At 48.3% G+C, this 71,304-nt stretch overlaps 1 protein-coding gene and 1 pseudogene across 1 annotated transcript; one reads left to right on the top strand and one right to left on the bottom strand.

The window, feature by feature from the left end:
• Positions 1-8,703: 8,703 nt before the first annotated feature.
• On the top strand, positions 8,704-10,795 carry LOC107125731 (annotated as a pseudogene).
• A 10,429-nt stretch (positions 10,796-21,224) lies between these two features.
• LOC107125730 (zinc finger protein 208-like) lies at positions 21,225-62,333 on the bottom strand. The gene is made up of 5 exons (XM_015429183.1): positions 62,298-62,333; positions 61,632-61,773; positions 60,326-60,402; positions 52,006-53,632; positions 21,225-23,158 (listed from the first exon to the last, which is right to left on the bottom strand). The coding sequence occupies exons 1-5, from the start codon at positions 62,331-62,333 to the stop codon at positions 21,225-21,227; spliced, it is 3,816 nt and encodes a 1,271-aa protein (XP_015284669.1).
• Between the last annotated feature and the right edge of the window lie 8,971 nt (positions 62,334-71,304).

Below are 71,304 nucleotides of genomic sequence, written 5' to 3'. Positions count from 1 at the left end.
TTCTGAACCACAGCTTCAGGTTGGGTGTGTGTGTGTGTGTAGAATTCGTGCCCACATGAGGCAATAGCATTTTTTGCCGTATAGATCATGGTGTCAATGGTTGGCTTGGAGTGGTGTGTGGCAAATGGAATGGGCCAGAGTTCAAGGAAGAACGCTTCCGGAATAAGGGGGAGTTTAACCCCTGTGATACTATGAATGTGGTGTAAGACTAGTTCCCAAAAAGCCTGTATCTTTTCACATTTCCACCAGCAATGTGCATACGTGCCGTGCTGTTGACACCCTTTCCAACAGTAGGGCGATTTTGTAGGACACAGGTGTGAAATTTGCTGTGGCGTGAGGTACCAGCTAGACAATTCATGAGCATTCATAACTAACCCCTGGGTCCTCACAGGGGCTAGAAAATACTTAGCAACTTTACTGGTAATGTAAAGATTCTAATCAGATAAAAGGTATGAAACCAACCACTCATCTAGGTAACCCTGATATTTATGTAAGAGGGGGGCTAATCAGGGAATTCCTGAACTCAATATAAAAGCTACAATATAAGAGGAGATAATCAATGGGGGATAGAGCAGGTAGAGAAAGAAGTACTTTTCTCCCTTTCTCACAAGAACTCGTGAGCACTCCATGAAATTGCTGAGCAATTGGGTTAGAACGGATAAAAGGAAGTCCTTCTTCACCCAAAGAGGGATTCACACATGGAATTCACTGCCACAGGCGGTGGGGGGAGGGGCTACAAGCATGGACGGCTTCAAAAGGGAATTAAGCACATGGAGCAGAGGTCCATCGGTGGCTATTAGCCACAAGGTATAGATAGGGACTCTGGGGCAAGTGATGCTCTGTCATCTTGGTGCTGGGGGGGGGTCAACAGTGGGAGGGCTTCTGATGTCCTGGCCCCACTGGTGGACCTCCTGATGGCACCTGGTATTTCTGGCCACTGTGTGACACAGAGTGTTGGACTGGATGGGCCTTCGGCCTGATCCAACATTGTTCTTATGTTCTTATTCAAGAATCCTGGCCATACACTGACAATATCTCTCATGATGAGAATTACCAGAAATCTACCATAAGGGGTTGCTGAAGACAGAAATGTTGAATCTGACGAGTACAACAGCTCTGTAGACTTGTGGATATTTTAGGTGGAATAAATAAAGAGCCTAAGTCCCTTAAACTAACTCTAACTTAAACTAAGTCATAGCTACTGATGAAATGTCAGGTCCTACAATGCCAAGACCATGGCCATACAACCCGGAAAATTTACAACAGCTAATAACTCTGTACCATTTGCATTAGAGAACATGTTCTATTTGCTGGTTAGGGTTAGGGTTATTTGCTGGAGGGTTCAAAGGTTTTCTCTTGATATCCAGCAGGTTCTGATGCAGCAATCTGAAGGCCTGTTGTCTTCCTTAATTTGGGGTGGGGGGATTCTTGGAGGAAATCAAACAGAGGTCCAAGGGCTCATCGTTGTGGTGTGAAGCAAAATTAACAGGGACATGATGGCTTTTTTTGTCTTTGAAAAAATCTGTCCTCCACCATTGAAGATCGTAATTTCGGAATCGTTTACGGGCCAAGGAAATTCAAAACATTTCAAAAATGTGTCTCAAGTCCATTTTAAAAGTTTCAGTCTCAAACCCTGGAAGTGCTTCTTCTTCTGTAGATGTACAGGAGTCAGTATCTTGATTGTTAGCATCACTGATAGAGAACTTGGCTGATGTTTCTGATTTGCAACAGTAATCCCCCACTGCCTCTTCTGTGCCCAGACATTAAAAGACCTTGCCTTCCGTTGTTTTCCCCGATGAGATAGTGTGAGCTTGTGGCAACTCATTCATTTTACTTGCTGATCATGTGTGTTTCCTTGTAGTGTGGACTCCTGCCAATGTCAGCTACCCATATTCTATGAATGCATAAGGTTTTTCTTTTATTTTCGACGGCTAATTAAAACAGTTACAGAAATACCAGATACATAGCCTTGAATAGGAAGTTAAATATGGTCCTCAAATCTTGCTTTAGAAAAGGTAAGGTAAAGGTTCCCTTGCTTGAAAACCAGTCGAGTCTGACTCTACTGTTGCGGTGCTCATCTCTGTTTCAAAGCCGAAGAGCCAGCGCTGTCCGAAGATGTTTCCATGGTAACTGAGCACATATCAGATGTATTCTTAGACATACCTGTTTGTTTCTCTAATCAATAATTAAGAACCTTATCATTTATCTAGACGATCATCACACATTTAAGTTAGAAGAGATTTAGTGCAAAATATATAAAAATGCATCGATGTGATAATCCAGATTTCTTTGTTCCTAAAATAAGTTTTAGACAATAATCCGAAAGCAGGTTTACTTTAAATTTTACTTACTTTAATTGGTTGGGAAATGGTAGGATAACTTTGGCACTCATTTTTTTCAGTAGCTATAGGGTTACATTTCCCATGCGTGTGGTTGTTAACGTCTTGTCCAATAAAGAGAACTATTTCTTTTTTCAGTAAAAAATAAAACTCGCTGAAGGTTTGATGTCTGGTTTGCTGGTATTAGTTGAAAGAACAGAACTCACAATTAATTCAATTGTCCTATCAGAAATAAAAGCTGCAACACCACTTTTATCAGATGGATCCTGGAGATATCTGAGGCCAAATGTTTTAATAGAGTATTTCTTATAGAACTGATTAGTCTGGAATCTCTGTTTGGATGGGGGAGTAAAACATCTCATTACAGGCTGGTTTGTAAGAACCTGAAAATTTGTTGTAGCTCCATGTGCAAGAAATAATTACTGTTGTTTTCCCTAAACATACTAGGACTTGTGATTCCCAAATCTGAGTGTGACTCCTGGCTGGATGAAGGGGAAGATCCATTCGTACAGGTCTCTGAGGAGGGAGAGAGATCAGCAGGTAGCTACTTACTTGTGGGGTGGGAAATTTTTTCTCTACTTTTTCTAGTTTGAAGTACGAGACAGTAAAAGCAAAAACCAATGAGGCTCTGAGTTCTCCTGGCAGTCTTTTGTTTTCACTAAATATCAAAATGACATTAAGAGACTTGTCAGAAGATGAGTGCCCCTAGTGTCGAGGGGAAGCAGGTGGCAACCCATGCTCCCTCTAAGCTGTGGAGTCTTGTGAGCAAAAATTCAACTTTGTGAGCTACTGACATCAAAGTTGTGAGCGAGGGATTTGGCTAGTGCATAAATCAGTTTGTTCTAGAGCCATTCCTTCCTGAGCTAAGACAAAAATGTGTGAGCTGGAGGCTAAAAAACTCTGAGCTAGCTCCAGGGGGTCTTTTCGTAGAAAAAGAGGCGCAGGAGCTCATTAGCATAACTCATTAGCATATGCCACACCCCCTGACATCACCAGAAGTGTGTCAGAAGGCAACATCCACCACTCAGGCTCCACCCCAAAAATCTCCAGGTATTTCCCAACTCAGAGCTGGCGAGCCAGCTTTACACTTTGACTAAAGACACATGAGGTTTCCTTTGCTCTTGCAAGGAAGCTACCCTACAACGAGCATGAAAATACAGATCAAGTTAGTATGCTTTTGCTTTTTCTGCAATAAATCAGGAAAACAATCAAAACCAGCCTAGCCTGTCTTCCAGAGTTGTTTGCTCAATACATGAGAGATGTTAAAATAATTTATAAAATAATCACCTTTTTTTTTGTAGCTCCTTTTATCAGTTCTTAGTACAAATCTCATTAAAACAAGAACAGTGTGTTCCTGTATGACTCTCATTGACCATCCTTTCAGTCCACCAGACTCACTGTTTTCCATTCAAACTGGCAGCAGATCTCAGGCAGAGGTCTTTCCCATCTCCTTTTAACAGTTAAGAGAGGGGCGGAGAAAGACAAAGAGAGAGATGGGGAGACACAGAGAAAAAGGGACAGACAGAGAACGATGGGGGGGGCAGAGAGGGTGGGGAAGAGAGAGATAGTGAGAGAGAGAGAAAGAGACAGAGAGAGACACAGAGAGAGAGAGAAGCAGGCGTGTGGTGAGGAGTCGGCGGGGGGGGGGGGGAAGAGAAAGAGAGAGAGAGATCACTCACGTCCTTTCCACCGCAACCCTCACGCGCCGCTGCCCATACACACACACACCGGGCCATGTCGCCAAGGGGGGGATGGAGGACACGCATGGCCTCCCCACCCCACACGCGCATGCACACGTAAACACACACACCCTCCTGCCTCTCCCCCATGGCGCTAGCCACAGCAAACCCAGGAGGGCTGCTGGTCAGCGTTGCCAAGGGGGGGAAGAGTGCATGCATGGCCTTCCCACCTCACACACGGCGCGCCCCAGGACGCACAGGTCTCTGAGGGCCCAAGTCACCGTGGGCCCAGGAAGCGCTGAGATGGGGTGGCTGGCCTCCCGGGGCGCCGCGGATCGCTGCGGGCCCAGGAAGCACTGGGTCAGGTGGGTGGGCCTCCCGGGACGCCGCGGATCACTGAGACGGGTGGCTGGGCCTCCCGGCGCGCTGTGGTTTCCCGCAGCGCCAAGAAGCACAGGATGGGGTGGGCAGACCTCGGCAGGGCCCGGGGAAGCGGAGGAGGAGGAGGGAGGCAGACAACTTACCTTCCTTCTTCGGCGTCTTCGTGGCACTGACTGAGGCCTGCTGGGAGCAGGGGGCGGGGCTTGGCCATGTGACCGCCCTGCCCCCTGGGCTCCTCACTCCCAGAGCGAAGCTCCTGCGTGCTCCGACCCCATCCGACTCCTAGCTTTTTCTGCAGTGGCACTTGGCCTGCGGAGTGCCCTTCCTCTTGATCCTTGCCTGGCACCTACCCTCCTCTCATTTTAGCCTGGCACCTATACGTTTCTTTTTTATTCAATCTCGTAATTAAGCACACATGAAGCTGCCTTTTACTGCATCAGAGCATTGGTCCCTCAAGGTCAGTATCGTCTACTTAGACTTGCAGGTACCCTCCAGGGTCTCAGGCACAGGTCTTTCACAACTTCTATTATCTGATCGTTTTTCTTCACTGGAGATGCTGGGGATTGACCCTGGGACCTTCTCCACACAAAGCAGAGGCTCTTCCACTGAGCCACAGCCCCTCCGCAAGGGCTTGGTCTTTTGCCGTTGTTTTTCTCGTCTTCTCTTGGACTGAATCATTTTAAGACTCATCGCAAGCTGCCCAACTGTTTATGCTCTGGGTGGGTTTTTCAAGTGGCGTTTAATTGTTAGCAACTTCAGTGGCACTTTTTCTGGTGGCTCAGTAGTTAAGACGCTGAGCTGCAGACCGGAAGGTCGGTAGTTCAGCAGTTCGAGACCCGAGTGCCGCATGACGGAGTGAGCTCCTGCCACCCTAGCAGTTCGAAAGCAAGAAATTGCAAGTAGATGAATTGGTACCACCCCGGTGGGAAGGTAACAGTGTTCCGTGCGCCATGGCGTCTAGTCATGTTGGCCACGTGACCACGGAAAAGTCTTCGGGCAGCACTGGCTCTTCGGCTTGGAAACAGAGAAGAGCACCGCACCCCTAGAGTTGGATTCGACTGGCTTTCAAGCAAGGGAAACCTTTACCTTAGTAAGCAGCCACAAGCAGGGACACTGAATGGGCAGCATAGAAATTTTCTAAATAAATAGGAAGTACTGGAGGGAACAGATCTGTATGAAATAGATATCATTAACGAATCATTCTCATTGAGCAGCAGGGCAGGCAGACATGGGCAATGCTCCCTCTAAGCTGCGGAGTCTTGTGAGCAAAAAATTCTACTTTGTGAGCTACTGGCATTAAAGGTGTGAGCCAGCGATGTGGCTGCTGCATAAATGCATTTGCTCTGGAGCCCTCCTTCCTGAACGGAGACAAAAATATTTGAGCCGGAGGCTAAAAAACTGTGAGCTGGCTCACACTAACTCAGCTTAGAGAGAACACTGGCGACCATTTCTCCTGACTTAGGATGTGGGATCAACTGACCTTCTGTACCTTACCCATGAAGCTGCCTTGTACTGAACCAGACCTTCGGTCCATCAAGGTCAGTCTTGTCTACTCCGACTGGCAGCAGCTGTCCAGGGTCTCGGGCAGAGGCCTTTCCCATCACCCACTGCCAGATCTTGGAAGTGGAGATGCCAAGAACATAAGAGACACCAATGTTGGATCAGGCCAAAGGCCCATCCAGTCCAACTCTCTCTGTCACACAGTGGCCAGAAATACCAGGTGCCATCAGGAGGTCCACCAGTGGGGTCAGGAAACTAGGAGCCCTCCCACTGTTGCCCCCCCCTCCAAGCACCAAGAAGACAGAGCATCACTTGCCCCAGAGTCCCTATCTATACCTTGTGACTAATAGCCACTGATGGACCTCTGCTCCATATGCTTATCTAATTCCCTTTTGAAGCCGTCCATGCTTGTAGCCGCCACCACCTCCTGTGGCAGTGAATTCCATGTGTTAATCGCTCTTTGGGTGAAGAAGGACGTCCTTTTATCCGTATTGAACCTGGGACCTCTTATGGCAGTGAATTCCATGTGTTAATCACTCTTTGGGTGAAGAACAACTTCCTTTTATCCGTATTGAACCTGGGACCTCCTGTGGCAGTGAATTCCATGTGTTAATCACTCTTTGGGTGAAGAACAACTTCCTTTTATCCGTATTGAACCTGGGACCTCCTATGGCAGTGAATTCCATATGTTAATCACTCTTTGGGTGAAGAAGAACTTCCTTTTATCCGTATTGAACCTGGGACCTCCTGTGGCAGTGAATTCCATGTGTTAATCACTCTTTGGGTGAAGAAGGATGTCCTTTTATCCGTATTGAACCTGGGACCTCCTGTGGCAGTGAATTCCATGTGTTAATCACTCTTTGGGTGAAGAACAACTTCCTTTTATCCGTATTGAACCTGGGACCTCCTGTGGCAGTGAATTCCATGTGTTAATCACTCTTTGGGTGAAGAACAACTTCCTTTTATCCGGATGGAACCTGGGACCTTCTGCATGCCAAGCAGAGGCTCTACCACTGACCCACAACCCCTCCCTTCTTGTGAGAGAAGAGACCCTCATTTTCCTTGACTCTGGCTACTGACAAGATGGGGAGGGTTGGAGGTGTTCAGGTCTCGAGCTCCATCACCAACTACGCCTAGATAAGAATCCTCCTCCCAGTTCTTCCTTCCAGACCTTTTCCAGGGTCTGAATCGTAGTGTTAGATTGGTTTGCTGCTACCTCCAAGATCTGAGAGGACCTTCTACCCAAAGGGGGATAAAAACTGAATTGTCCTTTTCTTCTGAGTCAGAATACAACATGACATGTTCCTCCCTGCTTTCCTGGTACTAAACAAAAGGGAACTTCATGGTCAGTTCAATTTCCCTTTTGCACCCAACGTGTTACTATCTGTCTGCCTGTCTTATCTATCACTGCTCATACGGCTATCACCTTAAGCAGAAATTAGAACCGAAGAAAATATTTTAAAAGACCTTACTCAGTATTATTTCTCTTATATTTGATTATTGCGCCTATGAATTTTGCCACTGAGAGGGTGACACGATCATTGGTATCTGATAGTAGCCACGACACCTGGGCTCACGCATTTAGCAGTTCCATAGCTTTAAAGAGCCAGTTTGGTGTAGTGGTTAAGTGCGCAGACTTTAATCTGGGAGAACCTTGTTTGATTCTCCACTCCTCCACTTGCACCTGCTGGATGACCTTGGGCAAGTTCTGTCAGAGCTGTCCTTGAAAAAGAGGAGTTTCTGTCAGAGCTCTCTCAGCCCCACCTACCTCACAGGGTGTCTGTTGTGGGGAGGGGAAGGGAAAGGAGTTTGTAAACCGCTCTGAGACTCCTTTGGGTAGTGAAGGGCGGGGTATAAATCCAATCTCCTCTTCCTCCTCTTCTTCCTCCTCCTCTTCCTCTTCTTCTTCTGTAAAGGGGTGACTAAATTATCATCGAATATAGGGCACTCCATAATCATATGTTCAATGGTTTCGATTGTATGATATGAGCATCTACATGTTATTAGACACTTATTATATTATATCTGCCCTCCAAAACTGCCGGGGGAAGAACGCTCAGTCTTGCCAAAGTAAAAGCCCTTCTTCGTTTTGGGACTGTCAATTGATAAAAAAAAATTTCGGCAGTTGCATTGGGAGGGCAGTTCCCAAATGGAGCATCGAACATACCCTGCGCGCCCTAATAGACGTACTTGTAACATCCAATTTCCTTACAGATTTTTAAATCTGTCTTCTAATGTCTTTAGTTTCAAACCGTTCATAAGTGTCTGTAACACTGGCCCATACTGCATATCAGCAAAATAGGAATCTTGTCATTGAACCTACTTGCGCTGTATTGTCTAGGCGAAGTAGTGGGGAGCTTCCCAGGGCTCAGGCAGAAAAGGGTCTTTTGCAGCCCTACTGTTTTGAGATCCTTGAATGGGAGACCTCAAGGACTGAGACTTCATGCAAGCGACACAGTTGCTCTGTCACAGAATTAAAACCCTTGCAAAGGAGTAATTGGCTGCTTCCCCACTGAGTCTTTCTGTTATACAAAATACGAGTTCATCAGGTTAGTCTTATTTCTCATTCATTGTGTTTCTTTTTTAAATTTCCTACAGAGAAGGAGAACGAGAGCAGTGAAGAACAGAAAAGAGGGACAACTGAAGCAAAACAGAAATGGAGGAAGGAATCCACCAGTCCTGAAGGTGCTGACTGCCGTGAGATCACAATGCAAGAAGCAAGTCACAGAGGAAAGGAAAGGATTATGTTCCCTACGTGTGCAGACTTCTTAGCTGGCACATCAGATCTTAGCACACAACAGAGAATGCCGGATGGGGAGGAACTGTTACAAACGTTAGAGGGTACAAAGAATGTCAGTCAGAGCAAAAACTTTATCTTTCATAAACAGTGGCATATAGAGAAGAAGCCACACAAATGCTCAGAGTGTGGAAAGAGATTCAGCCAGAATGTCCACCTTATTGTACATAAAAGAGGACACAGTGGTGAAAAACCATATGAATGCTCGGAGTGTGGGAAAAGCTTTCGTCAGAGAGCAAGTCTTACTTCCCATGAAAGGATCCACACAGGGGAGAAACCATATAACTGCTCTGAATGTGGAATGAACTTCCGTCACAGTTCGAGTCTTTCTTCCCATCAAAGAATCCACGCAGGGGAGAAACCATATAAATGTCCCCAGTGTGGGAAGAGCTTCAGTCACAGCTCAGATCTTGCTTGCCATCAAAGAATCCACACAGGAGAGAAACCATATCAGTGCTCTGAGTGTGGAAAGAGTTTCAGTCGGAGCACAAGCCTTACTTACCACCAAAATATCCACACAGGCAAGAGACCATATAAATGCTCTGAATGTGGAAAGAGCTTCTGTCACAGTTCAGGTCTTTCTTCCCATCAAAAAATCCACACAGGAGAGAAAGCACATCAGTGCTCTGAGTGTGGAAAGAGTTTTAGTCGGAACACAAGCCTTACTTGCCACCAAAGGATCCACACAGGTGAGAAACCATATAAATGCTCTGAATGTGGGGAGAGCTTCCGTTACACTTCGAGTCTTTCTTCCCATCAAAAAATCCACACAGGAGAGAAACCATATAAATGTGGGAAATGCGGAAAGAACTTCAGCTGTAGTTCACGTCTTTTTTACCATCAAAGAAGCCACACAGGGGCCCTGACCTTGATAGCTGAGGCAAGCTCGATCTCTTCAGCTCTTGGAAGCTAAGTAGGGCCGGCCCTGGCTAGTATTTGGGTGGGAGACCTCCAAGGAATACCAGGGTTGTGGTGCAGGGGCATGTGATGGCAAGCCACCTCTAAACGTCCCTTGCCTCCAAGGCCCACTAGGGGTTGCCAGAAGTTAGTTTGACTTGATGGCAATAAAAAAGAAGCCACACAGGAGAGAAACCATATAAATGCTCTCAGCGTGGAAAGAACTTTGGAGAAAGTGGAAAACTTACTTCCCATGAAAGAATCCACAGAGAGAAGTATCTATATATGTGTTTTGAATGTGGAAAGATCTTTAGTCAGAGCACGATGCTCAGTATACATCAAAGAATCCACATAGGAGAGAAACTATATCAGTGCTTAGTGTGGAAAGAGCTTTTCTCAGAGGGGAAATCTTCCCTCTCATTAAAAAAATCCACACAAGAGAGAAACCATATGAATGTTCTGAGTGTGGGGAGAGTTTCAGTCGCAGCTCAAGTCTTGCTTACCATCAAACAATCCACACAGGAGAGAAATCGTATAAGTGCTTGGAATGTGGAATGAAGAGTAAGAGCTCAAACCTTGTTTCCGTACAAGAATCCACACGGGAAAAACCATACAAATGCACTGAGTGTGGAAAGAACTTCACTCATAGCTCAGGGCTTACTTCCCATCAAAGAATCCACACAAGGGAGAAACCGTATACATGCTTTGACTGTGGTAAGAACTTTAGTCAGAGGACAGTGCTCAATATACATCAAAGAATTCACATAGGAAAGAAACTATCAGTGTTCAGAGTGTGGAAAGAGTTTTAGTCAGAGTGGAAATCTTGCTGACCATCAAAAATCTACACAAGGTAGGAACTGTATAAATGCCCCAAATGCAGGGTCTTCTTCACTGTGAATCCTAAACTCTGGCACTCCCTTCCAACAGCTGTCTGTCTGGTAACAAACTTTAACTGGCAAGGAAAGATTGTTGAGACTTTCTCTTTCTTTCTTTCTTTCTTTCTTTCTTTCTTTCTTTCTTTCTTTCTTTCTTTCTTTCTTTCGCATTTGACTGATTTTCCCCTGCAAACACATGCTGCGAATTAAAATTGCCTTTCTGTGTCTATGTGTTTTGCATATCATTTATATTTACCCCCTAATCCAGAGGTGTCGAACGCATTTGTTATCAGGGCCGGACCTGACAAATGAGACTTTGTTGGGCCGGGCCATGTGTGTCATAAAATGTAATGCCACGTAGCAGAGATACAAACTTTATAAAGGACACAAATACAATTAAAGATTTTTTTAAACTTAAAATAAAAACATGCCTAAAACATTAGCACTCTTGCAATATTTTGTTTATTTAACAATGTCTGATAACAGACACCTCTTGCTCTGAATTATTGCATCAAAATGTCTGTGCTGTTGCAATCTTGAGTATGCTATTTAAGTGTGTATCTGTAAGCTGCAAACCTACTTTTGATTTATTGACATTCACTACAGAAATCTCATGCTCAGAGTTCTGAGCCTAGGACCCAGGGGAAAATATGAAATGGCTGGGCATTGCGAGCTTTTGTACATAAACTGCTTCATGTGCTGGTCAAGCCCATGAGAAGGCACCATGACACAGACTCAGAGCTATGTGTTTGTCTACAAAACTAGTCTTCCACAGTAGTCTTCTACAGCCTACTATCTGGGAAGTCGAAGTTCAAAATCCCCAAGGAAATGTCGTGGGTGAACTTGGTCTGGACACACACACTCAGCCTAATCCGCCTCACTGGCTTGTTATTCCTCTTCTAAAATAGTTCACATTGCTTTCCTAATGAGTGAGATTGGATCATGAGAGCATGAATACAGTGAAAAAAGGGAGGGAACTCAGTTGCACCCAGGAGATCCACACCATAACAAGCCCAACAAAACACACTATAGCAAGACACAAAAGCTCATACCTTGGATAAAACTTTGTTGGTCTTAAGAAAAAGAAGAAAAAGAAGAAGAGATTGGATTTATACCCCACCCTTCACTTGGAGTCTCAGAGCGGCTTACAAACTCCTTTCCCTTCCCCTCCCCACCCCTCCCCTCCCCTCCCCACAACAGACACCCTGTGAGGTGGGTGGGGCTGAGAGAACTCTGACACAAACTGCTGTTTCAGGAACAGCTCTGCCAGAGCTTGTGACTGACCCAAGGTCACATCAGCAGGTGCAAGTGGAGGAATCAAACCCGGTTCTCCCAGATTAGAGTCCACACACTTAACCACTACACCAAACTGGCTCTCTGGTTAAAGGTTCTTTGTATTTCTCCCATGCAACTGAGGCAGCCAAGCAAAGCAAGCCCTCCCTCCCTCCCTCCAGGGAGGAACCTCAGCCAATGGAGGGGAAGAAAGGCTTTATTTTCTTTCTTGTGCAATTGAGGGCAGCCTAGCCAGGAAGCAAGCTCTGGGTCATTCCCTCTCTCCCCCTGGGAGGGGGGGGAGCCTCAGCCAGTGCGGGGAACAGAAGCTTGCATATCTCTCTCTCCTGAGCAATTGAGAGAGTCTGGCAAAGCAAGGTACAGCCTAGCAGCAGAACTCGAAGAAGAAGCAGGAGACAGCCAGTTCCACTGTGGGCCTGATAGAAGCCCTCTGGGGGCCTGATCCAGCCCACGGGTCGGATGTTTGACACCCCTGCTCTAATCATTCTATTGCTGGTACTTGTGGTTCACAGGCTTAATTTTTTTATGTAACCCATGTCATTTTTTTCTTTAACAAATAATTTAGAATTTAGAGCTCAAGGAACGAAGGGTCACAGAAAATGGGCAGGTAGTTATGTTGCTCCCACATTACGAACCATAAGGGCCCCACCTCCTTAGTCTGTCTTGCTGGCAGCATTAAAGAAGAAAGCCTAGAGCTTGACTGAGGGAACTGCTAATTTCTTTGCAGGCCGAAGACAGAAAAATGAAGTATCCAGAGCTGCAGCAGGAAGACGAGCCATTGAAGAAAAACATAATGGAAGCCATGTTGGATCAAGCCAATGGCCCATCCAGTCCAACACTCTTGTGTTACACAGTGGCCAAAACCGAGGTGCCATCAGGAGGTCCACCTGCGGGGCCAGAACTCCAGAAGACCCCCACTGTTGCCCCCTGAGCACCAAGAATACATACATTGGAGGTGTTCCCTCTAAGCTGAGTTAGTGTGAGCTAGCTCACAATTTTTTAGCCTCTTGCTCACTCATTTTTGTCTTTCGCTCAGGAAGGATGGTTCCAGAGCAAACTAATTTATGGAGTAGTTAAATTGCTCACTCACAGCTTTAATGCCAGCTCACAAAGTAGAATTTTTGCTCACAAGACTCCACAGCTTAGAGGGAGCACTGGTTGGGGCTAATAGTCACTGATGGACCTGTTCCATGTTTATCCAATCCCCTCTTGAAGCTGTCAATGCTTGGAGCTGCCACCACTTCCTGCAGCAGTGAATTCCAGATATTAATGACTCTTTGGGTGAAGAAGAAGGTCTGCACTTTTTTAAATGAACATTTTGGACTGGCTGTTTTTTTGGTTTTACTGGACACCGCTTGTTAGGATTTCCTTTTGTTCAGAGTGCAAGTTCTGAAGGGAACTGAAGATCCTGTCTCTGCAAATGTTACTACATTCATAGCAATTATGATTCAGTGATGCTGTAAGGTAGTTGCGTTTAAAATAAACAAGTGGGGACCCACAAGAAACTTGCGAACATGGTGAATCCCTTCTCCCTCCTTGCTTCCTTCCCTCTTCCTCTATCAATCTTCCTCCTCTTTCTACCCTTTCCCTTATCTGTCTACCTACCCCCATCTCTTTTGCCTTTCATCCCTTCACTGTCAATCGACCCCCCTTCTGTGATAACCTACCCGCATTTTCCACATTCCCTTTATCTGTCAATCTATCCCATTTCACTTCTTTCTCCCATTCCCCTTATCTGTCAATCTACCCCTCATCTCCCCCTCACCTTTTCTCCATCAGTCTATCCAACCCTTGCTGCTCTCTCCACCTACCACTCACCCCTGGTACTTCACTTACCCTCACCTTTGAAGCTGTCCCCATGTATCCCTCACCACCCTTAGCACTCCACCCACCCCCACCCTTGCTGTTCTACCATCTACCCCCACCCTTGACACTCCACTCACCCTCACCCTTGCTGTTCTCCCACCTACCCCCACCCTTGGCACTCCTCTCACCCCCACCCTTGCTGTTCTCCCATCTACCCCCACCCTTGGCACTCCACTCACCCCACCCTTGCTGTTCTCCCACCTACCCCCACCCTTGGCACTCCACTCATCCACCACTCTTCCTGATCTCCCTATCTACCCTCCAATCTGATTCTTCCCTGGTGGCAGCTGGTCCCTGATCAAGTCCCAGTGCCCACTGAGTGCCAAGGCTTCCTGATTCTTTGAGCAGACTCGCCAAGGTTTCCTCCCTACCCTGCTATTGGTGGCTCACTTGGAGCTGTTCCAAAAAGACTCACCAAGGTTTCTCCCCCCCACACTCTTGGCTGTTCACCTGGAGCTGCTCTAAGTGGACCAGCAGAGGTTTCCACTACCCCTTGCCAGCAGATCTAGCTCTCTGTTGCTGCAGAAACCACCAGGCTCCTTTCCTGCTGCTCTGCAGTAAGTGCGTTGCCTGCACATGCACAGATTTTTTTTAATTTTCAGAGGCAATTTAACCTCCCAATGTTTGTTTGTTTGTTTACTTTTCAGATTTTTCTGCAAACCTAGGGGGTCACCCAAGTTTGCAGAAAAGCCTGTTTAAGGTGAGTGTGCCCCCTATCTGCAGATTTAGATATCCACACATAGGGGGCACAGTTGGGAATTAGATATATAGATGGTGTTTTTATATTTTTTTATTTTTGCCATTTAAGGGGATACAGAATAGAAATGGGGTAAAAGGGAAAACAAGGAACAAAGTGTCATTTGTTAAACACATTTTAAGGACATTGCTTAATATGCAAATATAAAACATGAAAAGATCCAACCAAGGATCATTTTGACTTTGGCTCTCCTTGGCACTCCACTCACCGCACCCTTGCTGTTCTCCCACCTACCCCCCACCCTTGGCACTCCACTCACCCCCACCCTTGTTGTTCTCCTACCTGCCTCCCACCCTTGGCACTCCACTCACCCCCACCCTTGGTGTTCTCCCACCTACCCTCCCACCCTTGGCACTCCACTCACCCCCACCCTTGCTCTTTTACCCTGAGTAAGAGGCTCTTTAGGTCCTCTTTACTTTCTGCCATTAGAGTGGTATCGTCTGCATATCTGAGGTTGTTGATCTTTTTCCCAGCAATCTTTGACATTCAAGATCGTTCGTGGGGCTTTGTCAGAACCCACAGCCAACAACGTAGTACACGCTTATCAGGAAAGGTAATACTTTATTGAGGAGCTATAGATGCATTGACATAGGCACTGTTAAGAATGGCGGCTGCCCCTGGGGCATAATAGGATATAGGGTATTCGTATGCACACACACACACCCCACTGCCCTGGCCAATTAGCCACACTCCCACACGCGGGAGACAGAGCTCCAGCCCTTTAGCGCTGAAGCTGGGAACCAAGCTCACTCCCACAGTTCCCTTGGAACTAGACATCAGCATCCCACCACCTGCAGAACTTAGAGATAAGCGTTACAGCAGCGAAGAAGCACAGAAGGAATGCAATGGCAATTAGAGTACAACTGACCTCCCCAACCCCCATGGCAGCTTAGCTGACAGGCTTTTCGCATGCTGTCACAGCCCCGCCCTCACCCACACTCTGGGCTGCCTTAGAGACTCCGGGCTATGATTCCTTAATTTGGGTTGTTTCAACCAGCACAATAGTGATAAGAGAGAGATATAGTCTGCTTAGTCTAACCAATTCCGAAGGCGTGATGGATGGGCCAGTGACTCAATCCAATTATTAAAAAATATATATTTATTACAAAGACAACCCACAGATAAAAACAAACTGGTAAGGGAAGAGTGTACAATGCACAAACACAAACAAAGAAAACCTGTCTATCTAAGTTTACTTATCCTGAGCAGAGAGCTCTCAGCAGCAGTATTGAAGAAGCTGGGCTGGTGCCAGGAAATAGCCGTCCCTCCTTCTGGCTTAACGGCCCTGCGCCAAGGTCGCTGTTCGTCTTATCCGACGTGGTGCCTGAAAGGGTGCTCGAATTCTCCTGCTTCTGGCTGGTTTCTGGCTTTTTGGTTGGTCTTTTGCTGCCTGCTTGCTTCCTACTAAATAGTAGCTCAGCTGTCAACCAATTACTAATCTAATTAGTGGATTGCGCACATGGTGGTCTAGATCTTCGGCTGCCAAGACTTCCCTTAGTCATGCTGAGGTTTGACAGTACCCAGCTGCCCCAAGTTGTATCAGCCAATGATCATTAACAGGTGGTTGATATCAGACTAACCTGCTTTCCTCGTGTCATTCAGCTAAAACTTACTATCTAACTAACTAATGCAGATACTTACATGTCTGAGAGGCTTGTTTCTTGACACATGCATGTTGGTTGTTAATATTCAGCACTCAGATCGTAAGGATCTAAGTGACAGCAGGCAAGTTGCCGATAACAAGTCCTGACCGGTTCAGACCAGATAAGGTATGAGGTCAGTCGTTATGACTCAGCATGAAGCTGATTGGACACTCAAATGTATATAAGTGGACATGTACCTGCCAACCTAGCAGTTCGAAAGCAAGAAATTGCAAGTAGATAAATAGGGACCACTTCAGTGGGAAGGTAACAGCGTTCCGTGCGCCTTGGTGTTTAGTCATGCCGGCCACATGACCACGGAAACGTCTTCGGACAGCGCCGGCTCTTCGGCTTTGAAACGGAGATGAGCACCGCAACCCTAGAGTCGGATTCGACTGGCTTTCGAGCAAGGGAACCTTTACCTTTTACCTGCTCTGTATTCTCTTCTCTTTGGATATGGTGTTTGGCGGAGCATTTTGTCGGTGGAGTGTATATATTGTAAAGAAATCTGTATATAGTTTACCACTGGACTGTATTGGTGTGGTGCTATATAGAACCACTCTGCAGTGAATGCTGGAGAGTGCTGGAGTGGCTGGGAAAGTCCTGGTGGCTGGTGGTGCTGGAAGGTTGCTTCAGACGCACCGCACAACAATGCATTCCAGAATTCATAGATAACGGCTCCTGCACTGTAATTTTCTTTCCCGCTCCGAAGCCCCTCCCTCGTGGTGCTTGCTTCGTCCTCTGTCCCCACACCCCCAGCCCAGATGACCCTGGAGGTCCCTTCCAACTCTATGATTCTATGGTCTACTTTCCCTCTCACGTTCTGCATGTTCAAACCAGATTAAAGCCTGTTTCAGTGCATCTTAAGAGTGCTCCACCAGGCACTTCCAGTCCACGCTCTCCTTTCCTGACTTACCCTCTCTCTGCTCCCTCCCAGCCCCAGATCTCCCCTTTCCCAAAATACCCTTCTGGCTCACCTAAGGTTACCAACCTCCAGGTAGAGCCCGGAGATCTCCTGGAATGACAAGTGATCTCCGGACTTGGTTCCCCTGAAGAAAATGGTCACTTTGGTGAGTTGGCTGTATGGGATCACACCGGTTGAGCTCCCATACCTCCCCAAATTCCACCTCTCCAAATTTCCAGGAATTTCCCAAGTTGTAGATTTTTTTAAATGTTGCATTGCCAGCAGCTGCCACCACAGCACAAGGATCTACATTGTGTTACTGAAATTAAGCCGTGGTGATCATTCTGTGGCAGACTCCGCCTCCCACAGCAGCCATTTTATCGCTGCCTCCACCATGCTGTGTCAGAATTCCAAATGTGCCTGCAGGCTGAAGAACGTTGGGGACCCCTGTGCTGGATTCTCTGGATAGAGTTTGGTGTAGTGGTTAAGAGTGGCGGACTCTAATCTGGAGAATCGGGTTTGATACCTCACTCCTCCACATGATGCCTGCTGGGTGACCTTGGGTCAGTCACAAGTTCTTTCAGAGTTGTTCCAAGAGCGGTTCTATGAGAAAGGGGCGGACTGTAACTGGCCCCAGACACAGCCCCATTTCTCAGAGGCCAGTCTACAAACCCACTCTCTCTCATATTAATTTTATTTATTCATTTATTTAAATTTATATTCCACCTTCCCTGCCAGAGGAGGCTCAGGGCGGCTTACATGGAGTATATAAAGCAGCTACAATCCAGTTATAAACATAACATAATATAATACAAAGTGCTAGTATGGTTTGTATCAGGATAGCGGGCATTAACAGTATTCACAGGCAACATCCAGCTAACATCATAGTCTGGGTTATATTGGGCTGTTGACGATGATGCTAATATCGGGGCCAAGGCCTCAGTTTCTTGGGTGCGGCTCCCTAATCGAAGGGCTGGTGGAAGAGCTCCGTCTTGCAGGCCCTGCAGAACTGTAAAAGGTTCCACAGGGCCCTGATGTTCTCTGGGAGCTCATTCCACCACTACGGAGGCACCACTGAGAAGGCCCCGGCCCTCGCCACAGCCAGTCTGGCTTCTCTGGGGCCCAAGAGAGCCAAACGGTTTTGGGACCCCAATCGTAGTGCTCCCTGGGGTACATGTGGGGAAAGGCGATCCCTTAGGTATGTACGCATTAGAGCGGGGAGAAGCATTCCAAGTTTCCCCAAGGTGTACAAAGAAGCAGCAGCAGCTTTATATGCCTTTTAACACACTAAAATATCCCATGGTGACCGGACGCTGGGCAGTGGGAAACACAGAGGCAAGGCCTCAGAACCTGAAAGGGAAGCTGGGAGTCTTGACCCTCCCAGCAAGCAATTCCTACAAAGGTCAGGTGGTGGTGGTGGGTTAACGGAGAGAGCGCGCGAGAGAGAAGCCTCTCCACATGTTGGGAAAACATTGGAGGGCAGGGTGGAATAGACTGCAGGCCAGAGCTAGGGTTACCAAGTACCTACCGTGAATTGGCGGGGGATACATAGTTCTTGGTGGGAACATTACCGCGGGGAAAACACACACGCTGTACTATATTGTCGCCCAGATGTGACGTAGGCACATAGCCGGGCGACGTTCTAGCAATGGGGCAGAAAACTCGATGGTACCATCGAGTTTTCTGCCCCATTGCTAGAACGTCGCCCGGCTATGTGCCTACGTCACATCTGGGCGACAATATAGTACAGCGTGTGTGTTTTCCCCGCGGTAATGTTCCCACCAAGAACTATGTATCCCCCGCCAATTCACGGTAGGTACTTTGTAACCCTAGCCGGAGCAGGCCCATTCCACCACATACGTGATACAAACAATTATCTCTTTAATGAGCTATAAGTTCCAATGTTCCCTCTAAGCTGAGTTACTGTGAGCTAGCTCACAGTTTTTTAGCCTCCGGCTCACACATTTTTGTCTCAGCTCAGGAAGGAGGGCTCCAGAGCAAACTGATTCATGCAGTAGCCAAATCGCTTGCTCACAGCTTTAATGCCAGGAGCTCACGGTTGAATTTTTGCTCACAAGTCCTTGTGGGTTGCGGAGGAGACAGGGAAGGGAGGAGTAAAGGCTGAAGGACTCTGAATTGTGCCTTTGTGAACTTTGAAACGGGGATGATCGGGGGTACTGTTTGTAGACAGTTTAAATTTAAGCTTAAAAGAAAAGTATTAACTTTAAATGCTTGACTCAGTTTATAATGTTATAAATGATGGGAAGATTGAATGTAATTAAGCTAGTTGGGAGGTTCTCCCCTCTTGGGATTTTAGTTAGTAGTGGGTTCTTTGCTTTATCCCTTAAATGTAGTTTTCCCTCCCCCTTTTCTGTTGTAGTTTTTGTAGTGATATAAAAAAAATAAAAAAAATCCCCTCCGGAGGTTTAAAAAAAAAAAAAGACTCCACAGCTTAGAGTGAACATTGGCTATAACCCTTCCTTAGCTGAATTTCATTTTCTCTGATTCACAAAGAAATATTTAATCTAGGGTTGCCAACTACCTGGAGGAAAAAAGTATCTCCCTTTAACAGAGGCATTATGAGATGTTATTTATCTCTTCAGGTGCCCATTTCCACACACGAAGCCTCTGGGGAAAAGGCAGGATCTCCCCCCCCCTTCAGGCCTGTTAGCAACCCTAATGCAGATACCTCTCTAAATTAGTGAGATGAAATTTCTCAGCCTGCTGCCGAAAGACACACTCTCCAAGGAGGAATTCAAGGGGACCTCTGAGGAGTCAAAGGTGTGGAGTAAGCCTGGGCCCAGAGCTGACTCCAGATCTTTTCTGGCTCATGGAGCTTGGGGGGTGGGGTCACAGCAGGAGGAGGGAATCTTACATCTGATTCTCTATGAAAGAATATGTGGGTGGATGGGTAGGACAATTCAAATCGGGGAATCGGTGTCCCACCAGGTTCCCCTGCCAACTCCACAGATACCATTTCCACAATACTGGATGATATTGGGGTGTGTGAAGAAATGCATTGTCGCCTGGGAGGTTGACAAACAGCAAACCTCAACTTGGCATTTTATCAGTTTTTTCCCCCTCTGGGCAGAAGACAGGCTTACTTCAACCCACCTTCATACAAAGGCTAATGGGTCTAAGAGACAAAGGAATGGTCAAAAAATTCACACAGTAATCCTGCCGCAAGGAGAAAAGATGACTGCATGAAATTGTTGAGAATAGTGTTCCGTTTCATCACCTTTGTTATATATTTTATTGTAATTTATTGTTTTTAAATTATATGTTATTGTTTTAACCTGGCACATTGTGCCCCTGTTAGCCGCCCTGAGCCTTCGGGGTAGGGCGGTATATAAATGTAAATATAAATAAATAAATATAAATAAATCACCTCATTGCAGACCAGGAGTGCCATTCGCTACAAAACATGTACTTGCTTAGTGAGATACTTTGCAGAAGGATTTGACCTGGAGTGCGGTTCCCTACAAAACATGTACTGCTTAGTGAGATACTTTGCAAATGGGAGTAAACAAGAGCAATGCTCCCTCTAAGCTGTGGAGTCTTGTGAGAAAAAAAATCCTACTTTGTGAGCTGCTGGCATTAAAGTTGTGAGTGAGCGATTTGGCTAACTGCATATATTAGTTTGCTCTGGAGCTATCCTTCCTGAGCAAAGACAAAAATGTGTGAACTGGAGGCTAAAAATCTGAGCTAGCTCACACTAACTCAGCTTAGAGGGAATCCTGAACAAGAGTGATTTTTCAGAAATATTTATTGAAATGAATTTATAGCCAGGCATCTGCAGAATCACAACTGGGAGGTTCTTCAAACCAGCAAAGCATTGAATAACAGCGTATTATGGACTTATTCATTTCCAGGTGACTTGGTTTGTTGTTCAGTCACACAGTCGAGTCCGACTCTTCACGACCCCATGGACAAGATCACGCCAGGCCCTCCTGTCTTCCGTCGTCCTCTGAAGTTTGCTCAATTTCATGTTTGTTGCATCTATGACATCTATGTCATATGCATCTATGCATCTATATCCAGTTGACTTGGTAGCAGTGTATTATGCTATTATAGTACACTTGGTGGAAAAATGATACTAAAAGAGCTTGCTTTTTATTGCATATAGCTGAGTTCTTACACACTGCAGAAAATTTCCACGCTGAGTGAAACTCCACACTCAGAGCATTCAAAAAGTTTCTCCCATGTGGGTTCTCTGATGCGTGGGAAGATTCCACCTCTCACTGAATTTATTTCCACAGACTGAACATTCAAAAGGTTTCTCCCTGGCATGGTTTGTCAGATGCTTTTGAAGACTGCCACTCCAACTGAATCTCTCTCCACACTATGAATATTCAAAAAGTTTTCCTCTGTGTGAGTTCTTTGGTGCTGCTGAAGACTAAGAGTGTTACTGAATGTCTTCCCATTCTCTGAGAATTCAAAAGGTTTCTCCCCTGTGTGGGTTCTCTGATGCTTGTGAAGATTCCCCTTCTCGCCGAATCTCTTTCCACACATTGAACATCCAAAAGGTTTTTCCTCTCTGTGGGTTCTCAAATGCTTGTGAAGACTGCCACTCTGACTGAATCTCTTTCCACACTCTGAGCAACCAAAAGGTTTTTCCCCTGTGTGGGTTCTTAGATGCTCTAGAAGATGGCCACTCAACTTGAATCTCTTCCCACATTCTGAGCATTCAAAAGGTTTCTCCCCTGTGTGAGTGCTCAGATGCTTTTGAAGATCGCCACTCCAACTGAATCGCTTTCCACACTCTGAACATTCAAAAGGTTTTTCCCCAGTGTGGGTTCTTAGATGCTTTAGAAGCTGGCCACTCATCCTGAAGCTCTTTCCACACTCTGAGCATTCAAAAGGATTCTCTCCTGTGTGGGTTCTTTGGTGCTGCTGAAGATGGCCACTCAGCCTGAATCTCTTTCCACACACTGAGCATTCAAAAGGTTTCTCCCCTGTGTGGGTTCTTAGATGTTCTAGAAGATGGCCACTCCGACTGAATCGCTTTCCACACTCTGAGCATTCAAAGGGTTTCTCCCCTGTGTGGGTTCTTAAATGCTCTAGAAGAGAGTCACTACACCTGAATTTTTTTCCACACTCTGAGCATTCAAAAGGTTTCTCTCCCGTGTGGATTCTCAGATGCTTTTGAAGATTGCCACTCAAACTGAATTTCTTTCCACACTCTGAACATTCAAAAGGTTTCTCCCCCGTGTGGATTCTCAAATGCTTTTGAAGATTGCCACTCAAACTGAATCTCTTTCCACACTCTGAACATTCAAAAGGTTTCTCCCCTGTGTGGGTTCTTTGATGTCGTTCAAGAAGGCCAGTCTGACTGAATCTGTTTCCACACACTGAGCATACAAAAGGTTTCTCCCCTGTGTGGGTTCTTTGATGCTTCTGAAGAGTGCTACTGTAACTGAATCTCTTTCCACACTCTGAGCACTGAAAAGGTTTCTCCCCTGTGTGGATTCTTTGATGGAGATGAAGATTGCTACTCGTGCTGAATCTTTTTGCACACTCTGAGCATTGAAAAGTTTTCTCCCCTGTGTGAGTTCTTCGGTGTATTTGAAGACTGCCACTCGTACTGAATCTTTTAGTACACTCTGAGCATTCAAAAGGTTTCTCCCCTGTGTGGGTTCTTTGATGCAGATGAAGATTGCTACTTGTACCGAATCTCTTTCCACACACTGAGCATTCAAAAGGTTTTTCCCCTGTGTGGATTCTTAGGTGTATTTGAAGACTGCCACTCGTACTGAATCTTTTTCTACACACTGAACATTCAAAAGGTTTCTCCCCTGTGTGGGTTCTTTGGTGCAGTTGAAGATGGCCACTTTGACTGAATCTCTTTCCACACTCTGAGCATTCAAAAGGTTTTTCCCCTGTGTGAGCTCTTTGGTGCTGTTGAAGATTGCCACTCCTACTGAATTTCTTTCCACACACTGAGCATTCAAAAGTTTGCTCACCTCTATGTATTCTTTGGTGCACAAAGAGCGGTGATCTATTTCTGAAGGACTTTCCACAATGAATGGATTTACTTGCCTTCGTTATCTCGTGCATTTGAAAATGTACATTACACTTTCTTCCATCTTGAATCTCAGTCACTTGGCCGACTTTCTTTGTCTTCGGTGTGCCTTGATTCATAACGTTTTCTTTCAGGTCTTCATTTTTAACTCTATCTGGCATTTGCTGATGAAATACTTCACCTTTCTCATTCCTCTGATTATCCTCTGCTGGAACAATTAGAGAGATCCTGTTAGCACCTTGGGAGGGCTGGTACACTCCAAAGGCATCTATGTGACTGCAGTAGATAAGGACAGATGACCCTTTGGCCTTGTCCAGCTTGGCTGATCTTAACCACCCCTCCACCTTTCCCCTCAAGTGCCACAGCTGAGTTCTTGCCCACAAGGACCTTCTAAGCCTCCAGATTTCAGGCCCTCCCTCCTTTCCCAGTGGACTGAATGATTCCACAAAACATTGCTCAGAAGTGAATCAGAAATCCCCCATGGCACTTCCTTGCCTAGTCCCTTCACATAACTGTGAAAGATACTCACTCTCATCCAGCTCATCTGGGAAGGAAATATGCTCTTGGGATCCTCTTGAGGAACTCTCCAGCCTTTTTTTGGATGCGAGGCCGTTGTCGATCTCCACCATAGTCTCTCTTATACTCCTGCCTTTGTTCGCAGAGAGACAGAGAGAGAAAGTGACCATTCTTATATGGGGAAGGAAAGACATTCAAGAGTAAAAATTCTTCTGGAAGGATGAAACTACGGTCAAGATAAAAGCCCATAATCCCAACCAGTATAAGGGGAATGGACCTGTGAGTCAAAGCACCCTCATTCCCCCAAGGGATTACGTGGCCTGGTCTGACTTTCAGGCATTTGTGACTCGAGTCTCCCTGCAGCTAACATTCTTATATTTCTCAAGGCCATTGGTTACTCATGAGAACCTGTATCCAGGTGTGTTGCCAGGAGGAAGGGGGGGATTAGGAGGGTGCTGACAGCCTCTGGGAAAATTCCGTCAAGGAGGACCCTTAATTGGGTCGTTAGAACCCATCAAGCAGTGACCCAGGGAGGCCCAGTCTTTGGTTCTTGACAGGATCGTTTCCAGATCACAGGCAGAGCGGATGTCTGGAATCCCATTCAGGGAGAAGGGTGTGTTGTAAAGGTCGGCAACAGAGAAATGAGGATCTGGCCCTTTCTGGAAGCTTTCTGAGGGCCTTTCATCCCCTTTGCCTCAGGCCAGGGCACCTTCTCTGGCTTGGGTGATGATGGCCACAACACAGCCGTCAGTTGCCCCTGGACACACACATACACATGAACACATGAAGCTCAGGCCTTATACTAAATCAGACACTTGCTCCCTTGAAGTCAGTGTTGCCTACTCAGTCCAGCAGCAGCTCTCCAGGGTCTCAGGCAGAAGTCTTTCACATCCCCGCCTACCTGATCCTTTTTAATGGAAATGCTGGGGATTGAACCTGGGACCTTCTGCATGCCAAGCAGATGCTCTGGCAGAGAGCCACAGTGCCCCCCCCCAGTAGCGGGACAGGCCTCCAAACTATGAATAGCTATTCAATATTTTGATTCATGCCTCCCCACAATGGCAGCAATTTGCACCTCTGACACCAAGGAAAGATCCTTACCCAGAAAGGCCACATTCTCATAGTTCTCCAGCATGACTTCCCGGTAGAGAGCTCTTTGGCCCGGATCCAGCAGGGCCCATTCTGCCTTGGTGAAATCGATGGACACCTCCTCAAAGGAAAAGGGACCCTGAAAGGAAAAGCAGATTCCCTCATCAGAGATCCCGCCAGGCAGACACTGGAAGGGAGTAGTCTGGGAAGGTACAGGATGTAAGGCTTGGGGTGGGTCAAGGGAACGGCGTTCAGAGGATCTCTCGCCCGTACACCTTGTCGAAAATGCAGGAGCGACTGCTCCCCTGTGAAAGGATGAGGGACCTGGGCTGTCCACGCTGCTCATCTCATTGTGGAGGAAAAATCAGCGGGCCTGGGGGCATTTCTGTATTAACAGCCTGGATTGGCTGAGGCCTCTCTGTTTGGTTCCTCTCCCATAAGGCTTTGCAGGCTTAGCGACTGTCATCTCTCAAGCCAGTTTGGTGTATGTCAGCTATGCTGCCATAATGGTTGGGGGGTGGGATGCTTGCTTGCTCTGTGTACCAAGTACCGCTGGATTCCTTCTTTGCTTCTGTAACACTTGCTTATCTATGGCCTTGCAGGTGGTGTGTAGTGTCTGGGATTCAGAAAACCGTGGGGATGCTTTTGGTTCTCAGCTTCGGTTCTAACGGCCTGGGGCTCCTTCTCCTACGCCTTTTGTTACAGGGGTGCCTGGGTAAGGAATTCACCTTCCTTGTCTATGTGCCCCTAGGTTAGAAAAACTGTACAAACTATGTAAACCGCCCCGAGTCTACGGAAAGGGGTGGTATAGAAATCCAATGTGTAATGTAATGTAATGTGTACGCGTGGGAATGTGGCTAATTGGCCTAAGGAAGGGGTGTGTGCATACGAATACCCTATATCCCATTATGCTTGTAGGGGCGACACCATTCTTAACAATGACTTTGTTACTGCATCTATAGCTCTGCAATAAAGTATAACCCTTCTGATAAGTGTGTACTCAGTTGTTGGCTGTAGAATCTGACAGTGTAGTGGTTAAGTGCACGGACTCTAATCTGGGAGAACCGGGTTTGATTCCCCACTCCTCCACTTGCACCTGGCTGGATGACCTTGGGCAAGTCATAGCTCTGATAAGAGCTGTTCTTGAAAAAGAGCAGTTTCTGTCAAGAGTTCTCTCAGCTGCACCTACCTCACAGGGTGTCTGTTGAGGGGAGGGGAAGGGAAAGGAGTTTTTAAGCCGCTGTGAGACACCTTTGGGTAGTGAAGGGCGGGGTATAAATCCAATCTCTTCTCCTCTTCTTCTCTCTAGCCTGACAAGGCACTCTGCTTGTCAGAATTGGGTCCATATCCACGGGGAAGGAATGCAAGCACTCAACACGTCACTTAAGGCACGATAAAAAAAACCCCAACCCCATTTAATAAAAGAATTCGAAACGACATCAGGTTTCGTAGGATGTCTGCAAAAACAGAAACCTTTCTAAAACACAAACAATAGCAAGAGTTGAAAGGGAAGCCACAGACAAATAATACAAACGGACATAATACAAACAGTTGTTTCACAAACTGTGGACCCTTCCTTAAAAGTGACTTGTCGTTCCAGGCTGAGGGAAAAAGGAGAGCCAGTTTGGTGTAGTGGTTAAGTGTACGGACTCTAATCTGGGAGAACCGGGTTTGATTCCCCACTCCTCCACTTGCACCTGCTGGATGACCTTGGGCAAGCCATAGTTCTGATAATTTATTTATTTACAGGTGATTTATATACCGCTCATAACCCCTAGCGGGTCTCAGAGCGGTTTACAATGTGCTACTATATAGTAGCTACACACATTGGGGGCCAATAATGGTGGGGGGGGGGGACAACCTACCAGCACCCTTGATACGGCACGGTCTTCCGTTCGTTCGGCAGCTTCCTTGGTGTGTGCTGTTGTTGCTGTTGTTGTTTCTGTGACCCGGCTGCCGTCGGCTGGACGAGCTGGCTGTTATTCTTGGAGCGGCGTGTCTTTCCTCGGGCGCAGCCTCGGCTAACGTCCAAGCGGCTCCTGCCACGCTGCGTTCCGCGTTCTGACGTCGCTCCAACTCTACGTCCAACTCTGCCTTCGACTCCGCCTCCACCATTGCTCAAGCCAGTCGCTTCACCGTTTCTCCGCTGCCGCCATTTCTTTCTCGCTGCTGCCGCCGATTCGATCCTTTTTCGTCACTGCCGATCACCATCCCAGCACAAGGCTGAGAGGAGGGTGCCCCCTGCCACCTAGGGCAGGTACCCATTCCTCTGATGTTAACAGAGCCGCTGGGTTGGCGGGAGCTGGAACGAGGGCCGGGGGCTCAGCCCGGCCGCGGTGGGGAATCGAACAGCCTTCCGGCTGCTCGTCCAGATGTTAACAGCAGGCGTTATAATGCCTGCGCCACCGCTCCCTAGTAGCTGTCCTTGAAAAAGAGGTGTTCCTGTCAAGAGCTCTCTCAGCCCCACGTACCTCACAGGGTGTCTCTTGTGGGGAGGGGAAGGGAAAGGAGTTTGTAAGCCGCTCTGAGACACCTTTGGGTAGTGAAGGGCGGGGTATAAATCCAATCTCTTCTTCTTCTTTTACCTCACAGGGTGTCTGTTGGGGGGAGGGGAAGGGAAAGGAGTTTGTAGGCCGTTCTGAGACACCTTTGGGTAGTGAAGGGCGGGGTATAAATCCCATCTCTTCTCCTCTTCTTCTTCTTTTGCATTGGAAGCATTCATCCAGTACCATCACGGCAACAACCCCCTGCCTCCTTGCGTGAGGAAAGTGTCCCCAGCCAGCCTCTTTCAGGCTGCCAGCTGCATGCAGTTAACAGTCAACCAATTCCTCTAGAAACCAGGCAGGTCTCAGTCTGTAAGAACTTTCAGCTAATAGTTGATGAGGGCTGTAAGATCTATAGGATTATCAACAGCCAATCCTTACACTGCTCCAAAAAGAACAGTTTTCATTTTTCTAGCCAGTTTGGTGTAGTGGTTAAGTGCGCGGACTCTAATCTCAGAGAACTGGGTTTGATTCCCCACTCCTCCACTTGCACCTGGCTGGATGAACTTGGGCAAGCCGTAGTTCTCTCAGAGCTGTCCTTGAAAGAGCTCTCTCAGCCCCACCTACCTCCCAGGGTGTCTGTTGTGGGGAGGGGAAGGGAAAGGAGTTTGTAAGCTGCTCTGAGACACCTTTGGGTAGTGAAGGGCGGGGGTATAAATCCAATCTCCTCTTCTTCTTGTTTTACCTCACAGAGTGTCTGTTGTAGGGAGGGGAAGGGAAAGGAGTTTGTAAGCCACTCTGAGACTCCTTTGGGTAGTGAAGGGCGGCATATAAATACTTCTTCTTCTAGGTCTACCCTTTTCTCTCATGGATCGCTGCCTCGAGATGGCGAGCAGGCTTGCGTGGTTCGATGAGACCCTGAGCTATGTTGTGGAGGGCCACCCAAGACAGACAGGCCACAGCGGAGAACTCAGACAAAATATGATCCACCAGAGAAGGAAATGGCAAACCGCTCCTGTATCTTTGCCAAGAAAACCCCATGGACAGTAACAAAAGGCTGAAAGATATGGCGCCAGAAGTTGAGCCCCTCAGGTCGGAAGGGGTCCAATTTGCTACTGGGGAAGAGCAGAGGGCAAGTACAAGTAACCCCAGAAAGAGTGAAGTGGCTGGGCCAAAGCCGAAAGGCTGCTCAGCTGTGGATGTGTCTGATAGTGAAAGGAAAGTCTGATGCTGCAAAGAACAATACTGCATAGGAACCTGGAATGTAAGATCTATGAATCAAGGTAAGCTTGACGTGGTCAAAAATGAGATGGCAAGACTGAACATCGACATCTTGGGAATCAGTGAACTAAAGTGGACAGGAATGGGCTAATTTAACTCAGAAGACCATAATATCTACTACTGTGGCCAGGAGACCCGTAGAAAAAATGTTGTGGCCTTTATAGTCAACCAGAGAATGAAAAAGGCAGTAATGGGATACAGTCTCGAAAACGACAGAATGACCTCGGTCCGATTCCAAGGCAAACCATTCAACATCACAGTAATGCAAGTCTATGCCCCAACCAATGACGCAGAAGAGGCTGAAGTGGACCGGTTCTATGAAGACTTACAACACCTTCTAGAACTAATACCAAAAAAAGATATCCAGATCATCATAGGGGACTGGAATGCTAAAGTAGGAAGTCAAAAGGCAACCGGAATAACGGACAAGTTTGGCCTCGGAGTGCAAAATGAAGCTGGGCAAAGGATAACAGAGTTTTGTTAAGAGAACACACTGGTCATAGCAAACACCCTCTTCCAACAACCTAAGAGGCGACTCTACACATGGACATCACCAGAGCGGCTTATGAACTCCTTTCCCTTCTCCTCCCCACAACAGACACCCTAGTCTGCTGCGGACCGCGCTGTTGGGGAGGCAAGCATGCGTGCGTGTGTGTGAAGGTGGGGGGGGGGAGATCCTTCTCCTCTGCAGCGCGGTTCGGCAGCCTTCAAGAATCTGCTGAGGCCGGCGCTGTCAGGGAGGCGTGCGTATGTGTGTGTGAAGGACAGAGCCTGTCGCCCCCCCCCAGCCCTGCCCACTCCCCGCCGGGCCTTTCCTGCCCGGCCTTGGTCAGGTCTGCCAGGGAATGGCCGCCCCTTCTTTCGGGCTCTCTAGGCGCTTCCCAGGGATGACTGCCTCTGCCTTGCCATCTTGGCTCCCGCCTGCCCAGCCGTGTGTTTTCTTCCTCCGGGGCAGGACAAGAAGGGAAGCCCAGAATCAGAGGGTATGTGCCCCAGACTCCCCTCAGAGCCCTGCCTGCTTCTGTCACAGGATTGTTTGGAAAGCTGGGGGATGTTGATACCCATGCGGGCGCCGCTCGCCTCCCTCCCCTCCATAAAGCCCAGCCGTGTTCTCCCATTTAGCAAGGCAGCATGAACGGGCGCAGAGTTGGCCCACTGGCGGGATCAGGCTGTGGTGTCTCTGAGCGAGTTTGATTGGCACAGCTTCCCTGCCTCCCGTTTACTAAGTCAGCGCGGAGATCAGGTTTCTGTTTCTCCTCTCTTGTCACTGCCTCCTTCTCCTTCGCAGCCTCGCAGGCAGGAAGGGTGTCCGGCAATGTTCCCTCTAAGGTGTGGAGTCTTGTGAGCAACAATTCTATTTTGTGAGCTCGTGGCATTCAAGTTGTGAGTGAGCAATTTGGCTACTGCATAAACTAGCTTGCTCTGGAGCCATCCCTTCCTGAGCCCAGACAAAAATGTGTGAGCTGGAAGCTAAAAAACTGTAAGCTAGCTCACACTAACTCAGTTTAGAGGGAACACTGGTATCCAGCCTCTTGTAATCTGCAGCTGGCGTTGGAGGATCTTGGGAGGGGAAGGCCAGGCGAGCTGAACTCCAGAGAAAGTCGCTTGCTTGTCTTTTCAAACGGCATTTTAACTTGTTTGCCTGTTTGGAATTCTGTTTCCTCCTCCTCCTCCCGCTGGTCTTTGGTCGGGCTTGATGAGGCTTGTCACCAATACTCCCTCTAAGCTGTGGAGTCTTGTGAGCAAAAATTCTACTTTGTGAGCTCTACTGGCATTAAAGTTGTGAGCGGGCGATTTGGCAGCTGCATAAATTGGTTTGCTCTGGAGCCCAACCCTTCCTGAGCGAAGACAAAAATGTGTGAGCCGGAGGCTAAAAAACTGTGAGCTGGTTCACACTACTTCAGCTGGTTCACACTAACTCAGCTCTTGTGTTTGCAATACAACCATCAACCCTGAATCAAAGAATCCCAACACCTTCCTTTCCCCAGGAAAGTTCGGCAAGGAAGTCATAATCCAGGCAACTGTTGAATAAAAAGTAGTCTTTCCAGGGCATCAGCTGGAGCCTTTATAAGTCTAAAAATATGATCTCTTGATAAGAGGAAAGAGAGAGCTGTAATTCTGCCATCTTAGCTGCTTCGGCGGGAGGGCGGGGTAGAAATTTAATAAATAAATAAATTAGCAAATCTTCCTGTTTCAAGGGGCAGAGGAGATTTGTATATGAAGCAATGATCTCTGAATATTAACTACTCTGATACTAAATACCTTGAAAGGAAATGTTAGGTTTGCCAACTGTCTGTTTCTCCCCCCCCCCCCAACATAACTTATCCACCTTCAAGATTTCTTCATGGCGTAAGCAGAAGTTCTGCAGAGAAAAGTGTGTCCTGTATCTAGCTGCTTTAGAAAGTTTTATCGTGTCTCAGGCCCCGATCACACGCAGAGTTTGCCACGGGAGAGCCACGAATGCCGGGCGGATTTTTAGGGTGCAATCACACCGCAACATCTGGCAAGTGTAGCACACCCGTGGCCAAACCGTGGCGTCCGGCCGCAGATGCGCAGTTAACAAGTACCCGCTAAACTCCACTAGCAAATGGTTTGCCACGGGTTGCAGACGGACTCGATCCGTGTGATCGCGCCAGCGCACGCCTATTCCCTCCGGCCGTCCTCATTGAAGCGCGCTGGAAGCACGCACCAATGGACAAAACCCCGGTGCACCGCTGTTGCGTCTGACCGCATAATAGCATAATATTGGGTGTTGTAAATAAGAAGCGGGAGACTGACCAGTTATGAAGGTGCACAGAGAGTTTATATAGTTATAAAGGTGAATATATACAGAGATATTTACAGGCTATTGAACAGCATGTCCTGCCTTAGTCTATGAGAACTAAGTCCCCTCCAGCTTACTAAACTGATAACTATTATGCTAAACCCCAGCCAATCTCTAACACGGTGATGTAATCACTAACTCTAACAAGACCCGAAAGAGCAACACCTGCTAGAAACACCTGGCTGTAATTACTTGATTACTAGCTTGACAGCTAGGTCTGACAGACAGATCAAACTGATCTATAGTAACTGTTTGCTACCTCATATACTCTGACATAAATCTCAATAAATGCGACAGCGCAAATAGCCAGGCCCCCCCTGCACGCGTTTTCCGGCACGTGTGACCGGGACCTCAGTCTGTCAAGCAGTTGTAGCAAAGCAGAAGAGCATTGCTTGGGGGAGGGGGGGGAACACTCTAAGAAGCCCTAAGGAAGTCAATAGGTTTTAGAGATATGTGTTAGGTTGCTTGGGATATACGCTCCAATGCAACTGATGAAGTGAGCACCAACTTTTTTCCCCAAAGCTGTAATATCCTTTTTAAGGTGTGGTGACGAGAACTGTTACGTTTTCATCCTAAAATATCTGTAAGTGCCAAAGTGCCTTCTGTCCTTGGGAAGCTAATGTTGTGAAATAACCTGGTTTTGTTTGAGAACGGTGGTCACTCTCTCTGTTGACTCAGTCACTCCCCTGCCAGTCTTCCACCTGTAAGGAACCGAGGTTGTAGGCAATGTTCCCTCTAAGCTGTGGAGTCTTGTGAGCAAAAATTCTATTTTGTGAGCTACTGGAATTAAAGTTGTGAGCGAGCTATTTGGTTACGGCATGGATTAGTCTGCTCTGGAGCCCTCCTTCCTGAGCTAAGACAAAAATGTGTGAGCAGGAGGCTAAAGAACTGTGAGCTAGCTCACACTAACTCAGCTTAGAGGGAACACTGGTTGTAGGCCCTAGCCTGGCATGGTGCTGGAAGCCATCTGCTTGCAGCATCGTTATATTCAACTGTGAGATTTTGTTACGGGGGAGAATCGTACTTGTAAACCTCCCCGGTCTTTTTACAAGCCAGAAGGGTCCGTTAGGGAGTTGAATTCTTATCAGCTGGCCGCCTTATGGCAGGAGAAGAGACGTAAGCAGAGGGAGCCACTGTTGTTATTCGCTCGCTACACTCTGTGTCGAAAATTATCCTGATTCTCTCCAACCTGATAACGGGCTGTTCTCAAGAACTGGCCTTACAGAAGGTTATTGTTTTCACTGGTCCTGCCACCTGGCTTTTCATCATCTATCTTGCCGTTCTTTGTTATGATTGGATGTTTCCTGCTTTGCATACATCCCTTCTGCTTCAACGGATCCTATTCAATTAAATCCGGTAGTCCTCATTTTAAATCTTGTGTTCAGAATCTATTTTGCTGAGTGGCTGCGTTCATCTACATAAACGAACCCCCTGGGTCTTCCGGACCAGACGCCTCCCAACCAAGAAAAGGTGCGGTGTTATAGGGCATGCCGCCGTGACTTAATACTGTGAGCACTTTAACTGGAAATTGTCTAACTGTTTTAAATGGTTTTAATTGTTTTATATGAATTTGGTGCACCGTGCCAAATATCGTTAACTGCCCTGAGCCTGCTTGCGGGGAGGACGGGATACAAATGTAATAATAAATAAATAAATATAAATAAATAAAGGGGAATGGGAGGACCCCAGGGAAACAGTCCCAGGGTCCCAGAACCCCGTAACACTCATCTCTCCTACCTGGACTGGAGGTACGGCCGCCGTTTCCACACCTCTGAAAAGATGTTGGCTCAACAGCATCTCTTCACTGCCTGTTCCTGAGACAAAGGAGGAAGGAAGAAGAGGAGGAGGAGATTGGATTTATACCCCGCCCTTCACTACCCAAAGGTGTCTCAGAGCGGCTTACAAACTCCTTTCCATTCCCCTCCCCACAACAGACACCCTGGGAGGTAGGCGGGGCTGAGAGAGCTCTTGACAGAAACTGCTCTTTTTCAAGAACAGCTCTTATCAGAACTAGGGCTTGCCCAAGGTCATCTAGCCAGGTGCAAGTGGAGGAGTGGGGAATCAAACCCGGTTCTCCCAGATTAGAGTCCACGCACTTAACCACTGCACCGAACAGGAATCATCTTGAAGAGTTTGTCTGAAGAGACAATGGACTGATCATGTCAATCAACCAAAATAACCTTAATGACCAGACCTGATTGGGCTCAAAGTAGAAGAAAAAGAAGAAGAGATTGGATTTATACCCCGCCCTTCCCTACCCAAAGAATTCTCAGAGGGGGCTTACAAACTCCTTTCCCCTCCCCACAACAGACACCCTGTGAGGTAGGTAGGGCTGAGAGAGCTCTTGACAGAAACGGCTCTTTTTCAAGGACAGCTCTTATGAGAACTATGGCTTGCCCAAGGTCATCCAGCCAGGTGCAAGTGGGGGAGTGGGGAATCAAACCCGGTTCTCCCAGATTAGAGTCCGCACACTTAACCACGACACCAAAATGGCTCTCGCCAGGAATTCTTTTAATGAAAGAATTAAAAAAAAGAAGAAGGGTATTGGCTTGCTTGCTCCCTGCTTCACGCACCCCCTTCCCGGGGTGGTGACACCTCACCTTGTGTTACACGCAACACATTTTTAAACGCCTTTTACTGAATTCTGGGAGAGGCTGAAGAGAAGCACATGGCACCCATGATCTTTCAATGAAAATGCAGCCAAACGTATTTCAGACTTCTGTGTTTGCTACGCGGGGAGGGAAAGACGTTGCGCAACACGTCGCCGTCCCATTCGGACCAGACGTGACTGGAGCGCATCTGGAGATGCGAGGGTCACGTGAGTGAGTTTCCAGAGTGTCGCTTGGCGTGCTCACTTCCCGACCAGGTTTCCGGGCAGACGCGACAACAACATGACATCACATCTGCCCAACGCCCCTCTCCAAAGCTCCTGGGAGGGGGCCGTCCACAGCCCCCCATCCCTTCCCCAGAATCCAATTTCCCACAGCGGACTGCCAGATGCCCCTTGAAGCACAGGCACAGAAGCCAACTTTCCCCAGTATTATTGGGCCCTGGAAACTGGTTCTCAGAGCTCTGCTGTCCCAGAAGGTGGAGGCTCCTTTTATCCACCAGGCTGAATAGCTCTGCCGAGGTTTGTCTACCTCCCCCCCTAGCAACTTGATTTCTGTTTATGAAAGGAAGGTTAGAGATGGACTTTTTAATTAATCAAGAGAAATTGCCCTCCAGGACTTTGTCTAATCTCGTTTTGGGGGCTTCGGTGGACACTGAGTGCCGCAAATTAACTCTCTGTGGTGTGTAGAACTATTTATTTTTATCCTGACCTGAACTCTCTACCCATCACATTCCCAGGGTGCCCCAACTGCATCCAGGCACAATGGGTCCTTACCAAAAGAGAGGGCATCTTGGGCACGCTCCATGGCCTGCGCCCTCTGCCCTTGCTCCAAGGAAGCTCCTTCCGCTTCAGGGATTGTAGCTTCCATCTTCAGGGATGGTCCCCACATCTGAAACAGCAGCGAGGGAGAGGGGTAAGAGATGGAATTGAAAAGAGACCCAGGAACGGATCCTGCCCCACTCCCAGGCTCTGCACCCTTTCCATCAGCAGACCTTGTTTGTTATCTGGAGGGATCAGGAATTCTCTAGTCAAAGAGGCTGCTGAAGGAGGCCATGAAATCTCCCACTTGGATTATTAAAATTTGGGCAATTATCTGACAGGGAACCTTTAGGATAAGTCCAGATATGGTGGCTTGAACTGGACATACCTGGAGGAAACTCCCTCACCCATTCTGCCTGCCTCTTCTCCTCTGCCTGACTCAGGAGGCCAGGGCCACCGCCTGGGAACTGGTCTCCGACCCACATCCTCTGATCTTCTGGGGTACCACAGGGATCGGTACTGTGTCTGATGCTTTTTAACATGTTCATTAATTATTTAGAGTGGGGAATAAGCAGTGAAGTGGCTAAATATGCAGATGAGGGATAGATGAGAAGCAAAAAAAAAATGCACATTGGGCCCAAAAAGCCTAACTATAAATACACATTGATGGGGTCCAAACTGGGAGAGACTGATCAAGAGAGAGATCTTGGAGCCATAGTAGATAAATTACTGAAAGTGTCGAGACAGTGTGCGACTGCAATTTAAAACTGTTATGTTGGGGATTATTAGGAAGGGAATTCAAAACAAATCAGCCAGTATCATAATGCCCCTGTATAAATCGAAGGTGCAACCCTCATTTGGAATACTGTGTACATTTCTGGTCACCACACCTCAAAAAAGATATTATAGCACTGGAAAAAGTGCAGAAAAGGGCAACTAGAATGATAAAAGGGTTGGAACACTTTCCCTATGAAGAAAGGTTAAAGAGCTTGGGGCTCTTTAGCTTGGAGAAGTGATGGCTGAGGGGTGATATGATCGAGGTTTACAAGATTATGCATGGGATAGAGCAGGTAGAGAAAGAAGTCCTTTTCTCCCTTTCTCACAATACAAGAACACGTGGGCACTGAAAGAAATTGCTGAACAGTCGGGTTAGAACAGATAAAAAGGAAATATTTCTTCACCCAAAGAGTGATTCACACATGGAATTCACTGCCACGGGAGGTGGTGGCGGCTACAAGCATGGACGGCTTCAAGAGGGAATTAGATAAGCATATGGAGCAGAGGTCCATCAGTGGCTATTAGCCACAAGGTATAGATAGGGACTCTGGGGCAAGGGATGCTCTGTCTTCTTGGTCCTTGGTGGGGGGTCAACAGTGGGAGGGCTTCTAATGTCCTGGCCCCACTGCTGGACTTCCTGACAGCACCTGGTATTTTTTGCCATTGTGTGACAGAGTGTTGGACTGGATGGACCAGTCGCCTGCCCTGCTTCCAACACCACCTCTCCTCGTGGAAGGGCCTGGGCCGGGGACTGGACCAAGGGCACAGAGGCTGCCTTGTGGCCAGGTAGAGATCTAAGCTCTGCCCTCCTCAAGGGTGAGACCATCACTCTTGACAGTCCCACCACTCCCGGACTGAGACTCCCTGTGAATCTCCAATGGCATCTGTGAATCCACAGCTTTCTGGAGTCCTCCCAGGATTACAGCCGACCGCCAGCAGACCGTTCCCCGGGGAGAAAAGGTCAACCTTCCCTCTAAGCTGTGGAGTCTGGTGAGCAAGAGTTCTACTTGGTGAGCTCCTGGCATTCAAGTGGTGAGCCAGCGATCTGGCTACCACATAAATTAGTTTGCTCTGGAGCAATGCCCCTTCTAAGCTGTGGAGTCTGGTGAGCAAGAATTCTACTTGGTGAGCTACTGGCATTAAAGCTGTGAGCGAGCGATTCTGTTGGGTGACAGTGAGATATTGAAAAAAATGGTATTTAGCAGAGATAAGATAGTCCAGTAGAGCCAGAGTAAAATAATTCAGACTGAGAGTCCATGTGTGATTAAAATATAAAGTTTTTACTAAATTCTAGCACGGGAAGGGTAACTGGGATGAAAATAACAACAGAGCTAAATCAGCTACATCCTTACTCTACAAAGACAAAACTAGAAGAAGAAAATTATGGCTACTCTTCTTCTTCTTCAGAACACCAAACAAAGACGGGGAGAGAAGCCATAAAATGGTGATACACCTTGACACTTTAGTCCCAATCAAATTCCTAGATCAGGGAGAAAATTCCCAGGCTTTCTACATCTAAAGAACATTGGTTACATGAGAAACATGTGACTTCCTGTGAGTAACATAAACAAACATTTAACTCCAGTTATACTGAGTGTTTTCAACTTGTAATACCCAGCAGATTCGGCTGCTGCGATAAATCCGTTTGCTCTGGCGCCCTCCTTCGGGAGCTAAAACAAAAATCTGTGAGCCGGAGGCTAAAAAACTGTGCGCTGGCTCACACTGACTCAGCTGAGAGGGAACAATGGCTGCACTAGAGGGAGGACTCTCTGGCCTGGGTCCTCTCTGAGGTTAACACCCCCCACCCCACCCCCAATGTCCAGGCATTTGCCATCCGGGAGGCGGCAACCAGTGTTCCCTCCAAGCTGGATTAGTGCAAGCCAGCTCATAAGAACATAAGAGACGCCAATGTTGGATCAGGCCAAAGGCCCATCCAGTCCAACACTCTGTGTCACACAGGGGCCAGAAATACCAGGTGCCATCAGGAGGTCCACCAGTGGGGCCAGGACATTAGAAGCCCTCCCACTGTTGACCCCCCCAAGCACCAAGAAGACAGAGCATCCCTTGCCCCAGAGCCCCTATCTATACCTTGTGGCTAATAGCCACTGATGGACCTCTGCTCCAAATGCCTATCTAATTCCCTTTTGAAGCCGTCCAGGCTTGTAGCCGCCACCACTTCCTGTGGCAGTGAATTCCATGTGTTAACCACTCTCTGGGTGAAGAAGGACTTCCTTTTCTCCGCTCAGGAAGGAGGGCTCCCGCACAAACTGATTCATGCAGCAGCCAAATCCCTCGCTCACAACTTTCATGCCGGTAGCCCAACCAGGGAGAATTCATGCTCACAGGGCTCCAAAGCTTAGAGGGCGCATTGCATCCGGAAGACGGCAGCCCCAGGACAGCGATGGCTTGGCGTGCTCCCCACGCTTTCCTCCCCTTCCAAGAGCTAAAATCTCATCCCCCCCCCCCGCCTGACTTACTTCTAAGGAGACCTCCGCGTCGATCCGGCTGCCCCTCTTCTCCCCACTTGCCGCTTCTCCGACGCCCACCCTGTTCACTCTCCCCGTCCAGGAGGAAACCCCGCCCAGGACAAGCGCGCGTGCGCACGGAGCAAAAGAGCCCCTCCTCTTTCCCGCCCCCCCCCCCTCCACTTCCCTCTGCCACCATCCCCTGTATTGGAGGGGGCAGTGCCTCTGCTCGCCAACAGCTGGGTGGGTTTAACCCTTTCGGTGCTGCAGTGCAGGCCAATGCAAAAATGCGTCCTCTTGGTCCTCTCCAGGAGGCGCTCCTGCCAGGCCCTGTGTGCATCCGTGGGGCAGCGCTGGAGTCACTCTGCCCGGGCCCCCACCCCCCGCAGTGTTCCCTCTAAGCTGAGTTAGTGTGAGCTGGCTCACCGCTTTTTTTTAGCTGCCGGCCACATGACCACGGAAACGTCTTCGGACAGCGCTGGCTCTTCGGCTTGGAAACGGAGACGGGCACCGCAACCCTAGAGTCGGATTCGGCTGGCTTTCGAGCAAGGGGAACCTTTACCTTTACACACGTTTTTGCCTCCGCTCAGGAAGGGGGCGGCTCCGCAGCAAACCGATTCACGCAGCAGCCCAGTCGCCGGCTCACAACTTTAACGCCAGTCGCTCACCAAGTAAGACTGTTTTGCTCACAAGACTCCACAGCTTAGAGGGGGCATTGCAGCCAGTGTTCCCTCCAAGCTGAGTGAGTGTGAGCCGGCTCACGGGTTTTTTAGCCTCCGGCTCACCCATTATTATTTTTTTGGTCATAGCTCAGGAAGGGGCGGCTCCAGAGGAGACTTAACCGATGCAGCAGCTGATTCACCTGCTCACAACTTCAGGGCCAGTGACTCACCAAGGAGAATTTTTGCCCACAAGACTCTACGGCTTAGAGGGAGCGTGGATCCCTCCGCGGGATGTACTAAAAGGAAGGACAGGATTGCCCATTGGAAACAATGGGAGACGCTGGAAGATCCATTGGAAATAATGGGAGCTGGGAATGCCAATTGACTTGCATGGGCTCCATTGGAAAACATTACAGCACAAGTAGAGTTGCAATAAAAATGCGGAACGGATTTTCCATTAGGGTCTCTGGGCCCGCCCCGTAAAACTCAGTTGGGGTGGGGGGCTGGATTTTCCCTCCCTCCCTCCCAGGGCTCGCTGCCTCCCCGGGGGAATAAACTCTCCATCTGCAGCCCCAGAGATGGATGGAGCCAGAGGGAAATCCCTGCCTTGGCCAGGAAGACTTTTTCATATGTCTGCAGCTCTGAAAGGGTTAAAGCAGCCGAGCTCTTTGCTAGAGGGGCCAAGCGAGGAGTGGGTGGGAGGGAAGGAGGCTCTTTGCGGGGGTGGGTGGGAAGGGCTTGGTTCTGAAGTGGGGAAGAGACCCGGGAGGGACAGAGAGGCGGGACAGAAGGGCAATGCCTTGGAACCCAGTTCTGGGAAGGTTGACTGGCGAGAGCCAGTTTGGTGTCGTGGCTAGGTGTGTTGTTCGCACATTTTATGAACCACTTTGTACTCTGCCACTGCCTAACAGGTTTAACTTAGTAGGTATACTTAGCACTTCCATAATATACATATGATTCTGATATCATGAATGTATTCAGGTATTAACTTTGGATCCTTTGTGGCTGTTGTTTGAATGCATGCTGGGAAGAAGAAGGCTGAAATGCTGATACACAGTTATGCTTCATAGCTTCCAAAAGAAAAGTGTATTGTTCTGTTAGGAAAAAAGAACTCTGCCTGGGAACAACCACCCCCCAGGTCTTAACCCAATGGGAAATAGGTGATGAAATTTGACAATGTTTGATGGAACCAATACTTCTGTTTTATTTCTCTGATGTAATGTGAAGTATAAAATGTTTTTTCACCCATTGTAACATTTGAAGAATCTGTTGGGTATTCAGGGATCCAAAACCCTTGAATCTGTATTCTTCCTTATTAGTTAATAAATTAATTTTTTGGTTTCCAACTCTACAGGACTGCTTTTGTGTGTTTTCTCAAATTGGCCTGGGCAAACACAATCAGGGACAGAGGTTCTTGTCTTACAGGTGCGCGGACTCTAATCTGGGAGAACCGGGTTTGATTCCCCACTCCTCCACTTGCACCTCCTGCGTGACCATGGGCAAGCCATAGATCTGTCAGAGCTGTTCTTGACTTGAAAAAGAGCAGTTTCTGACAGAGTTCTCTCTCAGCCCCACCTACCTCCCAGGGTGTCTGTTGTGGGAAGGGGAGGGGAAGGGGAAGGAGTTTGTGGGCCGCTCTGAGACATCTTTGGGTAGTGAAAGGCGGGGTATAAATCCAATCTCCTCCTCCAAGTAGGTCATTTCTCTCTTGCAAAGCAGAAATTCATGGGACAGGGTACAAGCTGGAATTGGCGCTGAACAAACAAAGAATAGGACTTTAGTCGTTTTCGATTTCCCGGGTTGTGTGGCCCTGGTCTTGGCATTGTAGGACCTGAGTTTCGCCAGCAGCAGGCATCCTCGGAGGTATAAACACAGAAAGAAACCTCAACACAGAGACGACTCCGTCTTTCTGTGTTATGCCTCTGAGGATGCCAGTCACAGCTGCTGGCGAAACCTCAGGTCCTACAATGCCAAGACCAGGGCCACACAACCCGGGACTAATGAACTCCGGCGGTGAAAGCCTTGGATAACAAACAATGGGACTGCAAGAACAATGGTGGGCGTCGCAGACACTCCAGAGCAACATTTTAGAAATGGCAATGCAGAACTCTCGCACTTTCTAAAACCCCTTCCAGGCCAAAATGCCTCCGGAACGGGCATTAAACAAAGAACCCATGGACTTGGCTGGATGGCTGCGGCAGGATGGCCGAGGCAGAGTCAGTTGAAGTTAAATCCATGGAAGAAGGAGGTCATGTTCCTGAGTTGAGGGGGGTTGGATGTGGGCGCCAGGCTCCTCACACTAGACAGTGTGGAGTCTGGGAGTGACACTGGATCCCTCCTTACCTATGGAGGCCCAGGTTGCCGCAGTTGCCAGATATGCTTTTTTCCATCTTAGGCACATCAGTCTACTGAAGCCCTATCTCCCCCCCCCACTTAGCTACAGTGACCCATGCAATGGTCACTTCCAGGGGTCATTTCGTAGAAAAAGAGGTGCAGGAGTTCATTAGCATAACTCATTTGCATAACTCATTTGCATATGCCACACCCCCTGACATCACCAGAAGTGTGTCAGAAGGCAACACCCACCGCTCAGGCTCCACTGGACTGTTTTGGATTGCTAGCTATTGGGGGGGGGGACGTGCAGGTCTGTCCTCACGGAGACGGGAGAGCTTGTACCTGAATAAAACTTGGTCTTAAAGGTGCCACTGGACTGTTTTGGATGGGGGGGGGGCTCTGCAGCTTACCTGGCTGCTTCTTGCTTTGACTGAGGGCTGCTGGGAGCTGGGGGTGGGGCTTGTTGCATGTGCCCGCCCCTTGGGCTCTTTACTGCCAGAACTCCGCTCCTGTGTGCTCCTGCAGTAAATGACCCCTGGTCACTGCCAGGCTTGATTACTGCAACTTGCTCTACGCGGGCTTACCCGTGAAGCTGATCCAGAAATGACAACTGGTGCAGAATGTGGCGGCGCGCCTGCTGATGTCGACGTCTGTGCGGGCTCATGTTAGGCACACACTGCCAGCTGCATTGGTTGCCAGTTGAGTACCAGATTAGGTTCCAAGGTGTTGGTTTTGACCTTTAAAGTCTTATACGGCCTGGGACCAACATATCTAAGGGACGGCCCCTTCCCATATAGGCCCCAAAGATCAAGATCCCATATAGGCTCAGAAGATCAACATCTCCTTCAATTCCGCAGGGCCTGCAAGACGGAGCTGTTTCGCCTGGCCTTTGGCTGAGGCAGCGGGCATCCACATATGCCCCCCCCCCCGAGGTTGCTGTCACCCGTCCATTTACTGACCACCGACAACTGGCCCTTAACTCACCGCACCATCGGGTCAGAACTTTATAGCTAACGGACTGTTTCAAGCTGTACCCCTTGTTTTAATTGTTTTTATGTGTTTGTCTTATCGTGTTGCTGTTTTTTAATTGAAATGGTATTTATTAATACTGATGTTCTCCTTCCGCGCCTTCTCCTGGGATGGGCAGGACAGAAATGCAAATGATAAAAAAATAAATAAAAATGTGGAGTTTGCTGCCAGAGGATGCAGTGATGGCCACAGGCACAGGCAATTTTTAATGCGATTAAATGGATTTGTGGGAAAGGGATTGAAGAGTGGCTGCCAGCCACGGTGGTTGAAGGGAACCTCCATGTTCAGACACAGTCAACCTTTCAATCCCAGTGCCGGGAGGCAGTATCAAGAGAGAAGACCTCGGAAACCATCACTGACCTCAGCAGCCAGATGATCGCTGTTGGGCGGCCAGCCCTTCTCCCTCGCGGAGGACGTCACTTTCCGCCAGCTGCTGCAACACCTGGCTTTCTGGCACTCCGTTCCCTCTCAGAGGACCATAAGCTGATGAGTCTTGCCCACCACGCACCGCTCCGCAGTAGCGATGGTCAAGGGTCTCCCTTCTAAAGTACTCGGTTCGATACATCACGACTCGGACAACAACATAAGAAACACACGTTTACTCAGTACTTCACACTACAAAAGACAAAGACCAACGGCCGCGTGACCAACTATATACATATCCAAGGGAACACCCCTGGATCCCATTGGGGGGTTTGAATTCCCCGCCAAGGTTTCTATTGGTTCCCCTAGTGGACCTTAGGAGCCTAGCCTCTATTGTTCTTTAGGAATCAAGCTATGTTTGCCTGGCCCCCGCCTGGTGGCAGTTCCCAGGACACAACATCCCTTGCGGTTCAAGGCAGCTTAAAATAATCATTAGACACAGGGGTCATTTCGAGGGAGAACGCGTGGGAATAGCGTTCCGGGAGGAGCAGGCACATATGGTGATGTGCTGCGGAAAGCCACCAGGTTGTTGCTGGAAGAGATGCAGGCAGATCATGTCTCACCTGATCTTACTGTAGGATTATCCTTGCTATAGCCTGCCTTGATGTGTTTATGGTAGATGGCAAACATGGGCAGCATTGTGTACATGGCTGCTGGTGTGATGGCTGTTTGGGATTATACCTTGTCTCGTCTTAATGCGCGTGAAGGTGCAATATAAAATAATAATAATAATAATAATAATAATACTTTCCATTTATTAATCGCTTTCCCCAGTGGGCTCAAAGCGATGTACAGTTACTCAATATAGACAAGGGGAACATCCATTGCAGGAGTTCTTTCCGTAGCCGGGAAGCTGTATCGCCTTTACAAGCCTTGACCAGGGACGTCCGACCGTCCGCTAACGCCCTCCCAGAAGGGAGATTTGGCGTGCCCACCCTCGCTAAGGAGTAGTTCCCATTTTATCTACTCGCCGAAGCTTTCGAATCGCTAGGTGGATGATGAGCTGGGGACAACAGGCTGGCGGCTCACACCAGTGCGGGGCTTGAACCAACTCAGTTCAGATGTTAAGACAATAGAACGCATGCTCCTCAAGACTGCTATAAACATTGCCCTTTTAATTAATATCTCTCCCAGGCATGTTGTTGCCAAAATAATCTTTCGACTGTTTTCCTGATTTATCACAGAAAAAGCAAAAGCATACTAACTTGATCTGTGTTTTCATGGTTGTAGGGTAGCTTCCCTGCAAGAACAAAGGAAACCTGAAGTGTCTTTAGTTAAAAAGTGTGCAGCTGGCTCGCCAGCTCTGAGTTGGGAAATACCTGGAGATTTTTGGGGTGGAGCCTGAGTGGTGGGTGTTGCCTTCTGACACACTTCCGGTGATCTCAGAGGGTGTGGCATATGCAAATAAGTCATGCTAATGAGCTTCTGTACCTCTTTTTCTACAAAAGACCCCGGTTAGACATTTTCAGTTGAAAGCCAAAATACAGCCGCAAACCCCATCTCTCTTCCCCTCAGTCCCTTCAGAGTTGCTTGGAATTCAAACCTCCACAAAAGCCGTGGGAAATAGGCAGAACTTGTAGCACCTTTGGAAGATCTCCGAGGAGGGGGCCACACCCCCTCCTCTTCCGGGAGCCCAGTCCACAGAGCTAGAGCCCTGATGGGAAAGTTTGATGCCAGTTTGGTGTATGGGGTTAACTGCGAGGACTCTGATCTTGGAGAACCAGATTTGATTCCCCACTCCTCCACTTGCACCTGCTGGATGACCTTGGGCAAGCCACAGTTCTGACAAGAGCTGTTCTTGAAAAAAGCAGTTCCTGTCAAGAGCTCTCTCAGCCCCGCCTGCCTCACAGGGTGTCTGTTGTGGGGAGGAGCAGGGAAAGGAGTTTGTAAGCCGCTCTGAGACTCCTTTGGGTGGTGAAGGGTGAGGTATAAATCCAATCTCTTCTTCTTCTTTTAGAATTTGAAGTCTGGTTGCATTATTTTCAGTGCTGCTACATCATCTCTTTCCCCCTCTGACAGGGCTCTTTTTGTAGCAGGAACTCCTTTGCATATTAGGCAACACACCCCTAATGTAGCCAATCCTCCATGAGCTTACAGAGCTCTTCTTACAGGGGCTACTGTAAGCTCTTGGAGGATTGGCTACATTAGGGGTGTGTCGCCTAATATGCAAAGGAGTTCCTGCTACAAAAAGAGCTTTAATTGCCTATAATACATCTCATTCCCCACTCCTCCATATGAAGGCAGCTGGGTGACCTTGTGTTGTGTATGAAATGTAATGTAATGAATGTATTGAGCTTGAGCCTGACCAAGGTATTGTAAGCCAACCTATCAGAACAAAGGAAGTTCTGGAGGGAAGCAAAGTGATTGGTCTTTATGTACTGTATTTGATTGGACCTCATCTGACATGTGGGCGTGGCTTGCCAAGCCCGGACTGTTTAAAAAGGAGCCTGTTGCTCCATAGTTTGTCTCGTTCTGGTTCTTCTGACTTCGTGTTCAATAAAGCTGTTATCACTATTCACCTGCTGCCTCGAGTCTCGTATCTAACACCTTGGGTTAGTCACAGTTCTCTCAGAGCTGTTCTCTCCAGAGCAGTTTCTCTCAGAGCTCTCTCAGCCCCACCCACCTCACAGGGTGTCTGTTGTGGGGAGGGGAAGAGAAAGGAATTTGTAAGCCGCTCTGAGACTCCGAGTGAAGGGCGGGGTATAAATCCAATCTCCTCCTCCTCCTGATAAATGGCGGACTGCTTGTGTGCCGAAATGTCAGCTTTCCAGTTAACGTGAGAATGCTTCCAAGTTCTTCTCTTGTGTAGGAGGGGTGTAAAAAAAATCCCATTTATAGGAGAAAAGAAAGGCCTCTCTCATTTACTAAATGCCTACCCTTCCCCCCCTTCTACCCTCCCCCAGTCCTACAGGGTGGGATGGGCTTTCTTCCTCCCTGCTGTGCCCCCAAGGCCTTGGAAGCCCCCAGAGCCAAGCCCCTGAGCCCTCCCTTCCTCTGGGGTATGCTGAGTAGGGAGGCGGGTAGGGAGGTATTCAGGGCGGGTAACATCATAAAAACAGTAGAAGAATTACAGGTCCTGTGGAATGGAATTCATTGCATTCCTGGGGCTGCCTGATGCCCTCCAGACCTCAGCGAGGCCTCCTGTCTGGCTTTTCCCTCGGCCACTCCGCCCACCTGGGCACCAAACAGCCAATCACTAGGGGGAGGCCCGCCCATCAGTGGTGGCAGTGAGTCTATCAGCAAGTCTGGGACTGCAGCCAGCCCTGGAGAAGCATCCTCCTCTGGTGGTTCCAGTCTGATCTGACTGATTGGCTCCAGAAGTCGGGCTAGGGGGACCCCTGCTTGACATGCGCCACAGGGTCCCGGGGGGGCTTCCTCTTGTCCCCCACGCTTAGGATTCTGGAAAGTTCTGGAGAATTTTGAGAGTAGATATAAATCACCTGCCTACCATTTTCTTCTCACCTTGACACAAAGAGTACTCCATCTTTCTGTGTTTATACCTCTGAGGATGCCGGTCACAGTTACTGACGAAACGTCGGGTTCTACAATGCCAAGACCACGGCCATACAACCTGGAAAATCTACAGCAACTAATGAACTCCGGCTGTGAAAGCCTTCGACAACATATTGATTTTGAGAGTCTCATGAGGTACCTCTGCTGGAGCCTCTGCTCAGGCCTTGAACGTGAGGCTCCTCGAGGCGCTGGACGGGATCTGTTCCCAGTGGTCTGAGCATGAGTAGAGTGCCTTTCTGCCAGCCCCACTTGTTGTGTACTGCATCTTTATGAAGCTAACCCAGAAAACCTCAGGGCAGGAGCGACACAGATCACTTCCCAGCCAGTAAGCTGTAAGACTGCTCGGCCTGTACAGACTGTTTTGAGAACAGGCCTGGACAATCCTGGGCCTAATGGACAAAGAAGAGCTTTACTTAAGTACTGTCGTGCTACTTTCTGTTCAAGCCAAGCTATCTGCCATGAGGTTCAACGTTAAATGATATGCCATTAAGCTTGGTGTAGTGGTTAGGAGTGCGAACTCTGATCTGGTAAAACTGGGCTTGATTCCCCACTCCTCCACCTACAGCTGCTGGTGTGACTCTGGGTCAATCACAAGTTCTCCCAGAGCTGTTCTCTCAAGGGCAGTCCTCAAGAGAGCTCTCTCAGCCCCACCTACTTCACAGGGTGTCTGTTGTGGGGAGGGGAAAAGAAAGGAGACTGTAAGCCGTTCTGAGACTCCTTTGGATAGTGAAGTGCGGGGTCTAAATCCAACCTCCTCCTCCTCCTCCTCTTCTTCTGGAAACTGGGTGTTTTTTATTGCTCCAGTATACAGTATTTGGCAACAGAGGCTATCCACCCACTCCTGACTACGCCTATAGCCGTGAAAATGCGTGACAAAGATGCTTGGATCCAAAGTTCAAGAGTGGTGCTTCTTTTCTGACTTTTAGAGATTTAATCCTTTGATCATAGTTGGCTCGTGGTTTCGAACCTGTTTTCTCCTCACAAAAAGGGGGGCAAGGATCCGGGAGAGTCAATAAAACAATAACCAAGTGCTGGTTCTGTGTCCATAGTCCAAGAGATTTAGAGTCAGGAACAGCTCTGTCCTCTTCCCCAGGAAATGGATCTTTCTGGCAGAACCCCCGAGGAGCCCCAGTTCACAGTTATGAGCATTACTTCTTTTGATCAATATGTGAAAGAGTCATGGGGCTCCATCAGCCTTGAAATGGGTTCCTTGGAAGCCACAGGTTACTCCAGTAACAAAACCACCGTTTTGCCTTCCGTTTTCCATCGACCCATTATATAGTTGTACATAAGTACATAAGAGAAGCCAATGTTGGATCAGGCCAGTGGCCCATCCAGTCCAATACTCAAGAAGTGACCAAACAGGGAACAACGGTTTGGTTTAGAACAGGGGTCGCTTCCTGCCGGAGTGCGGCGGAGTGGTGCTCCGGCAGAAACAAGCCCAGGGCGTCCCCCCACCATTCCTGGCCCACCTGCACAAGCGGATGGGCCAGGGAAGCCCAGCACATACCCCCCCCCTTTCCTCTGAGCCGCTCCACTTCTGCAGAGAGACTCAGGGGAAGGGGGAGATTTAAATGCCTGGGTTCCCTGCCCGATGTTCTCTAGGTGCCCCGCAGCCATAGGGCACCTGGAGAACATCGGGCAGGGGACCCAGGCATGACTGCCTCCCTTGCCCTGCCCTCCCCCAGCCAACCCGCCGCGGCGGTCTAGATGGAGAAGGGGAAGGGAGGTGGACAGATATGCCCCCCCTTTCCCCTGAACCTCTCAAGATGGAAAATCCTGGGTTTTTGATTTAAAACTTTTTTAAAAACCTAGTTGGTCAGGCAGCCAGAGCCTGCACAGTGGCAGAAGCCCCACCCCCCAGCTTCCAGGAGCCCTCAGTTGGGCCAGGACAAGATGGGCAGGCATGCATGTGTGGCGTCTTCTTGCCACTGCAAGTTGGCTCATTTGGAGTGGGTGGGGCCCTGTGGTGTGCTCTGGGGTCGTGCACGGCAGGGACTCTTTTGGGGTGGGGTGGGGGCCAAGAGCGAGGTGCCAAAAAGTCCAGTTCTCATTCGAAGGTGGGCCAAAACGGGGGGGGGGATAGCTTAAGATACAATTGATGTATGAAGAGCTTCTGCAAACAATTCATGATTTTTAAAAAAGCAACCAAAAAAGTCCACTTTTCATCTGAAGGTGGGTCAAAACGGGGGGGGGGGGCTTAAAATACACCCAAAGAGGGAATTCATACGAGAACTCCTTATGGGCACTCCATGAAATTGCTGAGCGGTCGGGTTAGAACGGATAAAAGGAAGTACTTCTTCACCCAAAGAGTGATTAACACATGGAATTCACTGCCACAGGAGGAGGAGGTGGCTACAAGCATGGACGGCTTCAAGAGGGGATTAGATAAACATATGGAGCAGAAGTCCATCAGTGGCTATTAGCCACAAGGTAGGAACTCTCAGTCTGGGGTCAAGTGATGCACTGTATTCTTGGTGCCTGGGGGGGGGGGGCAACAGTAGGAGGGCTTCTGGTGTCCGAGCCCCAGTGGTGGACCTCCCGATAGCACCTGGTGTTTTTGGCCACTGTGTGACAGAGTGTTGGACTGGATGGACCATTACCCTGATCCTACACTGGCTTCTCTTATGTTATTACTAGCCCGCTACCCAGGCTTCACTACAGTATTGAAATCTGACATTTGTTGTAGAAATTCTAATGGAGAAGATTGTAGTGTAAGAAATAAAGTGAGACATTTCCCCGTTTTCTCTCCACTGAAGGACCTCTCCCTAGACCACATTGGTGGTTCTGCCCGCAGGTGCTAGGATCACCAGGCTGCTCTGGAGCAGGCCACATAGAACTGTCCATTTAAGAAGCAGTTGTCTTTTATGTCATCTCCTGCTACCTTCCACGAAAGTAATGGCCTCTCTACTTGTGTTCCTGGATGGTTTTGCTCATATGGAGACTGTGTTGTTCTGAGCACCATAAATAATAATGAATGTAAAGGAATGTTGTTAATTGAAATATAATTTCCTTTTGCGGGAGTGAGGTGGGAAAGGAAGAGCCTGTGATGAAGGGCAGCTGCCGCTACCTAGGCTAAACCTCCTCCACTGAGGCAGGCAGTGATGGCTGGTGTACTGCTGCGAGAGAGGAGGATCAGTGGACAGACAGGCACTACCCCCTCCCTCTCACTTTCTGAGGCATTAGTGGGCAGGGCTTCTTATTTAACACTGCACAGGTTCTGCTGCTCAGTTTATGCGGCAGAGATCCTCTGGTTTGACCTAAATTCTGTTGTGTTTGGCACTGATTGCCACAGTGGCACAGGTTCTGGGGGCCACATTGCGCTGGTTCTGCTGCGGCTGGCCTGGCAAACATGCTGCCCCCCCCCCGGTTTATACTGCAGAGATTCTCTGGTTTGACCTGGGTTTGGGCACTGACTGCCACAGGAGCACAGATTCTGGGGGCCAAAATGCACAGGTTTTGCCACTGGCCCGGCTGGCAAACCTGCCCTCTCAGTTTATCCTACAGAGATCCTCTGATCTGACCCGAGTCCAGTTGGGTTTGGGCACTGACTGCCACAGTGGCACTGGTTCTGGGGGGGGGGGTACACTGCACAGGTTCTGCTGCTGGCCTGTCAAACATGCCCCCTCACACCACCACCACACCTCACTTGCTTTCTTGCAGAGAGATTCTTGGGGAGACACTGCTGCCTGCCTTTTTCCTATCCCCATAGGAAACAATAGAGAATTGGGGTCACCCTCTTTGGATGCCCCTGGAATTGGACTCCCTGGTCCAATCTTTTCAAAACTTTGGGGGGTCTTTTGGGGAGAGGACCCAGCAGCTACAGTCCAAATTTCGTGCCTCTACCTCAAACCACCTCCCCAGAGCCCCCTGAAAACTTGTCAGAAGATTTTGCCCTTCACTACAATGGCCCCATAGGATATAATGGAGCCGAAGATTTTTGGGAATACTGAAAATTTTCAGGTATCAATAAAATACCGGTATTGTTACTCGGGGGTTGGTTTTTTTGGGAATCCCCCCCAAAAAACGGCCTTAATATACCCGAATCGGGAAAAAAACCATTTTTTTTTCTTGCCCACCCCTAATTGCAAAGTTACACGTAGGAAGCAGATTGTAATATAAAATACGTAATTAAACTTATACACTGGGTATGCAGACCAATTGGGCATGCCCCCTAAATACAATTTAACTGATATAAACAATAATATCTTTAATGAGCTGTGACTGTTCCTTAGCTGAGTTCTGTTTTCTCTGAGTCATAAAGAAACAATTAATCTAGGGATGCCAACTGCCTGGAGGGGAAAAGTGTGCCGTCCCTTTAACACAGGTCCCAGATATGCAAATTCCAGTAGTAGAAACACCATCAGAAATTGCCAAAATATAAACTGTATTTAACAAATATAAAGTTGGTGATGTCACAACAACAAAATTAGTGCATACTATAACTCTAATAAGGCATAAGATACAATGCTTCCTCCATAGAAGATAAGACATAAAGTCCATGTAATGAGATAGGAGGAGTCCACATACTCATAACGTTTTCCAAACAGCCTTTGCAAAGACGCCTGCTCTAGATACTTAAAAGATGTGTTTCCTTCAACTTCTTCAGTTTGCCGGCTGTGTAGGTGGAACTGTAAAGAGATTTACACAAATGCCTAACCCCAAAAACACATATGAAAAACAGATTTTTTAAAAAAAAAACATGCCTGAAACATACACTTACCTTGATTTCAACAAGTTCAACCGACCACAAAATTCATAGTGTAAAAAGAGAATCAGAGGTTCTCAAAAATACAGAGATGCATGCCAATTTAAAGCTCAACAGGGAAAAAAACAGGTGTACTCAATTTAGATTAGTCTCATTTAAAGGGCTCTATTCTTCTTAAATGAACATTTAATTAACACAGGCTTTACGGGATGCTGTTTATCTTTTCAGATACCCATTTCCACACACACTTAGCCTCTGGGAATGTGGGAGGATATTTCTTCCCTTTGGGCCTATTACCAAATCTAATGCAGATACCTTTCCAAAATAAAGTAGCACGATGGAAAGAGAATTTTCTCAGTTGGCGCCATTAAAGCACAATCTCAATGGAGGAATTCAAGGGGGGTCTGAAGAGGATGACGTGGGGAGCATACGCCTTGGCCCAGGGCTTAGTCCATGCACAGGTGGTGGCAGTGTTCAGAGCAGGAGGAGGGAATCATACTTCTCCCTCCTGATTCTCTCTACGAGAATCTGGGGGTGGGGAGGATAACTTGGATTGGGAAATTCATGCCAACAAGGTTCACCTGCCAACTCCATGGATTTCAACAATATTGGTTGTTTTCGGGGAGGTTTTTTTTGACCCCTTAGAACTTACTCAGTTGTTGGGTTAGGGGACACAACTTTCTCCTTTCAACCCAAATTAATCCTACTGCCAGAATGCTTTGGGTTTCAAAGTGGGGAGACTCCCAAAAAGCTCACAGCAGGCTGGACTGGGGAGGGATTAGGGTTGTTGAGAAATGCCTCTCTAGTACTGCTTGTCAGATAAAAATGTTTCTGAATTAAGGATGCTGTCTAGTCACAGTATAGTTATACCAGTAGGAGAGAGGCTGTAGATCTCTGTTAATCTCTCAATTTGTCTATTTGCTTCATATAATTTGGGAAAGGAACAGTTTTTGCTAGTTTTGAAGATGCCAGAGTTAGAATGGCAGATAACCTGAAGTAGCAAGTTTCACAGAGGAGGCAAAAAACTAAAAAGGCCTTTCTTTGTGTGACTACATTCTCAGCCTTTCAGGACCTCTAGTGCCAGGGCATTTGAAGAACCTAATCAGAACCAGCTATAGGAAAGTTTCACACTTGTATGGATTCTCTGAGGAACCTGAAGATCGGATCTGTGCCTCAAGCTCTTGCCACAAATCGGGCATTGATATGGTTCCTTCCCTGGGAAGAGACCTTGATGTTAAAGGAGAAATCAGCTGATCCTTCATGCAGCAGAGTCCTTTGCCATTTCTTACTTTCTTCCCTGTGGGATCGTTCTGAGGTTTTGAACATAGATAAAGCTCTTTCCACACTCTCAGTATTTAAAACATTTCTTCCCGGATAGTGTAAGGTTTCTGTGTAGATTTAAGCTTCTTACAGCAGTTTATATCTTTTCAATGTTCTGTATGGTCTGTGGTTGTTTTTTTAGGTATGAAATAGGAGAAAAGCTCTTTTCACAGCTAAGCAGTTACATTGTTTCTCCTTGTGTGGGTGCCTCATTGCAGTAGAAGAGTGTTACTCTGACTAAATCTCTTTCCAGCTTTTAGCATCCAATAGGTTTCTCCCCTGTGTGGGTTCTTTGGTGCTGGTGAAGATGGCCACTCTCACAGAATCTCTTTCCACACTCTGAGCATTCAAAAGGTTTCTCCCCTGTGTGGGTTCTTCGATGTATTTGAAGATTGCCACTCCTACTAAATCTCTTTCCACACTCTGGGCATTCAAAAGGTTTCTCCCCTGTGTGGGTTCTTTGGTGCAGTTGAAGAGTGCCCCTCTGACTGAATCTCTTTCCACACGCTGAGCATTCAAAAGGTTTCTCCCCTGTGTGGGTTCTTTGGTGCTTATGAAGACTGCCACTCCTACTAAATCTCTTTCCACACTCTGGGCATTCAAAAGGTTTCTCCCCTGTGTGGGTTCTCTGATGTTGTTGAAGAGTGCCACTATGTTTGAATCTCTTTCCACACTCTGAGCATTCAAAAGGTTTCTCCCCTGTGTGGGTTCTTTGGTGCTGTTGAAGATGGCCACTCTCACGGAATCTCTTTCCACACTCTGAGCATTCAAAAGGTTTCTCCCCTGTGTGGGTTCTTCGATGTATTTGAAGACTGCCACTCCAACTAAATCTCTTTCCACACTCTGGGCATTCAAAAGGTTTCTCCCCTGTGTGGGTTCTTCGATGTATTTTAAGAGTGCCACTATGATTGAATCTCTTTCCACACTCTGAGCATTCAAAAGGTTTCTCCCCTGTGTGGGTTCTTCGATGTATTTGAAGATTGCCACTCCTACTAAATCTCTTTCCACACTCTGAGCATTCAAAAGGTTTCTCCCCTGTGTGCGTTCTTCGGTGCTTCTGAAGAGTGCCACTCTCACTGAATCTCTTTCCGCAATCTGAGCATTCAAAAGGTTTCTCCCCTGTGTGGGCTCTCTGGTGTTTTTGAAGATGGCCGCTCTGACTGAATCTCTTTCCACACTCTGAGCATTCAAAAGGTTTCTCCCCTGTGTGCGTTCTTCGGTGCTTCTGAAGAGTGCCACTCTCACTGAATCTCTTTCCGCAATCTGAGCATTCAAAAGGTTTCTCCCCGGTGAGGGTTGTCTGATGCTTGTGAAGAGTCCAACTCTCACAGAATCTCTTTCCACACTCTGAGCATTCAAATGGTTTCTCCCCTGTGTGGAGTCTTCGATGATATTGAAGACTGCTATTCTTACTGAATCTCTTTCCACACTCTGAGCATTCAAAAGGTTTCTCCCCTGTGTGGGTTCTTTGGTGCTTCTGAAGATTACCACTCAGACTGAATCTCTTTCCACACTCCGAGCATTCAAAAGGTTTCTCCCCTGTGTGGGTTCTCTGGTGCAGTTGAAGGTTGCAACTCTGACTGAATCTCTTTCCACACTCTGAGCATTCAAATGGTTTCTCCCCTGTGTGGGTTCTCTGATGCTGTTGAAGACTGCCGCTTCGACTGAATCTCTTTCCACATTCTGAGCATTCAAAAGGTTTCTCCCCTGTGTGGGTTCTCTGATGCTGTTTAAGGTGGGCACCCTGACTGAACCTCTTTCTGCACGCTGAATCTTTGAAAGATTTCTTCCCTGTGTGGGTTGTCAGATGCTTTTCAAGATTCGCACTCACAGTGCATCTCTTTCCACACACTGAATATTCAAAAGGTTTCTCCCCTGTGTGGGTTCTCTGAAGCCATTTAAGATTCCCTCTCACTCTGCATCTCTTTCCACACTCAGAGCATTCAAAAGGTTTCTTGACTCTGTGTATTCTTTGGTGTAGAAAGAGCTGTGATCTGTTTCTGAAGTCCTTTTCACACCGAATGGATTTACTTGCCTTCATTATCATGTGCTTTGGAATATGTACACTATGCTGTCTTCCATCTCTCTTAACAACCACATGATCGCCTTTCTTTCTCATTGGTTTGCCTTGAGTGTTGACATTTTCTTTCAAGCCTTCATTTTTAACTTTATCTGGCATTTGCCGATGAAGTTCCTTGCCCCCTCGATTCCTCTGATCATCCTCTGCTGGAATAAAGAGAGAGATCCTGTTAGCACCTGGGAGGGCTGGTAAGGTCCAAAGACATCTATGTGACTGCAATAGAAAAGCATTTACAGCCCTTTGGCCTCGTCCAGCTTGGCTGATCTTAACCACCCCTCCACCTTTGCCCAGAATATCTAGTGTTTAAGGATTCTTCACCCCCTCAAGTACCACAACTGAGCTCTTGACCACAAGGACCTTCTGATACTCCAGATTTCAGGCCCTTCCTCCTTCCCCAGCGGGCAGCATGACTGTGCAAAATGATGCTGAGAAGGGAATCAGAAATCCCCCATGGCACTTCCTTGCCTTTTCCCGTGACATAGCCATGAAGAATGCTCACTCTCAGCCAGCTCATTTGGGAAGGAAATATGCTCTTGGGATCCTCTTGAGGAAATCCTCACCCTTTCTTTAGATGCAAGGCCGTTGTCTGCCTCCGCTGTAGTCTCTCTTATACTCCTGCCTTCGTTCGCAGTGAGACAGTGATCATTCTTATATGGGGAAGGAAAGGCATTCAAGAGTAAAAATTCTTCTGGAAGGATGAAACTACGGTCAAGATAAAAGCCCACGATCCCAACCAGCATAAGGGGAATAGATCTGTGCGGCAAGGGATTACGTGATTATTAAGTGGCCTGGACTGACTTTCAGGCATTTGCAATTAGAGTCTCCCTGCATTCTTATCTTTTTCAAGGCCATTGGTTAATCATAAGAACCTGGATCCAGTTGTGTAGCCAGGAGGGAGGGGGGATTAGGAGGGTGCTGGCAGCCTCTGGAAAATTCCGTCAGGCAGGACCCTTGATTGGGTCGTTGGGACCACCCTGGAGGCAAAAAGAACAATACCCGTATAGACAAGAGGGAAGCCAGGCTAAATTTATCTTCATACCATGCTAGTATGACTTGATATTTTCTTGCTGCATCACGAATAGTTTTCTGTAAAGTAACTTCAGGTACAGCTGGAATACCTATGCTGCAAAAGAGGTGCCGTCCAATACCACGTATTGCATGTATTCGATAGAACAGTTAGCTCTCCTGTTCTTCTGTTGCCGAGCTGCAGAAACTTTGCTGTTTAATGATTTTTTATTTTTAAATCCTTAACAAACCTTTATGTATTTAAAAAGGGGTCTGCGTTAGTTGTGTGCTCTCTGCTCATGAACCCACTGAATGGGGTGCTGCTGAGGTATAGAGACTAGCGATGGAAAGTTAGTCTCACTGAAACTGATCAAAGGGAACATGGGCTGTGGCAAATAAAATGCAATTCTGTGATCAGCGGGCTAAAAGGGAATATGAGGAGCATATTGCAAAAGCATAAAGACAAACAATAAAACTTTCTTCAAATACATTAGAAGCAGGAAAGCAGCCCGGGAGGCAGTGGGGCCCTTGGATGACAAAGGGGTAAAAGGATTACTGAAGGACGATAAATCACCAGGCCCAGATGGCATACATCCGAGAATTCTGAAAGAACTGAAATGGGAACTTGTGGATCCCCTGACAAAAATATGCCTCCATTCCTGAAGGCTAGATGGTAGCTAATGTCACTCCCATCTTTAAAAAGGGTTCCAGAGAAGGTCCAGGAAATTACAGGCCAGTCAGTCTGACGTCAATACCAGGTAAGTTGGTGGAAACCATTATTAAGGAGAGAATTATTAGGCACAATGATGAACCAAAACTATTGAGGAAGACTTGGCATTGGTTCTGTAAGGGAAGAGCTTGTCTCACTAACTTGTTAGTGTTCTTTGAGGGGGTGAACAAACCTGTGGACAAAGGGGACCCAATAGAGGTTGTTTACCTCGACTTCATAAAGCTTTTGATAAAGTTCCTCATCAAAGGCTCCTAAGTAAGCTTAATAGTCATGGGATAAAAGGACAAGTCCACTTGTGGATCAAAGACTGGCTCAATAATAGGAAAGAGAGAGTGAGTATAAATAGGCAATTTTCTCAGTGGAGGGTGGTAAGCAGTGGGGTACCGCAGGGCTCAGTACTGGGTCCGATGCTTACTAACGTGCTCATTAATGATTTGGAGTTGGGAGTAAGCAACAAAGTGGCTAAATTTGTGGATGCCAATAAATTGTTCATGGTGGTGAGAACCAGGGAGGATAGTGAGGCACTCCAAAGGCATCTTTGAAGGATGGGTGAGTGGGCATTAATGTGGCCAAGTGCAAAGTAAGGCACATTGGGGCCAAAAATCCTAACTATAAATACATGTTGATGGGGTCTGAACTGGCAGAAACTGACCAAGAGAGAGATCTTGGAGTCACAGCAGATAACTCACTGACAATGTTGAGACAGTGTGCAAGTGCAATAAAAAAGGACAACACTATGCAGGGGATTATTAGGAAAAGAACGGAGAACCAATCAGCCAGTATCATAAATCAGCCCCTGTATAAATTGATGATGCAACCTCATTTGAAATACTGTCACCACACCTCAAAAAGGATAGTATAGCAATGTAAAAAATGCAGAAAAGAGCTACTAGAAGATAAAAGGGTTGGAACCTATGAAGAAAGGTTAAAGTGCTTGGGGTTCTTTAGCTTGGAGAAATGACTGAGGGGTGACATGATTGAGGTTTGTAAGATTATACATGGGATAGAGCAGGCAGAGAAAGAGGCACTTTTCTCCCTTTCTCTCAATACAAGAACTCGTGGGCACTCCATGAAATTGCTGAGTGGTCGGGTTAGAACGGATAAAAGGAAGTCCTTCTTCACCCAAAGAGTGATTAACACATGGAACTCACTGCCACAGGAAGTGGTGGCGGCTACAAGGATGGACGGCTTCAAGAGGGAATTAGATAAGCATATGGAGCAGAGGTCCATCAGTGGCTATTAGCCACAAGGTATAGCTAGGGGCTCTCGGTCCGGGGCAAGGGATGCTCTGTCTTCTTGGTGCTTGGGGGGGGGGGTCAACAGTGGGAGGGCTTCTAGTGTCCTGGCCCCACTGCTGGACCTCCTGATGGCACCTGATATTTTTGGCCACTGTGTGAAAGAGGGTTGGACTGGATGGGCCATTGGCCTGATCCAACGCTGGATTCTCTTATGTTCTTATTGACCCGGGGGACCAAGGCTTTGGTTCTTGACAGGATCGTTTTCAGATCACAGGCAGAGTGGATGTCTGGAATCCCATTCAGGGGGAAGGGTGTCTTGTAAAGGTTGGAAACAGAGAAATGAGGAGCTGGCCCCTTCCAGCGTCTTTCTGAGGGCCTCTCATCCCCACCTTTGCCTCAGGCCAGGACACCTCCTCTGGCTTGGGTGATGGCCACAACACTGGCCTCTGTTGCCCCTGGGCAAGAACACACACAGGAACACAGGAACCTGCCTCATACTGAATCAGACCCGTGGGCCACTGAAGTAAGTGTTGCCAACTCAGTCCGGTGGCACCTCTCCAGGGTCTCAGGCAGAAGTCTTTCACATCACCTCCTACCTGATTCTTTTTACTGGAAATGGTGGGGATTGAACCAAGGACCTTCTGCATGCCAAGCAGATGCTCTGCCAGGGAGCCAGGGGTCCCCCCCCCCCAAAGTAGCGAGACGGCCCTCAAAACTGTGAATAGCTATTCAATATTTTGATTCATGCCCCCTCACAATGGCAGCAATTCACACTTTTGGCACCAAGGAAAACTCCTTACCCAGAAAGGCCACATTCTCATAGTTCTCCAGCATGACTTCCCAGTAGAGAGCTCTTTGGCCCGGATCCAGTAGGGCCCACTCTGCCTCGGTGAAATCGATGGACACCTCCTCAAAGGAAAAGGGACCCTGAAAGGAAAAGCAGAATCCTTCATCAGAGATCACGCCAGGCAGAGATTGCACCCTGGAAGAGAGTAGACTGGGAAGGTACAGGATGTCAGGTTTGGGATGGGTAAAGGGAACAGCGTTCAGAGGATCTCTTGCCCAGTCACCTTGTAGAAAATGCAGGAGCGACTGCTCCCCTGAGAAAGGAAGAGGGACCCGGGGTGTCCCCCCCACTCATCTCATTGTGGCAGGAAAACCAGCGAACCTGGGGGCATTTCTGAATAACAGCCGGGATTAGCTGAGGCCTCTCTGTTTGGGTCCTCTCCCATAAGGCTTTGCAGGCTTAGCGACTGTCATCTCACAAGCCTCTGCCTAGCCTGACAAGACACTCTGCTCCAAAAAGAATAGTTTCCATTTCTCTAGGTCTATCCTTTCACCCTCATACTGTGTCAAAGACTCCTAGTGAGAAGCTTCTGACCAGCAACACACTTGCTGAATCAGCTGTCTGTGCTTCCCATAAGGTCACAATAAAGTTTATACATAACATCCTTGAAAGTCTAGGGTAACTTGGGTATGAGTTCAAGGTGAAAATTGTTCTTTTTTATTTATTTTTTTTGCTGAAGGTGTGTCAGTCCATGTGGGCTGAACTTGTGGGTACTGAGGGTATCAATGATTGAACATGTCTTTACTCTGGGCTGGTCTTCAATCAGCTGCCTGTGAGCTCTTGTTGACTAGACCAGAACACTCTGTATTTCTTACTAGGGCACTATGTTTGTGTTTGTTTTTATTAATTTAATTTTTATTCCTTTTTTCTCATTATTTTTACAGCAACACTTGGCACTTAAAAGAGTCATAGGCATGAACATAAACGTTTTCAACACGCCAATCCACAAAAGTTAAGATAGTTACTACGAATGTTCCAAAATATGCATACATTAAAGTACCTCTTTAGAGTACAGAATATAACAGAGGAAAGGATTAATTAGAAAAATTAATTAGAAAAACAATAAGTTCCTATATAATGGATTTTTTGGAATACTCACTATTTTCTAAGTAACTAATCATAAGAAACCACACCGCCTTTTTATATTTTTCTGACTGTAAAGCTGTAGAGTTGTATGAGGTGCACCCATAAATAAAGCATTCCCAAACTAACTTGCTGGCAAAAAATTTTTGGGTATGTTTGTGTTGAAGTATTCTCTGCTGAATATGGAAATGCTATGTTTTCATCCTAAAAGAAAGAATTACTGTACATGTTCATACTTATTGAAAACACATTAGTAAGTCATGCTGGTTTCTACTTGATTTTAATAGGTGAACTTCATCCGAAGACAGAAGCCCAAAACGATGCCAAGGATGTTTAAAGATAGAACGTTTCGACTGAACGTCTTTTTCAACCATCCTAACAAAAGGAAGGGAATAAAGTTTTTTACAAAAACCGGAATTGTTTAGGACAATTTTACAATGTAACAATAAATTTTATGGTATACATACAGTTTGTAGTATTATTCTTTACTTCATGTTTCCATGCAAGGTACAAAAATTCTAAAGACAGAAATCACATTATTCATTTTAAAGCTCACATGTATGTTTAAAGCATGCCCTTAAACCTTATTTTTAAATAATAATAATACTCCTTTAAATCTTACCTATAACTGGCTGAGAGCAGCTCTCACAAGATTAACAACATTTTATTCGGATAGCAAATCTTAAATATACAACTCTAAATGGGTTCCTTATATTTTTCTATTCAAGTCACATGATGTTAGATCCCAAGAAGCCACCTTACCAACAAGCCAAAAGTGCTTAAACATTTTTCAACTGTTAATTATGTTCATTTTAACCATACAAATATGCCTATTATTATTAAAGAATCACCAAAAGGATCACAAAGACGGACTTGAATAGAAAAATATAAGGAACCCATTTAGAGTTGTATATTTAAGATTTGCTATCCGAATAAAATGTTGTTAATCTTGTGAGAGCTGCTCTCAGCCAGTTATAGGTAAGATTTAAAGGAGTATTATTATTATTTAAAAATAAGGTTTAAGGGCATGCTTTAAACATACATGTGAGCTTTAAAATGAATAATGTGATTTCTGTCTTTAGAATTTTTGTACCTTGCATGGAAACATGAAGTAAAGAATAATACTACAAACTGTATGTATACCATAAAATTTATTGTTACATTGTAAAATTGTCCTAAACAATTCCGGTTTTTGTAAAAAACTTTATTCCCTTCCTTTTGTTAGGATGGTTGAAAAAGACGTTCAGTCGAAACGTTCTATCTTTAAACATCCTTGGCATCGTTTTGGGCTTCTGTCTTCGGATGAAGTTCACCTATTAAAATCAAGTAGAAACCAGCATGACTTACTAATGTGTTTTCAATAAGTATGAACATGTACAGTAATTCTTTCATGTATTGTTGACTTTACAAAATTACTGGGTCCATTTGTGATATTTTATTTCATCCTAAAAGAGACATAAGTGGTAAAGTGCTTTCGGTCCTGAGGAAGCGTATAACTTAGTTTTATTTGAGAACTACGGTCTCTCTCTTTATTCAGTCACCCCTGAATGGGAAATAGCCCCGGGGTCCTATAATAACATCACACTAACCTCTCCTACCTGGACTGGAGGGGCAGCAGCCGTTTCCACACCTCCGGAAAGACGTCGGCTCACCAGCATCTCTTCACTGCCTGTTCCTGAGACAAAGGAGGAAGGAAAGGCAAGGTTCATTTTGTAGAAAAAGAGGTGCAGGAGCTCATCAGCATAACTTATTTGCATACACCACACCCCCTGACCTCACCGGAAGTGTGTCAGAAGGCAACACCCATTGCTCAGGCTCCACTGGACTGTTTTGGATTGCTAGCTATTGGGGGGGTGGGAACGTGCAGATCTGTCCTCGCAGAGGAGGGAGGGCTTGTACCTGAATAAGACTTGGTCTTAAAGATGCCACTGGACTGTTTGGGATCAGGGGGCCGGGGAGGGGGGTTCTGCAGCTTACCTGGCTGCTTCTTGTTCTGACTGAGGGCTGCTGGGAGCAGGGGGTGGGGCTTGTTGCATGTTCCCGCCCCCTGGGCTCTTTACTGCCGGAGCTCCGCTCCTGTGCGCTCCTGCAGGAAATGACCCCTGAGGAAAGGTATTTGCTTGTTTGTTCCCTGCTTCACAGGTCCCCTTCCCAGGGTTGGGACACCTCGCCACGCGTACACGCAACATATTTTTAAACGCCTCTTACTGAATTCTGGGAGAGGCAGAAGAGAAGCACACGGCACCCATGATCTTTCAATGATTATAAACGCAGCCAAACGTATTTCAGACTTCTGTGAGGCTTGTGTTTGCTCCGCGGGGAGGGAAAGACGTGCAACACGTCGCTGTCCCATTCGGACCAGATGTGACTGGAGCGCATCTGGAGACACGAGGGTCACATGAGTGAGTCTCCAGAGTGTCTCTTGGCGTGCTCACTTCCCGACCAGGTTTCCAGCCAGACCCAACATCAACATGACATCACATCTGTCCCAAGCCCCTCCCCAAAGCTCCCTCCCCATAGCCCGCCATCCCTTCCCCAGCATCTTGTTTCCCACAGCGGCCTGCCAGGCACAGAAGCCAAATTTCCCCGATATTTCTGGACCCTAGAAACTACTTTTCAGAGCTCTGCTGCCCCAGAAGGTGGAGGCTCCCTCTGTTCAGCAGACTGAATAGTTGTTGCAAAGGTTTGTCTACCCCTCGACCCTGGAAACTTGATTTCTTTTTATGGAAGGAAGGTGAGGCATGATTTTTTTTTAATTACTGGGAGAAATTGCCCTCCAGGAATGTGTCTAATCTCCTTTCAGAGGCACCAGAGTTAGTGGACGTTGAGAATCACAAATTAACTCTTTGTTCGGTGCAGAACTACTTATTTTATCCTGACCTGAACTCTCACGGGGTGCCCCACCTGCATCCAGGCACAATGGGTCCTTAAAAAAGGAGAGGGGATCTTGGGCACGCTCTGTGGTCTGTGCCATCTGCTCTTGCTCCAAGGAAGCTTCTTCCGCCTCAGGGAATGTAGTTTCTTTCTTCTCGGATGGTGCCCACATCTGAAACAGCAGCAAGGGAGAGGGGTAAGAGATGGAATGGAAAAGAGGCCAAGGAACGGATCCTGCCCCACCCCCAGACTCTGCAACCTTCTATTGGCAGACCTGGTGAGTTATCTGGAGGGATCAGAAATTCTCTAATAGAAGAAGCTGTTGAAGGAGGCTATGAAATCTCTCATTTGGATGATTAAGACTTTGACAGATGTCTGGCAGGGAACCTTTTAGGATAAGGCCCAGTATAGTTGCTTGAATTGGACACACCTGGAGGAAACCCCCTCACCTGCTCTGCCTGCCTCTTCTCCTCTGCCTGACTCAGGAGGAAGCCTTCGGCCAGGGCCACCGCCTGGGAACTGGTCTCCGGCCCACATCCTCTGACCCAGCACTGCATTTCCTGGGCAGGAGAGTCAGGAACTGCTCCAGGATCACCAGGTCCAGGATCTGCTTCTTGGTGTGCCTCTCCGGCTCCAGCCAGTGGCTGCAAAGTCCATGGAGCCGGCTGCAGACCTCTCGGGGCCCATCAACCTCACGATAGCGGAAAAGTCGGAAGCGTCGGCTACGTACATCTGAGGTTGTGGTGTCCTTAGCCAGGGTCTCTGCCCCCCCCAGCTCTTTCCCAGAATTCAGCACCACCTCCAGGTTGGATGGTATGGGGGCTTTTCCTTGCTCTCTTGCCAGTTCCAGGTCCTGCTCTTCCATCTCCTGACCCTTCTCTTGGGTCACGTCTATCTGAGCAAACATGCCTTTATTCACTTTGCTAAGATGGGGAGTTTCTCCCCGAAGGGACAGAGAGAGACAGAGAGCAGTGTGTGAAAAGGAAAAACTGAAAAGGATGGAAACACACTAGTAAAGGTAAAGGTTCCCTTGCTCGAAAGCCAGTCGAATCTGACTCTAGGGTCCGGTGCTCATCTCCGTTTCCAAGCCAAAAAGCCAGCACTGTCCGAAGAAGTTTCCGTGGTCATGTGGCTGGCATGACTAAACACCAAGGTGCACAGAACGCTGTTACCTTCCCACCGAAGTGGTACCTATTTATCTACTTGCAATGTCTTGCTTTCGAACTGCTAGGTTGGCAGGAGCTGGAACTAGAGATGGGAGCTCACTCCGTCATGTGGCAACCCAGGTCTCGAACTGCTGAACTACTGACCTTCCACAGCCTGCAGTTCAGCATCTTAACCACTTGAGCCACCGCAGCTCCATAACACACTACTGAACGTCAGAAACCTTCATCGTGAGAATGGCCCTGGGGGATGAGAGGAGAAGTGTCTCTGGCTCTCTGAGGATGTTGCAAACGTAGCCTCTCATCCCATTTGGTTCCGTCAGTCCTCGGGGCTCGTGCTTAAGGTAGCCCCCCAAAAGACAAGAGGGACTGGTGGCCCCTTTACCATTTTATGCATCCCTTCGGCAGGCCTGGGGGATTCAGCAAGAACTCTGTCCGAGCACCTGGCCGAGGGAAGGGTGAGGAATGTGTCCGTGGGAAGAGCCAGGGGTTGAACTAGACGGCCTGTCTGGCCCCTTCCCGCTCTGTGACTTTCTATGATTCCATGATCTGAAGAACAAGCAGCTGAGATCAAGAAAGAAAGGCAGACAGGCTCTGGAATGAGATCTGGCTGAAAAAAAACAGGCACAGAGACGCTCCCTCTGGGCAGCTGACGCGGCGTAGTGGGCCTGCAACTCTGGGGGGGGGGGTTTCCTCTGGCTTCCACCCCTGCTCAGCTCTGCCAGGATACTGGGCATGAAGGAAAACAACAGCAAGAAACCAGAAGGCTCCAGAGCTTGAGTCTGAGAAAACAATAGGGACTAGGCTCCTAGTCCCTTCACCAGGGAACCAATGGGCACCGTGGCGGGAAATTCAAACCCACCAATGGGGTCCAGGGGTGTGTCCCTGGAGTGTATATAGTTGGCCTGTCGGCCGTTAGTTCTTATCCTTGTTGTGTACCAATAAAGCGTGCTATGCATTACATCGTTGTCTGTCGTCCATCCATGGCAACCCGCTACATAACACTGAGTTAGTGTGAGCTAGCTCCCTCTCCTTCACGCACTTTTTGCCTTGGCTCAGGAAGGAGGGTTCCAGAGCACACCAATTTCTGCAGCCGCCAAATGGCTCGCTCGCAACTTTCATACCAGTAGCCGATGTTCCCTCTAAGCTGCGGAGTCTTGTGAGCAAAAATTCTCCTTTGTGAGCTGCTGGCATTAAAGTTGTGAGCGAGCGATTTGGCCGCTGCATCAATTAGCTTGCTCTGGAGCCCCATCCTTCCTGAGCTAAGACAAAAATGTGTGAGCTGGAGGCTAAAATTCTGTGAGCTAGCTCACACTAACTCAGCTTAGAGGGAACACTGCCAGTAGCTCACAAACAGCGTTCCCTCTAAGCTGAGTTCGTGTGAGCTAGCTCAGAGTTTTTTAGCCCAGGGCTCACACATTTTTGTCGTAGCTCAGGAAGGAGGGCTCCAGAGCAAACTAATGTATGCAGTCGCCAAATCGCTCACTTACAACTTTGATGCCAGGAGCTCAGAAAGCAGAATTTCTGCTCACAAGACTCCACAACTTAGAGGGAACATTGCTCACAAAGTAGGATTTGTGGCTCGCAAAACTTCACAGCTCAGGGGGAACATCGCTCACAAGACCCCGCAGCTTAGAGGGCGCATCGCGCGCGCGCCCAATTGCATGATTTTTCCAGCTCACCCGATCCTACCCTCCGGGGCTGCTGCAGGTAGTCCAAGACCCCCCTTCTCCGCTGGGAAGGGGCGGAGGGAGAGAGATTGCACCGCCGCCGCCCTTCTCTCTAGGAGCGCAGACTCGTCGTCCCCTGGATCCCTCCTTTGCAAGGCGCCAGGCCGGCCTCCGGGCCGACGCACCTTCCGGGCGGACTCCCCCCACCGCCCCGCGTCCAGCGCCAGCCCTGCAGGTCCCCCGTTTGCAGAAGCTGCTGGCCTTGGGTGCTCGCTGCAAAGTCAAGGAGGTGGAAAGGCATCGAGGGGAGGGGAGGAATCGAGTAAGTCAGCAAAGGGGGAGGAGGAAAGTGCTGCTGGCGCCCGGAAGGGCTGGGCTTGGAGGAGGGGGACTGGTGTGATCTTGGGTCAGTCACAAGTTCTCTCAGAGCTGTTCTCTCAAGGGCAGTCTTCAAAGGAGCTCTCTCGGCCCCACCTCCCTCACAGGGTGTCTGTTGTGGGGAGGGGAGGGGAAGGGAAAGGAGATGGTAAGCTGCTCTGAGACTTCGAGTGAAGAGCGTGGTATAAATCCAATCTCTTCTTCTCCGATGGGAAGACCTCCTTGCAATACCAGCAAGGTTCCCCCTAAGCTGAGTTAGTGTGAGCCGGCTCACAGTTTTTTAGCCTCCGGCTCACACATTTTTGTCTTAGCTCAGGAAGGGAGGGCTACAGAGCAAAACTAATTTATGCAGCAGCCAAGTTGCTTGCTCACAACTTGAATGCCAGTGGCTCAAAAAGTAGGATTTCTGCTCACAAAACTCCACAGCTTAGAGGGACCATTGGGCCCACGACCCCGGAGGGGGTGTGTGTGTGGGTGGGTGTCTCCGTCGCTCCTCTCTGCAGAGCCCGGAGGGTCCCTGCAGCACTTTCCTCGGGGCGGAGAGCGCAGACGCCTTCCCTGTGCCTGTGGATGCGAGGCACTGAACTGGCGTTCCTCTCCGGGATTGGGGAGGGAAGGGGGTCCTTCCAGTTTGGCTTAGTGGTTAAGGAAGGTAAAGGTTCCCTTGCTCCAAAGCCAGTCGCATCCGACTTTAGGGTTGCGGTGCTCATCTCCGTTTCCAAGCCGAAGAGCCAGCGCTGTCTGAAGACGTTTTCCGTGGTCATGTGGCCGGCATGACTAAACACCAAGGCGCACTGAACGCTGTTACCTTCCCACCGAAGTGGTCCCTATTTATCTACTTGCAATTTCTTGCTTTCCAGCTGCTAGGTTGGCAGGAGCTGGAACTAGAGACGGGAGCTCACTCTGTCATGCGGCACGGGTCTTGAACTGCTGAACTACTGACCTTCCACAGCCTGCAGCTCAGCATCTTGATGGTTAAGTGCGGGGACTCTAATCTGGGAGAACCGGGTTTGATTCTCCACTACTCCACTTGCAGCTGCTGGATGACCTTTGGCAAGCCATAGTTCTGACAAGAGCTGCTCTTGAAAAAGAGCAGTTTGTGTCAGAGTTCTCTCGGCCCCACCCACCACACAGGGTGTCTGTTGTGGGGAGGGGAAGGGAAAGGAGATTGTAGGCCGCTCTTCTATGTCTCCTGAGCGCATGAACGTTTATAATCTTCAGCGATGTATCTCCATTCTCTTTTATTTACCATGTGACTATCTGTGTGTCTCCTGCCCTCCACAGAGAAGCCTCCCTTCATAGCCAAGTTACTGAAGGCATCTTTACCCAGTCAGAGGTAACAGGAGAGAAGGGGAAAGAGATGGAAGAGCAGGACCCAGGAGGACCTGGAACTGGCGAGACAGCAGTGAAAGGCCCCCATCCCACCCAGGCTGTGACTGGTGCTGAATTCTGGGAAAGCCCGGTGCCAGATATCCATCATCAGCTCACTGCAATCTTAGATGTCCATTGCCAGCGCTTCCGGCTTTTCCGCTATCATGAGGTCGATGGGCCCCGAGAGGTCTGCAGCAAGCTCCACGGACTTTGCAGCCACTGGCTGAAGCCAGAGAGGCACTCCAAGAAGCAGATGCTGGACCTGGTGATCCTGGAGCGGTTCCTGACAGTTCTGCCCCAGGAAATGCAGGGCTGGGTCAGAGGATGTGGGCCGGAGACCAGTTCCCAGGCGGTGGCCCTGGCCGAAGGCTTCCTCCTGAGTCAGGCAGAGGAGAAGTGGCAGGCAGAACAGGTGAGGGGGTTTCCTCCAGGTGTGTCCAATTCAACGATACTGGGCCTTATCCTAAAAGGTTCCCTGCCAGACATCTATCCAAGTCTTAATCATCCAAATGGGAGAAAATTAACGGCCTCCTTAAATGCCTCTTCTACTAGGGAATTTCTAATTCCTCCAGGTAACTCTCCAGGTCTGCCGATGGAAGGGCGCAGAGTCTGGGAGTGGGGCAGGATCCATTCCTTGGTCTCTTTTCCATCCCATCTCTTACCCCTCTCCCTTGCTGCTGTTTCAGATGTGGGCACCATCCGAGAAGAAAGAAACTACATTCCCTGAGGCGGAAGAAGCTTCCTTGGAGCAAGGGCCAAGGGCGCAGGCGGTGGAGCGTGCCCAAGATGCTCTCTCCTGTGGTAAGGACTCGTGCCTGGATACGATTGGGGCACATTGTGAATTTGATGGGTAGAGAGTTCAGGTCGGGAAAACCAAAATTAATACTTCTTCACACAACGCAGTGTTAATTTGCGGCACTCAACGCCCACTAACTGTGATGCCGCTAAAAGGAGATTAGACAAATTCATGGAGGGCAATTCCTCCCCATAGTTTAAATGTTAACATCTCACCTTCCTTCCATAAGAGGAACTCAAGGTGGCTCAAAAGAGAAAAGGTAGACAAACTTTGGCAGACCTCTTCGGCCTGGTGAATAAACGGCACCTCCACCTTTTGGGGATGCAGAGCTCTGAAAAGCCAGTTCCTAGGTGCCAGTAGTGATGGGGAAATTTGGCTTCTGTGCCCGTGCTCAAAGGGGCACCTGGTGCACTGCTGCGGGAAACAGGATGCTGGAGTTGGGATGGTCAGCTATGTGTGGCCCGGCACCCCAGGAGCTATGGGGAGGGGCTTGGGGTAGATGTGCTGTCATGTTGATGTCGCGTCTGGGTGAAAACCTGGTTCTGCCAAGAGACGCTCTGAAAACGCATTCACATGACCCTTTAGTCTCCAGCTGCTCTCCAGCCTCATCTGGGCCGAATGTGATGGCGATGGATCATGCAATGTCATCTCCCCCCCCCGCTTTCCCTCCTCCCAGGCCAGACACAGGTCTCGCAGAAGTCTGAAGTACGCTTGCAGCATTTATAAACCCTGAGGCTCATAAGTACCTGGTGCTCAGGGGTCATTTCCTGCAGGAGCGCACAGGAGAGAAGCTCCGGCAGTAAAGAGCCCAGGGGGTGGGCACATGCAACAAGCCCCACCCCCTGCTCCCAGCAGCCCTCAGTCAGAGCAAGAAGCAGCCAGGGAAGTTGCAGAGCCCACCCACCCCCGCCCCCCCGGTCCAAAACAGTCCAGTGGCACCTTTAAGACCAGGTTTTTTTCAGGTACAAGCTCTCCCTCCTCTGCGAGGACAGATCTGCACATTCCCCCCCCCCCCAATAGCTAGCAATCCAAAACAGTCCAGTGGAACCTGAGCGGTGGGTGTTGCCTTCTGACACACTTCCGGTGATGTCAGGGGGTGTGGTATATGCAAATGAGTTATGCTAATGAGTTATGCTAATGAGCTCCTGCGCCTCTTTTTCTATGAAATGACCCCTGCTGGTGCTTCTCTTCTGCCTCTCCCAGAATTAATTAAAAAGTGTTTAAAAATGTGTTGAGTGTACACCGGGGAGGGTTTCACAACCCCGAGAAAAGGGGGTGCATTAGCCAGGGAACGAGCAAGCAAACACCCTTCCTCTGTCTCAGTAACAGGCAGTGAAGAGACACTACTGAGCCGTCGTCTTTCCAGAGGCGTGGAAACGTCTGCTGCCCCTCCAACCCAGGTAGGAGAGATGAGCGGGGGGAGGGGGGACAGCCTGGGCCCCTCCTCCCTTTCTCAGGGGGGCTTTTGCTCCTGCAGTTTCAACAAGGGCTCCAGGGGCAAGAGATCCTCTGAATGCCGTCCCCTTTACCCGCACCAAGCCGTACGTCCTGTACCCTCCCGGACGACTCCCTTCCAGTGTGTGATCTCTGACGAGGGAATCTGCTCTTTCCTCCCAGTGTCCCTTCTCCTTCGAGGAGGTGGCCGTGTATTTCACCGTGGCCGAGTGGGCCCTGCTGGATCCGGGACAAAGAGCTCTCTACCGGGAAGTCATGCGGGAGAACTATGGGAATGTGGCCTTTCTGGGTAAGGATCTCTTGTGGGTGGCAAAGGGGAGCATTGCTGCCACTGTGATGAGGCGTGAATCGAAACACTGAATAGCAATACACCGTTTTGAGGTCTGTCCTGCTACTTGGGGATAGACTCAGAGAATCGTAGATTAGGAAGGGGCTATACAGAGGCCATCTAGTCCAACCCCTTGATCAACGACAGATCAAGTCGAGAGCATCCCTGGCAAGTCTTTGTCCAGCCGCTGCTTAGACTGCCAGTGAGGGGGAGCTCACCACCTCCCCAGGCAGCAGATTCCACTGTTGAACCACTCTTAAAGTTTTTCCTAAGATCCAGCTGGTACCTTCCCACCATTAATTTAAACCCATTATTGGGAGTCCTGTCTTCTGCTGCCAACAGGAACAGCTCCCTGCCCTCCTCTTAAGTGACAGCCCTTCAAATACTTCAGGAGAGCAGTCATGCCCCCCATCAACCTCCTTTTCTCCAGAGTGAACATTCCCAGGTTCCTTAGCTGTTCCCCATAGGGCTTGGTCTCCAGGCCCCCGATCATCCTCGTCGCTCTCCGCTGCACCAGCTCCATTCTGTCCACATCCTTTTTGAAATGAGGCCTCCAGAACTGCAGACGATACTCCAGGTGCGGCGTGTCCAATGCAGTGTACAGCAGGACTATGACACCTTGCGATTTGGATGTTATGCCTCTGTTGATACACTCCAAGATAGCATTTGCCCTTTTTGTCGCTGCATCACACTGGCTGCTCATAGTTAACTTTCGGTCCACCTGTACCCTAAGATCTTGTTCACACACACTGTGACCAGGGCTCCTGCTGACGTGCACCACCACGTGCTAGCTCATCTGTTTTCAAATTGTAGTGCAATGATTTCCCCCCACACACACACAGTGCAGGGCCCCAAAGACGCTTCTAAAGACATGGACAGCTGTGATTTCTGTGAATCCTTTGCATGTGGTTTATGCAGGAGGAAGGGTTCAGTTTTCCCCCCCTTGGTTTCTGCTTATGCAGGAGGAAGCCCATCTCTCCCCCCCCCCTTCTGCTTTCAGTTGGTTTTATTTATTAGATTTCTTGGTCTCTTGCTCCCCCCAAAGGGTCTTGGCCTTTTGACATTGTTGTCTATTTACTGTATACATGTATATATGTCATGGAACAGTCTGCTCCTCCCCTAATGTCGGTGTGATTTAGTTTGGTCCTGTTGGGTGGGGCCATTGTTTCATTTTCGTTTTTCGGTTAGCTAAAGTTGCTAGTCGTTGGAGTTGTCCCCTTGCAAATAAATGGCTGTTTTGAGCCAGCTTGTCTCTGCTGGAGAGACCTAAGAACGGGTGCCTGAGTGAGTCCTCTAGCCTGGGAACCCACAGCCAAAGAGGGACGGTAACAGATGTAAGCCTGCAAGATCCTTTTTAACTGCTGGTGGGGAGATTTGGAATTTGGGGGGAAGCAAACATGCACAGAGGCTTTCCCTTTCCATTTTTTCTTTCCATTTTTTCTTTCCCTTTCTTTCTTTCCCTTCCCCCCTTTTCTTTCTTTCTTTCCTTTTCTTTGTTTCCTTCCCTTTCTTTCCCTTTCTTTCTGTCCCTTCCCTTTCTTTCTTTCCCTTTCCCCCCTTTCTTTCTTTCCAATTCCTTCTTTCCCTTTCTGTCCCTTCTCTTTCTTTCTTTCCCTTTCTTTGAAGTTTGGTGTAGTGGTTAAGTGTGCGGACTCTAATCTGGGAGAACTGATTCCCCACTCCTCCACTTGCAGCTGCTGGATGACCTTGGGCAAGAGCGGTCCTTGAAAGAGCTCTCTCAGCCCCACCTACCTCACAGGGTGTCTGTTGGGGGGAGAGGAAGGGAAAGGAGTTTGTAAGCCGCTCTGAGACTCTGAGTGAAGGGCGGGGTATAAATCCAATCTCCTCCTCCTCCTTTTTCTTCATGCTTGTAATATCTCTCTTATATATAAAGCTCATTTCGTGTGGGTCCTGGAACCACGCTCCCACAGGCTTTGGCCAGGAGACCTGTTGATCACAAGGTCTCGCCATCCATTGGTGGCTGCATTGGCAGGGTCTCACCATCAATTGGTGACTGTGTGCCCATGTGTTGTCAATGTCCCGCCCACCCTCCGACAGAACCGCCGCCCAGCCTTTCCACCTCAGTAAGTGCGAGGCGGCGGAGGCGGTGTGTGCTCCGGCAGCCAAAAGGGCTTGCTTGCCCAGCGGCCTGCCTTCTCACCTCCTTCTCCCCCACCCTGGCAGCTCTTGCGGCCTCTGCGGCATGCCACCTGCTGCCCTGATGCCGGCCTCTGCTGCTTCCCCCGGACCCGTGCTCCTCTGCCCCTCTCTCACTCCACCTCCATTGGGGCTGTGGACCAGCTCTGGCAATGGTGTGGCCTCTAGGTGGCCTTCTGTCCCGCCGCCGACTGCCTGTGGCTCCTGGCGGGGACCGGCGCACACCCCGCCCCGTGCTCCTCCACGCCTCCAGGTGGGTCAGGGGCCATGGACCGCCTCGCGCTTGACCGGGGCTCCGGGAGGGGGGGGAACACACCTCCTCCACAACGCCACACTCACCCAGGCCCTCTGCTAGAAGCTCGTTGCATTTTGGCCTGCGACAGGC

The sequence above is a fragment of the Gekko japonicus genome, unplaced genomic scaffold (assembly GCF_001447785.1).
Source record: "Gekko japonicus isolate JY-2015 unplaced genomic scaffold, Gekko_japonicus_V1.1 scaffold2906, whole genome shotgun sequence".
NCBI lineage: Eukaryota > Metazoa > Chordata > Lepidosauria > Squamata > Gekkonidae > Gekko > Gekko japonicus.
Note: the sequence above shows the minus strand (reverse complement) of the source record. Positions and strands in the feature narration are given on the sequence as shown.

Coding starts and splice junctions, on each gene's coding strand:
- LOC107125730 (XM_015429183.1), bottom strand. CDS start 62,333: ATGTACGTAGCCGACGCTTCCGACTTTTCCGCTATC. Junction 60,403..61,631: donor CCCATTGTGCCTGGATGCAG/GTGGGGCACCCC, acceptor CCTTTGTCTCAG/GAACAGGCAGTGAAGAGATG. Junction 23,159..52,005: donor AGGGGAGAAACCTATTGGAT/GCTAAAAGCTGG, acceptor TAATTGTTCCAG/CAGAGGATAATCAGAGGAAT.